The sequence below is a fragment of the Ursus arctos genome, unplaced genomic scaffold, assembly GCF_023065955.2.
Source record: "Ursus arctos isolate Adak ecotype North America unplaced genomic scaffold, UrsArc2.0 scaffold_34, whole genome shotgun sequence".
NCBI lineage: Eukaryota > Metazoa > Chordata > Mammalia > Carnivora > Ursidae > Ursus > Ursus arctos.
In genome coordinates, this window is record NW_026623030.1 from 12,266,994 (window position 1) to 12,332,033 (window position 65,040).

General features: G+C 56.1%; 4 protein-coding genes across 13 annotated transcripts; 2 read left to right on the plus strand and 2 right to left on the minus strand.

Moving 5' to 3' along the window:
- The first annotated feature begins 8,222 nt into the window (after nt 1-8,222).
- SMTN (smoothelin) lies at nt 8,223-30,567 on the plus strand. Of its 8 annotated transcripts, XM_026484842.4 has the most exons (21): nt 8,223-8,376; nt 10,130-10,260; nt 14,950-15,098; nt 15,498-15,591; nt 15,683-15,761; nt 15,857-15,963; nt 16,848-17,168; nt 17,258-17,330; nt 17,923-17,994; nt 18,075-18,596; nt 18,794-18,966; nt 22,062-22,214; nt 22,303-22,378; nt 23,488-23,652; nt 23,749-23,811; nt 24,029-24,095; nt 25,033-25,206; nt 25,372-25,489; nt 26,068-26,219; nt 27,179-27,344; nt 30,264-30,372. In XM_026484842.4, the coding sequence occupies exons 2-20, from the start codon at nt 10,210-10,212 to the stop codon at nt 27,321-27,323; spliced, it is 2,754 nt and encodes a 917-aa protein (XP_026340627.2). In that variant the 5' UTR covers nt 8,223-8,376; nt 10,130-10,209; the 3' UTR covers nt 27,324-27,344; nt 30,264-30,372. The 8 variants fall into 8 exon arrangements, with proteins under 8 accessions (XP_026340627.2, XP_057161958.1, XP_026340626.2 ...); XM_057305975.1 differs by having other exon boundaries at nt 27,179-30,567; XM_026484841.4 differs by lacking the exon at nt 27,179-27,344 and having other exon boundaries at nt 30,264-30,567.
- A 153-nt stretch (nt 30,568-30,720) lies between these two features.
- SELENOM (selenoprotein M) lies at nt 30,721-33,474 on the minus strand. The gene is made up of 5 exons (XM_057305978.1): nt 33,252-33,474; nt 32,018-32,053; nt 31,585-31,619; nt 31,148-31,226; nt 30,721-31,070 (listed from the first exon to the last, which is right to left on the minus strand). Exons 1-5 carry the CDS (start codon nt 33,369-33,371, stop codon nt 30,912-30,914), a joined length of 429 nt encoding a protein of 142 aa, XP_057161961.1. The 5' UTR covers nt 33,372-33,474; the 3' UTR covers nt 30,721-30,911.
- A 7,551-nt stretch (nt 33,475-41,025) lies between these two features.
- On the plus strand, nt 41,026-49,863 carry INPP5J (inositol polyphosphate-5-phosphatase J). 3 transcript variants are annotated; one of them, XM_026484850.4, is made up of 13 exons: nt 41,027-41,209; nt 42,841-44,006; nt 44,368-44,484; nt 44,610-44,718; nt 44,908-45,024; nt 45,361-45,536; nt 45,974-46,085; nt 46,226-46,335; nt 46,480-46,663; nt 48,304-48,441; nt 48,601-48,678; nt 48,803-48,907; nt 49,110-49,863. In XM_026484850.4, exons 1-13 carry the CDS (start codon nt 41,099-41,101, stop codon nt 49,614-49,616), a joined length of 3,030 nt encoding a protein of 1,009 aa, XP_026340635.2. In that variant the 5' UTR covers nt 41,027-41,098; the 3' UTR covers nt 49,617-49,863. The 3 variants fall into 3 exon arrangements, with proteins under 3 accessions (XP_057161937.1, XP_026340635.2, XP_057161938.1); XM_057305955.1 differs by having other exon boundaries at nt 41,031-41,209; nt 42,841-42,962; XM_057305954.1 differs by lacking the exon at nt 48,803-48,907 and having other exon boundaries at nt 41,026-41,209.
- A 568-nt stretch (nt 49,864-50,431) lies between these two features.
- On the minus strand, nt 50,432-55,419 carry PLA2G3 (phospholipase A2 group III). Its single transcript, XM_026484853.4, has 7 exons — nt 54,855-55,419; nt 53,714-53,846; nt 53,335-53,469; nt 52,733-53,040; nt 51,916-52,045; nt 51,692-51,808; nt 50,432-51,050 (listed from the first exon to the last, which is right to left on the minus strand). The coding sequence occupies exons 1-7, from the start codon at nt 55,366-55,368 to the stop codon at nt 50,846-50,848; spliced, it is 1,542 nt and encodes a 513-aa protein (XP_026340638.2). The 5' UTR covers nt 55,369-55,419; the 3' UTR covers nt 50,432-50,845.
- Between the last annotated feature and the right edge of the window lie 9,621 nt (nt 55,420-65,040).

Sequence of the window (65,040 nt, forward strand, 5' to 3'; positions counted from 1 at the left end):
CAGCTGGAGCCCATTAGCTCCAGACCCTCTCGCCCTGCCCCTTTCTCAGCGATGGGACCATCCTAGGGGTGGATTGGGAAGGGGATGCATTTCCCAGGGCCATGCTTTAGTCTACAGGAAGCAATAATGAGGGCATTTCAGACCTCTATCTGCAGAACAGCCATGGGTGCTTGGGGGCTTTGTGCTTATAAAAGTTCGTTGAGTGACTAATATCCAACCGAGGAAAAGTTTTCTTCTCTCAACCAAGTAAATAAGACCATTCACACCACGAGAGGTAGAGGGAAGGGACAGAATTTGCGCAAAACATAATAAATTTGTTGACCGTGGGAAGGTAAGATCAGAAACAGCATCACATCTGAGCAGGGGGCTCATGTTTACTAAGCAGTGCCCACGTACCAGGATGTAAGCTCAGCTCTTGACACGCACGAGGTCCTGAACGCTCACCCCACCTTATGACCTTGGAACTATTCCTCTCCCCATTTTGTGGATGAGGAAACTGAAGCCCAGAGAAACTAAGTAACTCGCCTAATGTCACACAGTGAGGAAGTGACAGAGTTGAGACTTATATACCCAGACCTGTCCAACTCCAGATCTGTCCTGAGCCCTTCACAAAACAGCTACTCAACTGGCTCGTTGTGTGATTTGAGGCAAATTCCTCGACCTCTCTGAGCCTTAGATTCTTCACCTATAAATTGTCCCTTATTCAAACCACCCTGTGCTAGGTGCTAGAACGAGTTCTTTATAGATGTTAATTCTCTGCTTGCCCCTCGTGACAGCCTGGTGAGGGAGAGCATGTGGCAGAAACAATGCTATGTGTTCTCCAACCTGTTCCCTCTTCCTGGGCACACGAGAAGGGCACAGCCTCAACCTCACTTGTAGTTAGCAGAGTCATGTGGCCAATGAAAGTACACATCAGGGGCGCCTGGGTGGCACAGTGGTTAAGCGTCTGCCTTCGGCTCAGGGCGTGATCCCGGCGTTCTGGGATCGAGCCCCACGTCCGGCTCCTCCGCTATGAGCCTGCTTCTTCCTCTCCCACTCCCCCTGCCTGTGTTCCCTCTCTCGCTGGCTGTCTCTATCTCTGTCAAATAAATAAATAAAATCTTTAAAAAAAAAAAAAAAAGAAAGTACACATCACCCCTGGGCAAAGCAATTAAGAGTGGGTGAGCCTCTTTTGATTTCTAGGCTCCCTTTACACATGCAAAAGACTCAAAAATGGATTCCAGGGAGGGCCCGAGAGAGTCATTGCTTGGAAGAGAGGTGCCTTCCAAGAGAGATGGGTTAGGAGAGCCCTGCCCTTTATCAGACTTTGTGTGAGTGAGAAATAAACTAAATTCCGATTGGGTTAAGCCACTGAGGTTTTTGGTTTGTTACATTAATGACACTAAATAAAGCTGTATACCAGGGGTGCCCTGGTTGACTCAGTTGGAAAAGCATGTGACTCTTGATCTCGGGGTCATGAGTTCAAGCCCCACGTTGGGTGTAGAGGTTACTTAAATAAACGAAAAAAAAAATTTTAAAAACCCTGTATACCAGTTATTAATTGCCACAGCAATGCTGCATAACAGATCACCCCAAACTTAGTGCCTCAAAACGGCAACCATTTATTTAGCTCATGACTTCACAGATGGGCAATTTGGGCTGGGCTCAGCGAGAGGTTCTTCTGGTCTCAGTAGGGCTTAGGCATTCATCTGTGGTCAGCTGTGGGATCAGCTGGTGACTGATGAGGACAGCCTCCGCTAGGACAACTCGTTCCTGTTCCGGTGGTCTGTCATCCTCATGGAGGAGACCCAGGTTTGTTCACGTGCCCGCTGAGAAGCTTCCAAGAGAACAAACCAGAAGCTAAAGATCTCTTAAGGTCCAGGCTCAGAACTGGCAGTGTCACCTCCCCTGCATTTTGTTGGCCAAAATAAGTCACATGGCTGAGCGCTGATTCAGAGGGTGAGGAAACGGATTCTATCTCCTGATGGGAGGGGTTTCAATGTCCCATTGCTAAGGGTCTTGCTTACAGGGAGCACAGCATTGCAGTTATTTTTGCAAACAGTCCACCACAGGAGGTATTAGTGGCCCCCATCTGAAAAACGAGGAAACTGAGGCCCAGGAAGATTAAAGTAGAGAGTAAATGGAAGATTCAGGATTTAAGCAAAACCCGAAGTTCTCTTCATGCCATAAGCTTCACTGGTGACTCTGAGGACCAGTCCTCTTTGGTTAGAAGGAACCTCTCCACCTCTGCTAGCCGAACCCACAATCCAGCACCCTAGCCTCCTGGGGAAGAGGCCCCCAAATCTGGATCTTGCTCTAGCCTTTGGAAGAACAGGCATCTTCACAGAAATTTGAGGCTAGGGAACATCCTGAGCTCCAAACCTGAAGAAGCTGTGACTTCAGTGAACGGGGCGGGCTGACAGGTGTTCCCCTCCTGGTCTTCACACATCAGATGTCCCTAAAGACCTACCTTGCTGTGTGACCCAGGCGTAGCCCACAGCCCCTCTGTGCCTTGCTGTCAGAGGGCAAAGTGTAAAGAGATAAGAGCTCAGCCTCTGGAATCACAGCACTGGGTTCCAATCCTGACTCACGTGCCCTTTCCCTCTCCAAGCTCCCTATTTCTCTCTTCTGTAAAACGGGTACGAGAGGGGTCCCCACCTTGGGGGCTGTTGTGAGAATTGAATGAGTGAATGCATCATGTAAATGCACAATATAAACGACCTACTACCCCCGGGGTGGGCTTACCATCCGGCAAGTGGTATAGTGTCATCTTAGCCAAAACCCCATTTTAAGAGGAGAAAACAGAGGCTTGGGCAGGTGATGCAATTTGCTGAGGCCACACAGCTAAGGAGCAGTGATGTCCCCACTTACTCAGGTTTGTCTGATTCCAGAGGCCAAGCTCCTAACTTCCCTAGAGTTTGGGAGGGGAGTCCTGGGTTTGAGTCTCAACTCTGTCTCTTGAGCCATGTGACCCTGGGCAAGTCCCTTTTCTTTCTGGGTCTTTATTTCCTCATCTCAGTAAATGACAATCTGCCCATAGCGCCTCATGTAGTTTCCTCAAATGGGAAAATACACGAAAGTGCTTAGCACAGCGTCTGGGATGGACAGGTATGTGCTCAGCAGTTGGAGGCTGCCCTAATCATCAGAAGCAAGTTGCTTAACTCTCTGTGCCTCAGTTTCTCTATCCCTCAAATAGGGCCAATAACAGTCTTATCTCATTGGGGTGGCTGTGAGGAATAAATGAGTTACTGTGGCTAAGCCTTAGCACAAAGCTTGGCACCTGCACACCCTTCATAAATACTTGCTATTATTTTTAAAGTTCTGAAACCTGTTCCAGGCCAGCACGAGACAATGGGGGACCCCAGCCCTCCACGGGCTGCAGCTCCAGCCATTGCCTTTGCTGCCACTCAGCTATTATTAGGCCCAGAGTCCTCATCTCAAATCCAGATGGGGAGCTAGAAGGGCGGGCAGGGCCGGGCCTGGTGGGCGGACGGCTGGGAAAGCTGCTCCGGAGGCCGGTTTGGGTTTGGGCCCCACCCCGCCTGCCCTCCCTCGCCTGCAGCGGGTCCAGCCGCCACGTCTCCGCTTGGCTCTGAGGTCTGCACCGAGCACTCCCTCCCACCGTGGCCGCCTCCTCTGGGAAGGTTCAGAGCATTTCCACAGCCTCAGCACTTTTCTACCCGGCCCGGAGAGGCCAGGACTGCGTGGAAACTACCACCTGGACCCTGCTTGCCTCTGGAGCCTGCAAAGGGGCCATCTCCCCTCCTGCCTAGAGGTCTTCCGGGCCTCCCATGAGGGCTATTGGGTCCCCCAAGGGGAAAGGGCCACACACCTGGGTTCAGATCCCAGTCGTACCACCAACATGCTGTGTCAACTCGACTCAGTGACATTCCCTCTCTGAGCTTCAGCGTCTTATCTATCAAGTGGACATAATCTGAGCATCTACCTCACAGGGCTGTGGTGAGGATTAAATGAGTGACTGGCACATAATGGGCACTCAGTAAGTGCCAAGTGCTATTTCATGCCTGGGTGTGCCAGGCCAAGGGGGAAACAAGGGATTCGGGAGGCTGGGGTTCTGGGGTGCAGAGTGGCTCCACCTCCAAGTTGCCGCATGACCTGAAGCCCGCTCCTTGCCCTCTCTGGGACTCAGATTACCTACTGGGATCACAAGGTGAGCATCCAGAACTCTACGATGCCCAGATTCAGCAACAGTTAAGAAGTAGGACAAGAGCCCATATAGGCACATGACAGATCCCAAATGGCAGACGGCAGGGTACTGTGGTTAAGAATAAGGATTCGACGGGCACCGGGGTGGCTCAGTCGTTAAGCGTCTGCCTTCGGCTCAGGGCATGATCCCAAAGTCCTGGGATCGAGCCCCACATCAGGCTCCTCCACTAGGAGCCTGCTTCTTCCTCTCCCACTCCCCCTGCTTGTGTTCCCTCTCTCGCTGGCTGTCTCTGTCTCTGTCGAATAAATAAATAAAATCTTAAAAAAAAAAAAGAATAAGGATTCTAGGTTCAAAGCCTGTGTGAGGTGTGGGCATGGCCTGGCCTCACTGAGCCTGTCTCCTCTTCTGTGTAATGATGGTCCTACCTCACAGGGCTAGAGAGCTGTGAGGGTCTTGGTAATAACAAAACTGCCACTCATGTATTATAAGGGTGATCTGGAGCCTGGCTCCAACTCATTGAGCAGTAATTCCACAGGGCCCCTGTCATGAACTTCGATGGATGTCAGCCATCAGGGAACCCCCCAGAAGTCACAAGAGGTCCAGGCTAGCCCATCCCGAATCCTCTCCTTCTTCCATGAGGCTGGGTTGTTAGCGTTCCTGGGCATCTCAGGCCCCTTTCTCCTTTCCAGAGCCCACTTGCCTCCAAGCTTCCAAGGAAGAGTCACTCCTTTCCCATCCTTCAGCACTTAAGGCCGGGCCCCCTTCTCCTCCAAGGCCGGAAGTTTATCTGGCACTGTCACTCAGAGAACACAGCAGCTGGATGACATCACAGAGGAAACGGCCTTGCCAAACTGGTTTGCCAAACAGGTCCCCAATCCTATTCCTGGGGCTGCTGGCCATGGCCATGGGAGCCTCCAGTTCTACCCATGAGGAAGAAGGCTACAGCCCTGGATCCTACCAACCCCAGTAAGGACCAGTTCTCATCAACGACCTCATGCTCCAGCTTCACCTGCTTGACTTTTTCCCAACAAAATCCTCACAGTCTTACCACCCCTCCTTTGTCGATGCTGCTCCCTTCTCCAGATTGCCCTTTCCCAACCCCTCAGCATGCCAAACAGCAAATGAGGGCTTCGTTCTGTACAACTTTTAGAGTCCAGATACTGTGTCTCTGCCTACTCTGACTAGGATGTGAGACCCCAACAGCAGGCCCAACTCCAACCCATGTCTAACCCTCCATTCTGCCTCGTGTCCAGCAGCCCCTGAAGTCCCCATAGACCCAAGGTTCTGGCCTTGGCTGGCCTCACAGCCACTTGCGAGCATATCCCAAGGTGGGTTCTCCCTGAAAGTCTTGGGATTTTATATTGTGTAGTCTAGGAGGAAAGGGCTTATGGAGCTCAGGTCATAATTCCTCCATTGTGCAGATAAGGAAACTGAGGCTTTGGAGGGACCAAAAGTTTGCTTGGGGCAGAGCCAGTGCTAAGACCCATCACCTCTCTTGCCTTCTGCAGGACCCTAGCTGGGGGTAGGGGAAGCCAGGGTGATTCAGGGATTTGGCCCTTCCAGCTTGGTAAAATATTTATTCTCAGACGCAGGCACTGGAGCAAAATATTACCCTTGGCCCCTGAACTGCTCCAGCCACTCCCCGGCTCTGCCAGTCCGGGACTGGACCTGGAGGAATCTGGACCCTTTCTGTTACAGCCCCTTGCGTCGGGAAGGCCTGAGGCATGCCAGTAAATTCCTCTCATTTTACAGTTGGATACCGAGGCTTGGCCTCCCCAGTGCCTCCAAGATATGTGCATTTTGCTCACCTAGGATTCAGGGCCCACCCCCATCTCCATTTCCTGCTTCATCCACAACCCATCTCTCCTCTTTTTCCTACTTAACAAACCTCCCAGCCTTAACTCACACTATTCCCCTGCCACAAATACCCTTCCATGCCTTTCCCCATCTCCTCTGTGTGATGGATTTCTTGGCACCCTTCCTTTGCAAATCACCTCCTCTGAAAAGTCTTCCAGGATTCCCCCATCCTAGAGGCAGCAAAATGGAGGAAAGGGCCTTAGGCATCGGGCAGAATTCCACTCAAGTTTGAATGCCATTACCAGCCCAAGGTGCCTTCACTTCCCTAAACTTCCTCCTCTGTAAAATCAGGTAATACTTATCTTGCACAGTGCTCAACTTGCAATAGGTCAAACCCTGTGTCTGACATGCAACGGGTGCTCAGTTAATGGCAGGCCCTCCTTGTGGGATGTTTACTTCTTCCTGGGCTGTGGCTGAAAGCTTCCCGGCACTATACCGGCTATGCTTTGATCCTTGTTTTGCCACCACCGTCATCCCGCCCCACCCTCTGCAGGGAGGAGGAAAGAGTCAGGCCGGTAGGTCTGGAGGAGGACCCCAGCCCCGAGCGTTTGACGGTGGGGAGAGACCCAAGCACCTTTTCCGTACTGCCAAGACCTGGGGAGCGCGTGCGCGACAAATTAAATCCGCAGGCACAGCACACCTGTGTGGTTCCTCCCAGCCTGCGGGACGGGAGGGGGGGCGGGGCTAGCACGAAGCAAGCCATTTATTGGAGCCGCCAGCCGCCACACAGGCAGGCCCAGAGAATCCCAGGTAACCCAGGCGTGCCCCACGCCAATCGACCTTCCCAGGGCCGCAGGAGCTTTGAAGTAGGACCAAGTTAGCCTTGGAGGGCGCTGCCCCTCGTTCTGGTGAATAAGATGGCATCTAGGTCAAGTAGAGAGGGCCTAGATGGGGCCCGCCTAGAAGAAGGGGACTTCGAACCATGGCCTCCAAATTGGGCTCTGTTTGCTCCTCCTCCTGTGTGACCTTCACAAGTCTGTTCCCTCTCTGTGCCTTGGTTTTCTCCTGTGTAAAGTGGAACCACTCCTCAGGGATGTGGGGGTGAAATAAGATGACACCTTTTAAAAGAGCCTGGGAGTGTACTGGCCCTCTCCCTAGATGGGGGAGAGGTGGGGTGGGTGGGTGGTCACAGATGATCTGGACAGCGGGGTGTGGGGCTCTGCTGGGGCAATAGGCTGAAACCACTTCCCCAAAACCCCACATCACAGTCAGTAAAAGCAAATTCTGGGCTCAAAAGGTGCTGGGATGAATCACAGTTCCACTACCTATCAGCTGTTGTCCTCGACTGTAAAATGGGACCGTAACCCTGGGCTCAAACGGTCGTTATAGGGATTATATACCTGGCACACGGCAAGTTCAATATAGAGTTGGTATCGTTTTTATTTGACAGACAGGACTCCAGACCCCACCTCCCAGGCTCCTGTAACAGGTAGGGTCCAATGACTCTGGATGTGTGGGTCGGGGGAGGGTCCTGGGCATCCATCTCGAGATACTGGGGGCCGCCCTCTCCAGTGGATCTGAGCTCTTGGGTCCCCTGGCTGATTCCTGGTGTTGTCTTGGGCATGTTGGCTCTCTCTCTGGGCTTTTCCCCATTTATCGAATGAGCGCAACCTTAGGCGGACCCTGAGGGGGCTCGGCAGGGAAAAGCATGATAGACGAAGGCAACCTCTGTCCAAAGGTGTGTCGACTGGGGAAGGGTTGTTGTGATTGATCCTGCTCCACCTGAGATGCTCCGTGAGATGCACCAACGTAGGGTCGACGTGCTGCCGGTCACAGTCCCCGCTCGGAGGTGGCCGGGACCAGGTGTCCCAAAAGCAGCCTGGGCGGCAGCCAAGCCCAAACGCTAACGCGAGAAGGGGGCGGAGTCGGGGGAAGGGACAAGGTTTCACGAACAAAGAGGAGGGCGGAGAGGGGTTGTTCTGAAGACTCCACGAGTCGGACGAGCCCGGGCCACTTACCCTGGCTTCATCCACAACCCTTCGCGACTTTGGTGCGAAGCTCTGTCCTCCTGCTGTCCCCTGCCCAACCAGCCAAGGTCGCGGCGGCAGTGGCCCCAAGACTACAATCCCCTACAACCCGGACCGCATGGGGCGGGACCTGCCCTGGGGGCGCGGCCTCCAAATTGAATTTCCCCAATGGGGCAAGAGAATGGGCGGAACCCTCCCAATGATTGGCTGGCGCGGTGGCTCGGGGCGGGGCTGGCAGGGCTGCTGGCGCGGCTGGACGGGCGGCGCTTCCAGAAGCTCGGGGACGGTTGCTGAGGGGGACTGGGATCCCGGTCGCGGCGCCTTCCCCCTGACCGTTCCTAGTCTCTGTCGGATCCCGAGCGACCTAACCTGAGCCCGCGCCGAACGGGTGGGCCGGACTGAGAGGTGGGTGTGCAGGCCTCTAGGAGGCACCGGGACCCCCGACGGGTCCTGGGGGTGGAACCCGGATATCTAGACAGGGGTTCTGGGACTCCCAGACCTGGGTGCTCCCAACCATCCACGGGGGCTCTTAGCCATGGGATAAGGTTCTAGACTGCGGGAAAGAGGATACCACCCACGGACCTCCAGGAGGCTCCACGACCCTGAGGGACCCTGGTCTGTGGGGACAGACACCTTGGGGAAGGTCCCACATTACTCTAAGGCTTTTCTCAATCCCCGGGGACTGAAGATTGTGTGTGTGTGACAGGGAGCCCTGGAACTGAAGTGGGGCAGAGGCGGGAGTCCCTAAGGAGAAAGACACTTCCTATAGTCCCCTGGGTGTCATGGCTTACGCATCAGGGACCCCTGCTCCTCAGGAGACATGGGGGAACTCAGAGTGTCCACAGAGCCTAAGTCTGGTGATTGCTGAGTGGCACTTTGGGGGGATTACCCCCAAAGTAAGTGGATAAGAGGTAAGAACCCCAACAGAGGGAAGATGGGTGGTTGACACCCATCCAAGCCTAAGGGGATGGGAAAGGCAAGCAGCCACTTGTATAGGCAGGGCCCGAAGAACCCCAACTGTGTGGATTAGGACCCCCCCCCCCACCAGACCCCTTCACCGGATGGGGTGACTCGACAAGTGACTGTTCTGGGGAGGGGGAAGGCATGACTGAGGGATGAATCAACGTGGGGTGGGGGCAATCCTGGGGCCATTTCAGTCACCATACATTAACTAAGCACCTATGGTGTGTCAGGCTGTGGGCCCTCAAATTCCACAAAGACATGAGGGCTGAAGAAAGGAAGGAAGGAACTGGAAGTTTGGGCCAGGATTTAGGGGGCCATGATGGGCAGTGACAGGACAAGAGGGAGTGTCCTGAGCCCCTAGGGGCACTTGGGGGGGGGGGCTTTAGGAGCTAGAGGTGGCCAAGGTTTTGATTAAATCCATCCCTGCCCTCTGGGTCTTTGGGATCCTCCTTCCCCCTGTGACAAATCCCTGGCCCTCGACAATCCTCACTTTGCCTATCCAGAGGTTGGACGGATCAGGTTCTGAAGGCTATTTTAGCTGGGGAATTCAATTCTAAGTGTGTAAATTGGCAGGAGGAGCTGGGTGCCTGGACACCTGGCTTCATGAGGTCTAGGCAATTGGCATCAGACAGGGCAGGAGGGGAGAAGAGAGGAGTGTGTACAGAGAGAAGGCTGCTGTCAAGGACTGGAAGACAGGATGTTTCCGCCAATGGATTAAATCACCTGGGGAAATGCGGGGCAGCGGCAGCATGGATTTGGATATGCGCACAGCCCACAGCCAGAGACTGAGCTTTTGGTCCGGGAGGGGGCTGGGCAGGCCCTGGGGATAGGTGGGTGGGGCAGGAAACTGGAGTCTGGCGGGCACCCCCTGGTGGTGAGCAGGCTGTAGTTGGCCTTCTTAATCCAGGTCTCTACTCCCTGTTCGATGCTTAAAACGGGGTGAGAGCCCAGTTTAGGCCACAGAGCAGGCTGGCATCAAGTTAGCTGGGCTGGAACCAGGGACTCCCACCCTTGGTTTGTTAAGTTTTCAACATACCAGCTAGGACAGAAGGGAACTCCCAGCCGGGAGCCACAGGTAGCAAGGATCAGACACTAACAGATGATCATGGGTTGAAAGGGAAACTGAGGCACAGAGCCCAAGTGCCTGTGATTTCTAGAGGCCCCAGCAGGCCTAATTCATGTCTGTCTCCTGCAGAATTCTGTGAGCTGGTGTCAGGTGCCACAGGCACTGGAGACCTCACTAGGAGGGGACGGACAGAGGTAGGGGCCAGCGAGATGGCGGATGAGGCCTTAGCCGGGCTGGACGAGGGAGCCTTGCGAAAGCTGGTAAGTGGCCCGTTCATCCCCGCTCTGATGACAGGCAAGCCAGGTCAGAGGCAGGGCCTGTCCAGGCTACCTCTCAGCTGACAAGAGGAGGGGTGGAAGGAGGGGGCAGGAGGAGGGCTCAGGGGAACAGGACTAAGCCTGTTATGCATGGCTGATGCAGGACCCAGTAGCATGTGCCTGTCCATGCCAGGTGCTAAGGCCTGGTGCCTCCCAGCTCCCCACTGCCACCACCTGTTTAAACAGTAACTGCTGAGGACTCGCCCATGTGCAGCTACAGGTGTGGGGAGGCTAGATTTGCTCTCCCAAGCAACAGCCTGGGCAGTGCCTGGCCCTGGAGGCTAGCCCAATGTTAACAGTAGCAGCAATGATTAAAAATGCCAGGGCACAGGGGCTCCTGGGTGGCTCAGACTCCTGGTTTCCGCTCAGGTCATGATCTCAGGGTGTTGGGATCGAGCCCAGCATCTGCCCCCCCCCAACTCAGCAGGATGTCTGCTTGAGGATTCTCTCTCTCCCTCTGCCCCTCCCCCTGCTCCCGCACTCTCTCTCTAAAATAAATAAATAAATCTTTTAAAAAATGCCAGGGCACAGCAGGGGTCAGGCCAGGTGCAAGACCATCTCACAGAAGCTGTGACCACAGTAGCTCCAAAAGCCAGGAGGGCACTGTGGCTCAGAGAGGTGAAATCACCTCCCCGAGGGCACCCAGCTACAAAGAGGGTGTGCCAGGATCCAAACAAACCCCAAAGAGGGCCATGGGGGACCAAGTCTTGGGTAAGTCAAAGCCAGAAGAGCCCACAAAGAGGGATGGGGGCCCTTGGGGGCCCTTCTAAGCTCTGACTTCTAGTGTGTCATTTTCCCTCTCTCAGCCTCAGTTTCTTTCCCTGTAAAATGGGAGGGAGAGATCTGTGCAAACATATATCTAGGTCCTAGAGTTGGCATGGGGATAGGATGAGGCATGGGCCCAGATCTTAGAGTGGAAGAAGAATAGGCCCACTCTTTTCCCAGCTTCTATCTAACCATAGCCCACCCACCCCCATGCACAGAAACGCTGTAGGGCAACACAACAGGGCAGGCATGCGCCCACTATCAAGGGCAGGGAGCTACTGAACTGGAGGAGGGGCCAGAGCCCCGCCCCCATCCAGCCCGTAACCTCGGTGAGGGTGGGCAGTGGAGGGGCGGGGATTAAAGATTTACCTTTACCTGCATACCACTCTTCTGGAGGCAGGGGTCACTGCGCAGTGGCCGGTGCTGCCATGACCTACCCAAGGCAATCAGCCTGTGTGCCCTCGAACCAGCCCCTAGACTCTCCGGCTATGTACCGGATTGGTTTTCCAGAAGTTCCCACCACGTCAGCTCGACCTCCCCTCAGGAAGTCAGCTGGGGGTAGTAGAGTCAGGACATGCCAGAAAGAAAGCCAGGTCCCCGCGCATCTCCGTCTCTAGGGGTCCACTCGGAGGCTCAGGGTTCTCCAGTCGCCAACTCCCACCCCCATGTGGGATTTCAGAGAAGCAGCCAAAGCGGCAGCTGCTGTCGCCCCAGCCCCGCCCCCTCCCTGGGAAAGGACTCACTAGACGCTGCCCCTCGTCTCGGGACCGCGAAGCCGCCCAAGGTCTTTCCCACCCCCAGACCGGTTCCTCCACGGCCGGCGCCCGCCATTACTTCGCCCCGGCGCTGCCGAGGGTCCCCGCCCCGAGCGCCCGCCTGGCTCCCGCCGGCCTCGTGGCAAGAACGGGGGCGTCCCAAGCCGGGCTCCTCCCTGCGGGGCCGGGCCTTATAAGGGAAAGCTGGCCCGCGCCCCAGCTTCGGGCCGATTCGGGGACCCGGGCAGCCGCTTCCGGCCTATGCTCCCGCACATTCCTGAGGACGGGGTGGGGTGCCTGCGCGGGATGGGGGCACTTGGGGACAGGCACGCCGCGTGTCCCTCCGCCATATACCCAGACGCCCTCCGCCTCGGTCCGGGGTTCGAGTTCAAGCTCCGACGCTCACTAGCTGGGTGACCTAGGGAAGCTGCTTAAGTGCTGTGAACTTTGATTTCCTCTCGGTAGCCGGAGACATTAAAGCAGGCGGTGGCGGGGGGCTTCCTGTCTGGCTCCCCACCGGGCGCCCAGTTCGGGGCGGCCCGGGAGAGGCGTGGGCGGTGCCCTGGGCGGGCGGGCGGTTCCGGAGCCTGCGGGCCTTCAGCGCCCCCTGGCGAGGCCTCGCTCCGCTGCCGGCCCGTCTCCCAGGGTGGCTGGAGGAGCTGGGACTGAGAAAATGCTTGGAAAGTCTTCTGTGTTGTGCGGGTGGGGGTGCTGAGTCCCAGAAAGACGCCGGGGCCTGTCAGACCCCACCCCCCACTCCCCACTCCCCAACAGCGAGGACAGAAAGGCCGGGAGACCCGGCCCCCCAGGAGGAGGAAGTGCCCTCTTTCCTCCCGGGAGAATTTAACTGGGCAGTTTCGGAAACCGCCCTATCCCCTTCCCCTTCCTTCTGGTGGACAATGGCGCTTTGTACTTCCTTCCCTCCCTCCCACAGTCCCCTCCACACAAAACGGTGGGGCCTGAGAGGGCGGGGAACATAGGCCACACAGCAGGGGTACTGTGGGCAAACAGTATCTAGGCCCAAAGGTTAGGGTCATGCTGGGGGATGACCAGTGGAATGAGGTTGTCCTTCCCCCAGCCCCACCACACTCATTTGGTGGGGGGATCAGATGGAGGATCCTATTTTCCAGATGGGGACAGTGAGGCTTCTAGGGAACACAGAGGTAGCCAAGGTTCTACATCAGGCTGTTTTCAGAGATAAGAACCCCATCTGTGGAACCCAGGGCATTCAGAATGGGTACCCAGGAGACAGAGGGCTGGTCATCGCATCTCTTGGTCTCTACCCTCTGTACAGGGGGACTGAACCAATTGACCCCTCAGGCCCACAATCTCCAAGTGTACCACAGAAGGTTCTAGTTCTGAGGCCAGGACTGCAGGGTGGGAAGGTGAGCCTCATTCTCCCTCCCTCTGCTATAATAGGCCCCCTTTGGCCTTTATAGTTCACTCTAGTCCAGGCTAGAGAGGGTTCCTTCCACAGTGGTGCCAAGGTCCTTGAGGTACCCACCATGGCAGACAGACCCCAGCAACAGAGCTATCTTCAGCTCAAGACCGACCCTGGAGTCAGAGAGACATGGGTTCAAACCTGGCTCAGGTCATTTGGCTGTGAACAAATGACTTCTCCCCCTTGAACCACAGTTTTCTCATCTGTCAAATAGGAGTAATAAAGTGACTGGGTTTCTGTGAGATTAGAACAAACTGGGTTCTCAGTGCAGGATCTGTCATATAGGTTCTCGATAAATGTTACTGATGCCTCGTATCATGTACTCATTTGCCTTTCTCTCCTCCTAAGTGGCTGGAACCAAGGAGGGGGTGATGTTTACTGCATGCACAGCTATGCAGGGGGACCACAAGTCACCTCCCCCATCCCCACCCACTGCCCTGAGGTGGAAGCCATTGTTTGGCAAATGAGAAAACCAAGAAACAGAGAACTTAAGGATATGTTCCCGACCACCCAGCCAGGTGTAGACTGAGGCTGGAACAAGCTGGGGTTCTGGCCTGAGCCTCAGGGGACCTTCCCATTGCTCCTCAGAAATGTGGAGACTGAAGGAACCATGGAGGGATCTGTGCCCCAGACCTCTCCCTACTCTTTTCAGACTAGGACAAGTGACCTGATGGCAGACGTGGGCCAGCCCATACACCTTGCTGAAACCTATCCCCACCACCACTGGCCCCCTATCCTGGAGTAGGAAGGAATGATGGGGGAGGAAGGCTATAGAGGAAAGAGGTAGAGGGTTCCTTGACCCTACCCCTGAATGATTTCCCCAGACCAGTCCTCTCTCTCTTGAGCCACAGAGGCTGTAGGCAGGAGAGGTGTGGGGGAGGCATCGCAATTGGCTGACTCTTTCCTGAACCTCGTTAGACCAGCCACCCCTAATTTCCCAGGGGTTGAGGGGCTCAGAAGCAGGTGGGAGCACCTGTCCCCCCCTTTGATACCCTCTCTAGGGCCCTGGGTAGACCCTCGTGCAGCTGCATTATCTATCTGGGGAACTAACCCTCCTACTCTGGGCCCTGGCCCCTTTGATGGTGGTTAGGACTGGGTCAGTACAGGAGAAAAAAATAGCCCCCAGCCAGGCAAGAAACTAGAACTCCTGAGCACCTGTCCCTGCCTCAGTTTTCCCATGAGTCCAGTGTGGATGGGGCTGCCACCCCCTAGCAAGGCTGTAGTGCTTTGGGATAAGAACATGGGAATCTTCCTTGCTCACAGGGTGGACTCCAGCTGCCCTAATCACCCTTTCGGGGACCCTGTTAGGAGCCCGTGGGGTGGCCTCCCTCCTCCTGGCTCCCAGGCTCTTGGGGGTTTGACGAAGGACCCTGAGACAGGAGTCAAATCTCAGAAAGCAGTGCCTGGCCCCGCAACTGGCCGAGGTGGGCAGTTGCTGGCCACCCATTCTGTAAACCATAGTGCACAGTGGGCTGTCCAGGAGCTCTGGTTCCATGGGCCGGTCTCTCTGAGACCCTGGGTGGGTGGGAGGGCAGGCTCGTGACAGGCATGTGGCAGAGAGAGTAGAGACAGACCACTCATTGTGGCCCAGGCCAAGCTGTGGGCAGCTGGTACCCGCCCTCTGCCCCGGCAGCTGAAATGCCTTGCCCCTCACCCCCGCCTGCCCCACAGTTGGAGGTCACAGCGGATCTGGCAGAGCGGCGGCGCATCCGCTCCGCCATCCGGGAGCTGCAGCGGCAGGAGCTGCAGCGTGAGGAGGAGGCCCTGGCATCCAAGCGCTTCCGTGCTGAGCGGCAGGACAACAAGGAGAACTGGCTGCAGTGAGTGGCCAGGGGGTTGGTCATGCAGGTGGGAGGAAGACGTGCCAGGGCTCGGCTGCTGTTGTGCAGGCAGGCGTGAGCACAGGTGTGCTTGCTGCCTATCTGGGTGTGCAAACGGCAGCACAGGCAGGCATTTGGAATACACCGGCATGTCTGTGGGTCCGGACCACTTGCCGGGCCTGGAGTCCCAGACACACGCATGTTGATAGCACGTCCGAGCCTGTGGTTCTAGTGCTCACGCACGTGGGCATGCGTGTGCCAGCGTGGAGCCAGAGGGTGTGCACCACTACCCGCCCCTCTGCCAAGGTTCTGGGTGCCCCGTCCTGGCCCCTCCCCTCAGCTCACACCCTCCATGACTTGGCAATGGCAGTGGGGGTTATAGTCATGCTGTCCCTGCAGCTCTCAGCAGCAAGAGGCAGAGCAGCGAGCAGCTCTGGCGCGGCTGGCGGGGCGGCTGGAGTCCATGAATGATGTGGAAGAGCTGACTGCACTGGTGAGGCCCAGGCCAGGCCAGGGGATGGGGCAGGGCAGGTGAAGAGCCGGACGCCACAGTCCAGCACCGGTGGCCTGTTTCTCATCCACAGCTGCGAGGTGCCGGTGAGTATGAAGAACGCAAGCTGATCCGAGCTGCCATCCGCCGCATAAGGGCCCAGGAGATTGAGGGTATGTGCCCTGCTCTGGCCCCGCCCTGTGCCCTGCCACAGGCTACCCACAGCACCTCCCGGCCACTCACCTGACATTTTGTCCTTCCCTTCCAGCTGCCACGTTGGCTGGGAGGTTGTGCAGCGGGCGTCCCAACAGTGGCTCAAGAGAGGAGAGCGAGGGGCAGGCAGCACAGAGGCTGGAACGCTGTGAGGTGAGGAAGGTGAGCAGGGTGGGAGGGTATAGCCCAGTGTCCTGTGCCCATGGATGCCAGCAACAAAGAGCACCTGTGTGTCTTTGCTAGACTGGTACTTGACTGAGGGTGGGCATTTTTGGGGGGGACTCGAGGGCTCTATCTCAGGCCTCTGCCTACCCTCCCGGGCAACTTCTGGCCGCATGTCCCCCAATCCAGACTGCATCTACCCAGGCCTTCCCCTCAAAGCCATCTTGACTACACTGCTCCTGAGTGTGTCTCCCATCACCACCCTGCTGGCCTCCCTGCTCCCAGCCAACCTCTCACCCACCATGGCCATCCAGTCTCCACTCGGTAGCCAATGCAATCTCCCTGAAATGCATGGTACCTCCCCAGCTTAAACCCATCGTGAGGCTGTCGCTCCCTATCCAGATAGCCCACATCCTGACTTTGGCTTCTCAGGGCCTACCTATCACACCCCAGCTGACTGGTGGAGCACTGTTCACAGAGTTGACTGTTCTCCAGGGAGTGTGGGCGAGAGGTCAAGCTGTGTAAATTCCTTAAGTGGCCAGCAGAGGCCGCTGGGTCCCAGTGCCCGAAGGACTAACCCCCACAGACACACCCACTGATGAGCCAGGCTGGGGTCAGGGTCAGGGGCCTCTGCTCCAGGGATCTCTGAAGACCGGGAGTCCCCAGCAGGTTTCCTGTCATCCCCGACCCCTGGCATAGGATCTGATCCTCTCTGAACCGCCCTCCTCCAGGCAGTGCCAGGAGGCTGGGAAGTAAGGATCAGCATCCATGCATGTGCGGGTATGCCCACAGGAAGCTATGCCTAGCCCCTCTGCTTTGCATGCCCTGCCCTGGGCACCTGACAGCCTGGGGAGCCTTGGCTACATCCTGTGGGTCACCCACAGGTGCCAGAGCCAGAGACACAGGAGCAGCAGGCGGAGGTCCCAGAGCCAACCCCAACCCCCCAGGGCACCAGCCGGGATGTGACCACGGTAACACTCCTGCTGCGGGCCCCACTTGGGGGCACACCCAGCTTACCTGCCTCGCCTGTCAGTTCACCCACCACTGCTTCTCCTGAGCCTCCACTAGAGCCTGCTGAGGCCCAGTGTCCTGCTGCTGAGGCTGCGGGCAGCCCTGAGCCACCCTCCAGCCCACCCAGGGCCACCAGCCCTGAGCCGCAGGAACTGCCAGCTACCCCCAGCACTGAGAGGCAGGTGGTCAGCAAGGTGAGTCTGGATGAGGGACAGGGATGCCAGGCAGGTGAGCTCCTTGATTTGGGGAGTCAGGCCCTGCTTATGCTATGTCTCTCCTGCAGCTCCTGCCTGGTCCCACAGAGCCCCCAGCTGTCCAAGGCCCCACCAAAGGTCCCTCCAACACAAAGAGAGCAGGTGAGGGTCCGAGCAGGAGTAGCTACAGGCCTCCCCTTCCGTGTCTAGAAAATGGGCTCTAGTGCCTAGACTGCTTCAGCTTCTTCAAGGCTAGGCAGTCCCTGACACTCCTCCCACTGCCCTGAAGTGTCCCCACCCCCAGCCTGGCCCGCCCCCCCACCCATGGCCAGAGGCCTCCCCGCAGCCTTGAAAGGCAACGGGCCTCAGGCACATTCTTTTCCCCAATAAGGGAGTGCGCCCATCTCCCAGCTGAGGCCATGGGCAGTGCTGGCCAGGGCGGGTGTCCCCCATCCCCATCAGCAGGGAGGATCTGGGCACCCTTCCTCCAGCCCAAGCCTAGCCCCAGCCCCCAGGAGTGTCCAAGTCATCCTAGGGTCAGTGCTGGAGGAGAAGGAGGAGCCTATAAGATAGATACAGCTGAATGGGGGGCCAGGAACTAAGGAGGAACAAGACAGGATGGGGAGACTGGAGTGCAAGAAGGGGTTGGGAGGCTGAGGTGGTGTGGAAGAGAGAACTGTGAGAGGTGGAACCCCCCTATCCAGTCTCCTTTATCTTCCCCCACCTGGCTACCACCATTTCTCCAAACTGCCAGACCTGCCTGGACCCCGTCCCTGCCAACGTTCCCTGTCCGTGCTCAGCCCCCGCCAGCCAGCCCAGAACCGAGGTACTACCTGTTCCCACTGCTGTAGACTTGGGGCAGTCCCTGTCGCACCAAGTCACTGATAGCCCTCTTACCCCTTCTAGAGCCCCCCACCCCTGTCAGTGGCTCTTCCCCGTTCCAGCGGGCCGGCTCCGTGCGGGATCGTGTGCGCAAGTTCACATCTGATTCTCCTATGGCTGCTGGGCTCCAGGATGGTCCACCCCGGTTGGCCCTGGGTTCCTCGACCCCCACAAGACTCCTGGGCCCCTCCCACATCAGCACTACCCCTGCCTCCTCTTCCAGTGGCTCCTCCTCACGGGGCCCCAGTGACACCTCCTCCCGATTCAGCAAGGAGCCACGAGGAACAGCCAGGCCCCTGGCCCAGCTTCAGAGCTGCCCCCGGGAGGAGGGCCCCAGGGGGCGGGGCTTGGCTGCCAGGCCCCTTGAAAACGGAGCAGGGGGGCCCATGGCCCGCGCAGAGGAGCCCAGTGCCCCGCTTTCCGTGCCTGTCGGCACTGCCGAGCCAGGGGCCAGTATGAAGACCACATTCACCATCGAGATCAAGGATGGCCGTGGCCAGGCATCCACAAGCCGAGTGCTGCTGCCCACAGGCAACCAGAGGGCAGGTAGGCCTCCCTGCTGTCTCCCCACTGCTGGGGATGAGTGCCTGCAGCCGGCCACCCAGCTCTGCACATAGGACAAGTGCTGTAGCCAGGGTTCAGGGTGTCTCCAAAGGGTGTGCTGGGGGCAAGGGGCACCATTAACCTTGGCTGGCATCGCCCGCACTGGAGCTGATCTGACAGTAGCCGTTCTACCCCTCCAGAACTGACGCTGGGGCTACGGGCACCTCCCACCCTCCTCAGCACCAGCAGTGGGGGCAAGAGCACCATCACCCACATCAGCAGCCCTGGGACCCTGACCCAGCTGGGCAGCGTCACTCACGTTACCAGCTTCAGCCATGCCTCCCCTGGTGGCCGGGGAGGCTGCAGCATTAAGGTGAGCCCCTCCTTACCCCACCAGCCTCACGATCCATCAGTCTTATTAGACTGCTTCAGGATGTAGGGCTAGCAGGGTTCCTCTGCTCCACTCCTCCCCGACTGCACACACAGGGAAACTGAGGCCCAGAGACAGAACGGGGCTACCTACGGTCCAGAGCCAGCTGGTGGCAGAGCTAAGGGCAGACTAGGGTCTATCAGCCACGAGGTGTGTCAGAAACTTACTCTGTACTGGCCGCAGATTTCCCACATGCTGGTCTCTGGTCCTTACTCCCAAACCAGTTCGTTCATTCCTAATGAACAGATGGGAAAACTGAAGCTCAGAGAGGGTGGTGAGGGCTTGCCCCCTCTTCCTGTGCTAGCCCCAGTGCCCCTGCATCTACTTCATACTAGACCTCAGCCCCAAGAAGCAAAGCTGCTGATCTGCTCATCCAGGATCAGCCTGGCCTCTTAGGAGATTGGAGATCAGTGATTACCATCTGCGTCAACATCGCTGGGGGGTTCAGCAGAAGCACTGATGGGGGGACAGGCAGGGGGTGCCAGTCAGGTGAGGCGGCAGCCTAGCAGGTGCCACGGGAACTGAATACGCCGCACCCTTCCATTATTCATTCCTGAGGCTGGGATCAGCTGGCTGGGAGCTAAGCTGGGGAAGGGATGCCCCGTGGGCCACCGGCTGCCCAGGTAATGTCCTCTGGACTACACTGGGGACTGAATGGGACTTTGGTTGAGGTGAGATGGCTAGAGCCAGCTTTGGGCCTTCTCAAGGGTGACTGGGAGAGGTGGAGCAAGAAAGCACCCTTTCCCCTGCAGAGCAGGACCCAACTGCTCTCTGACAAGAGCGTGAGGGGATGGTGCTGAGGCCCTTGTGGGGGGGGGGGGGTACAACGGTGAGTTCTGTATCTGATACCACCAACTCACCTTAGTTTCCCCATCAGGAATCAAGGGAAAGCAGAAAAGTGCCTAAAATTTGCTCAAAACCTGTAGTTGGGTCCAAGGGCCACAGGCGGGCCAGAGAATATTTACGTCAGGGACGAGACACTTGTTACAGCAGATCGCTCAAAGCCCCGCCTCTCCGTGCCTCCATTCCCCCCATTGGTTCAAGGCTTTCTACAACTACATGGCCTAAAGGCAAAGGAGTGCAGGCTCTGGAGGCTGGCAGAGTGGATCCTAGCAGCTAATGCAAATAGTGGCCGAGGCAGGCCTATTCCTTGCTCCCTGCCTCGGTTTCCCCATCTGTGGGCCACGGGGCTGTGGCCTAGGTAGTCCTCCAGGACCTGTGCAGCGCTGCTGTGCTGCCGGTCTGTGATCTCTGCAGGGCCAGGGCCAGGCCTGGCGGTCTGCCTGTTTGGGCAGGCCGCCCCTCCCCCACAGCCCCCTCCACAGGGAGCCCAGAATAGGTTTCTATTTGGGCCCCAGCCCCAGCTGGCGGGTGGCAGGCTGGGAGGCCGGGAGGCCAGCAGGGGCGGGGCAGGCCCACTGCCCTTGCCTTCGCCCTCAGGCCAGCTGCAAAGACTCTGACACTGCCAGCCAGAGGCAACTGTCCCTACCACTGTCCCCATCGTCACCCCACCATAGAGCCCCTGCCATCACCATGCCGGGGGTACCGGGGCCCGGTTCTGAGCTGGCTGCAGCCCTTGAGGAGCGACTGGGCTTGGCGTTGGAGGAGCTGCGGGCAGTGGCTGAGGCGGGCCGGGCAGCAGTGACCCAGGCGGCTGAGGCAGCAGCCTCCGCCATGGAGCCAGTGGCCCGGGCAGCTGAAGAGCTGCGGGTGGAGACGGCGGCACTGAGCCGGCGGCTGGATGCACTGGGCAGGCAGGTGGAGGTGCTGAGCCTGCGGCTGGGGGTCCCAATCGCGCCTGACCTTGAGCCCGAGCTGGAGCCCAGTGAGCTGCTCCTGGCCGCTGCCGATCCCGAGGCCCTCTTCCAGGCAGCTGATGCCGGGACCCCCGTGGCCCACCCGCCTGCCTTCAGCACCCGCCGCCGCTCCTCTGCCGGCCCTGCCCGCAGCAGCAGTCTCGTAAGTCCCTATGGGCTGGGGAAGGGGGGGTGGTTTTGAGTGGGTTCTGCCTCTGCTGAGGGGCCTTAAGATATGCCAGTACCTTCTCTGAGCCTCAGTTTACCTATCTGCAGTGGGACTGGGATGCTAGTGCTCCAACGCTCAGGCGAGAGGGTGCCAGGCTCCTGGCCCTGAGGCATGCTTGGTGGCTGCCCCAGCAGCCCCTGGCCAGGGCCCAGCCCCCACCCCCACCCCTACTCTGCCCAGCCAGGCTGAGTCTCCCTAAAGCAGCTGCCACTTCGGCTCTCCTTACCCTCACAGCAGATAGAGAGACCCTGCCAGGAGGGGAGGGGCTGTGATAATTGGGCTGGGGGCTTGTCTGCAAGTGGTTGGAAGGTGGCCTGGGAGGCGTAGGGTGCTAGGTTGGGGCTGCAGGCCCCTTGGAGCAGGGGCAGGCTTCAGAGAGGACTTGGCTCTGAGCAGTCCCAGTCAGACACCTGGTCAGGAGCCCAAGGGCCCTGGTCCAGCCCCTTTGGGGTGTGTGTGTGTGTGTGTGTGTGTGTGTGTGTGTGTGGCATGTGCTGCCTGGGCACTGGCCCAGGAGGACCCAGGCCTTGGGAACTGCCAGGACAGAGCACAGCCTGCCTGGGAGGGGGCTGGGAATGAAGTAGCAGAAAGAGCTCAGGTTCAGGAGTTAAGCTACCTTCAGCTCAGACCCCAGGCTACCTCACACTTATAGAAGGGCTGTGGGCAAGTCATGGAGCTACCCTGAGCCTCAGTTTCCCCTTATGCTAAATAGGGACAGTAAAATCCCGAGTGTTTATACAGTGCTTACTACCAACTGAAAAGCACCAGTATTGGCACGGTTAATTGTATTAACACAATTCCGGGTAGATGGGGAGCCCTACGGCAAGGCTGTCAGTGCCTCTTCCCCGAGTCTGACCGCAGTATGACCATCCGTGCACGGGCAGTCTGGCCAGTTGGTGGTTATTTCCAAGGCTGTGCCCGCAGACCCAGGGCCTAGTCCCCCGTCCGTTGGGGGCACGGTTGGTTTCATCTACACCCCTCCTTAAAGTCCATGCCCTCTCCCCACCCTGCAGATGGAGCCAGAGCCAGCAGAGCCCCCCTCGGCAGCCGTGGAAGTGGCTAATGGCGCCGAGCAAACGCGGGTGGACAAAGCACCTGAGAGGCGGAGCCCACTGAGCGCAGAGGAGCTGATGGCCATCGAGGATGAAAGCATCCTGGACAAGATGGTATGGCCAGATCTGGCGGACTGGGGGTTGGCAGGGGGCAGGAACCCAGCAGGCAGCAGGTGGGTAATGACAGGGGTTCTATCTGCAGCTGGATCAGACGACAGACTTTGAGGAACGGAAGCTCATCCGGGCTGCACTGCGTGAGCTCCGACAAAAGAAGAGAGGTAGAGAGCCCCTGCCCCACTCCAGATCCCGCTGCTCCAGTGCCCAGCTGCTCCCCTTACTCTGGGGTCCATTCACGGACACTCTAGTTCAGTAAACTGCCCTACCCAGCTGCTTCTCTAGCCCCAGATGTTCCCTTGCGTCATTCCCCCTGGATCCAGCTTCTCCCTTCCCTAGCCCCTTCTTTCCCCCTGGCTACCCCAGTTATACCGTCCCCAACCTGCTTCTCTTCTCCTTCCTAGACCTAGTTACTCCCTTTCCTAGCTACTCCTTCTTGGATCCCATTGCTTCCCCAAGTACTGCCGACTACTTCTTCCCTGAATCCAAATACTCCTTCCCCCAGCTGCTTTTCTCTCCTTGAGAGCCACTGATGACCACCATAGCCTCTGCCCCCCACCCAGCTTCCCATTCCCTGAGCACAGCTGCTTCTTGGACCCAGCTCTTCTTTCCCTCAGAGTCTAGATTCACTTGCTGCTGTAGATACTCTCTGAATCTGATTGCTTCCTCCAGGCCTCGCTGATAACCACCTAGCCCCTATGCCCACCCACCTACCTCTTCAGACCCAGTGACCCCTTTTACCAGCTTCTGTCCTAACTCCTCTTTCCCTGTAGTGAATTACTTCTCAGTACCTCCAATTACTCCCTCCTTGGATCTAGATATTTCTTCCTCTAGCTGCTCTTCTCCCACTTAAGACCTATTTAAAGACCCACTCAGCTACTAGCCTCACTCAGCTTCTCCTTCCTTGAACTCTGCTACTCCCCCCACCCCACCCCCGCCCAGATCTGCATATTCACTCTGGAATAAGCTACTCATTCCCATAGAAACCCCCTTTGTGGACCCAAATACTCCCCCTTTGAGTTTAGCTGGTCCATATTCCCTTGTCTCTGCCTGAGTCCATTGCCACACACCACACCCCGCCCCGCCCCCTGCCAAGTTATAGTTATCCCCTCCCCCTCAGCTACTCCTGGAGAGGGCCCTTGTCCCCTGTCTTCAGTAGTTCTAACAAGTTGCCCTCCACCCCATCTTGTGTGCCCTGTGTGCCCGTGCATATGTGCTGTGTGGGTGATGGGTGGCCCTTCTGGGCATGCATGGGGCATCCCCCCCCGCCCAGACCAGCGGGACAAGGAACGGGAACGGCGGCTGCAAGAGGCACGGGCCCGGCCAGGGGAGGGCCGTGGCAACACAGCCACTGAGACCACCACGCAGCACAGCCAGCGGGCAGCCGATGGCTCCGCTGTCAGCACTGTCACCAAGACCGAGCGGCTCGTCCACTCCAGTAAGGGGCCAAGCAGGGCTCAGGGCTCCGGGTGGGACTATATCCACCCCACTGGCCCCACGCCTCACATTCTTCCTCTCACCCCTGCCGCTACAGATGACGGCACACGGACGGCCCGCACCACCACAGTGGAGTCCAGTTTTGTGAGGCGCTCGGAGAGTAAGGCCGCCCGGGTCGCCCTGTGCCTGCCTGCCTGCCCACCTCCGCAGACTCTTCCTCAAGCTCTCTCTCCGTACCTTCATCTGTGTGTCTCTCTGTCCAGCAGTCACTTTCTCTTCTCTGCCTGTGGCTACCACCATCCCCCCGCAGCCCCCCCGCGCTGTCTCCCCATGTCCAGCCCGAGCCCGAGCCCTGCTCCTCTTCCCCTTTCTCACAGATGGTGGCGGCAGCACCATGGTGCAAACCAAAACCTTCTCCTCATCCTCATCCAAGAAGATGGGCAGGTGAGCACAGGTACCCATCCCCAGACCACAGACGAGTCAGTGCCACATGGGACCCCACTGCACACCCATTCTACAGAGGGGTAGACCATGGTGCTGGAACGTGATGAGCATACAGGCAGGGAGGGTCAGAGCAGGAATCAGGCCACTCCTGCTCCCCTTGTGATCTCACCTAATCCTCAGCCATACCACCTCTAGGGAGGCCAGAGATTTGTTCAGGGTCTCCCAGCTCTGAGTGGCACCGATGGCGCTGAGCCCGTAGAGAGGCCTGCCTGCCACTGAGCTGCCTGGTGGCCCTGCCACTTCCCAATGTCTGCAGACCACGTCCCATGTCACAGCACTTTTGCACCTTATTCTCATGAGGGAGGAGTACACCTCTGTCCTACAGAATATATCGGGGCTGGTAGGATCAGAATTCAGGCTGGGAACCAGAGGGGTTCAAGAGCTCTGGGCCAGAAAGACCCGTGTTCAAGTTCTTGCACCGCCCCTCATGCCCTCTGAAACCTGAGGCCAGAAGCCTGTTCCCTCATTTTTAGTGGAAATGATAAGTATCCCTCCCTCCCCTTGTGAAGTTTAAAATGACGCAATAGATATGAGCTGTTATTATTACCATTATTCTGATTATGCTGGTGGGCATTATTAGCTGATAGTGCCCAGAACCTGAACTCACCTGTCACTCGATCAGAGAGTGAGCCTTCTCAGAGAACTCCCCAAGGGCCAAGTCTCTTGGAAAGAGTGACTCCCACCCTCTTGTCCTTTGAGCTTCAGCCTACTCTGCAAAATGGGTGTGATAAGGACGCCTCCCTCCCCTGCTGACCGGTGTTGGGGTTGTGGATTACCTACCCCAGGGTGTAGAGTCGGGAGCCCAACAAGACCCCTCCCTTGGCGAGCGGGGGTCGAGGCTCAGGAGCAGCCTAACAGTCGCCTCCCTACCCCCCAGCATCTTTGACCGCGAGGATGAGTCCAGCCCGCGGCCCGGCAGCCTGGCGGCACTCGAGAAACGCCAGGCAGAGAAGAAGAAAGAGCTGATGAAGGCGCAGAGCCTGCCCAAGACCTCGGCTTCCCAGGCGCGCAAGGCCATGATTGAGAAGCTGGAGAAGGAAGGCGCCGCGGGGTGAGTGGCAGGGGGCGGGGTGAGTGGCAGGGGGCGTGGCTGGGTGGGGCCAGAAACGGGAGGGTGCAGTGGGAGCTGTGCTGGGAGGGGCCTGGGACCGGCTGGGTAGGAAGCAGCATCCCCTATGCTTGAGTGACCCGCCCCCCCCCCCACGCTCCCCTGCAGAAGCCCTGGTGGACCCCGCGCAGCCGTGCAGCGCTCCACCAGCTTTGGGGTCCCCAACGCCAACAGCATCAAGCAGATGTTGCTAGACTGGTGCCGAGCCAAGACACGTGGCTATGAGGTGAGCGCTGTGAGGCCAGGCAGCCAAGCTTCTTTCTTCTCCCCCCAACCCCCACCCCACAGGTCCGCACCTCCCTCTTGGCAGAACTCCTTCTCACCCCCTGTGCTTTTCACAGCCCCCGTGCCTGCAGGGAGGATGGAAGTCCTCTTTTGGGATGAGGAAACAAGGGACACACAACATGCCCTAGAGTCCAGAATAACTGATTAAGTGGCAGGGCCTAATGAGGGCCCAGTTCAGAGCCAGACCTCACCCTTGGAGTCCCCCCTCATTGCTCTTGGGAGTGAGAGTGGGGGAGCTCGGTAAATACCTATAAGTAAGGGAAGGAGTGAGGGAGGCATGACCGTGGTCTTAGCTGGGTGGTGCTGGGCCTCCTGGTTGCTCTGTGCCAGCAAGTAGCAGACGTGGGAGTTGACAAACTGAACTGAAGGGTGCTCGTGTTCCCACTCCCCAACCGCTATGCAGCCTTGGGCAAGCTACAGGGCCTCTCTGACCCCAGTTGCCCTACGTCTGGAATGCCAAACGCTGGGGGCATAGAAGTTATGGGGAAGCTGACCAGTCCTCCCACCACCCATACATAGCACGTGGACATCCAGAACTTCTCCTCAAGTTGGAGTGATGGGATGGCCTTCTGTGCCTTGGTGCACAACTTCTTTCCCGAGGCCTTCGACTATGGGCAGCTCAGCCCGCAGAACCGGCGTCAGAACTTCGAGGTGGCCTTCTCATCTGCTGAGTAAGTGTGGGCCCCAGCCCTGCTGGTGTCAGCTGGGCATCTGGGGCTGCGCAGCTGGGCCAGGCCCAGCTGCCCCAAGGCCCCCTGGAGCTGGCCAGCCGCACTGTCAGACAGTGGCTGACACCCCCTTCCCCAGAAAGCCCCTGTCCTCTCCACCCTGCCCACCCGCCGCTGAGCGTGCCAGGCGCCCGCCGGAACGAAGGAGCCACTGGCCCGCCTACCAGCCCCGGCCCAGGCCCACCAGGTGGCCCTGTCCGTATCCCCCCATCCTCCCTCTGCCCCCTCCTCCATCTCTCTCTCTTTCCCTTTCTCTGTCCTGCTCTCCTCCCACTGTCACCAGAGCTCCCTGCTCCCACGGGATCCCGGCTGGAGATTCCAAAAGGAGGCTCCTGGCCCGGGCACCGTGCCCGCCCAGCCTATATAGGTGTTGCCAGAAGCTTATATAGGACATCAGCAAGCCCTCCACTTTGGAATCGTTACCCCGTCTGCTCACCTCACCCTCAGCACCCTCCATCTGTCTTTCCTTTTCTCCTTTTCTCTTTCTGGTTCCCCCAGATTTCTTCCTCTTCCCCCTCCCCCACCTCCTCTCACGCCTCCCTCACCCCCCCCTCCCTGGGGCACAGCCCTCCTCTCCAACCTCAGTGCCAACGCCATTGCCCCCACCCCATTCCCGCTTGCCCCAAGAGTTCTCTGCACCTGTGACTGGTCTGGCCCCCCACCCCTGTCTGCATCGCACACCATTAGTGATGGGTAGTGAGCGGCACGTCCACTATGGGGAAGGGGCATGCGGGGGGGCCGGCAGACTGCAGCACTGAGAATGTAACTGAACTCTTGTCTCTGTGTGTGTGTGTATGTGTGTGTCTCTCTGTTCTCCTCCCCTTTCTCTTCTTTGCCTCTTCCCCCTCTTCCTCTCCCGGGCCCTGCCTCCCTGCCCCTTCCCGGCCCCCTACCCTCCCCAGGACCCATGCGGACTGCCCGCAGCTCCTGGACACAGAGGACATGGTGCGGCTTCGAGAGCCTGACTGGAAGTGCGTGTACACGTACATCCAGGAGTTCTACCGCTGTCTGGTCCAGAAGGGGCTGGTAAAAACCAAAAAGTCCTAACCCCTGCTCAGGGGCCCCACGGTGAGAAACGCCGCCTCGCCCACCTGTGCTGTATGCTGGAATCTGCTCAGAGGGGCACAGAGAGAGACCCGGGAGGTGGGTGGGGGAAGCAGCCAGGAGGAGCCAGACACGGGCCTATCTTCTGGCAGTTCAGGGCCTAGCAGGCAAGACCATTCTTCTAAAGGGGCAGCGACAACCCACATGAGCAGGACTGAGATGGAGCAAGCCCAGGAGGGAACCCCAGAGGAGGCACCGGACCCAGCCTGCAGGCCCGGGACAGCTATCTGAAGAAAGTGCAAACCGAGCTGGGATCTGAACGACAAGTTCAGGCTAAAGGAGGGAAAGGGAGTCCCGGGCAGAGGGATGAGCCTATGCACAGGGCTGGGGGTGAGAGGGATGGAGAGCACGGCACACCCAGGAAGGGAAGGAAGTTTCATCTGGGTATGAAGGGGAGAAGGGGCCACAGGAGTTTGAACTTCCTCCTGAGAACAAGGGTCATAAAAGATTTCCAAACAGAGAAAGGATGTATGTGGTCTGGTTAGCATTCTAGAACAATGCCTGGATGAGGGATGGGGAGGGAAGGAATGGGCTAGATAGCTGGAGCAGCTTAATAAGAAGTAGGACAGGTTTCCTGATGTATCCGGTTGGGGAGAGAGAAGGAGGCTCAAGGAAGTCTGCTAGGCCTCCAGTCTGGGCACTGGGGAGCTGGTGGTGCCACACTCACTGGAGAGCTCAAGAGCGGAGCCAGTTAACAGGAAGATGTTTCTGGATCTCTAAACCAGCTCTGACATTTTCTCTCTAGCCACCTCACCTCAGAGCCACAGTAGAGAATTCAGGTCCTGAGCTAACTGTCCATTCCAGAGAAGCTGCTCAGAGGAGAAAGGTAGCCCAGCGTCCTGGAGGTTTTAGGTCAGAAACAGGGCCGGAAACTGGAGCTCCAGACCCCCCACTTAGGGCTGCTTTCCTTACCCCATCACTTTTCCCACCTATTGTGTAGAGAGAAGAAAAGACAAAGGCTCAGAGGGAGCCAGGGGATTGCCCAAAGCCATGTGAGTCAGGGAAGAGCTAGCCCTCAGATGCCCCTCGGGGCCTGGAGCCATGTGGGGGGCAGCCCACATGTGCACACATATACCCAGAGAAGCCAAGCAGGTGAGGGGAGGATGGGCTTGGTTCTGTCTCCAGGTCATATATGGACTTAGGAGCTGCCGCCCAGCAGGCTGGCCTGGAAGGAGAGGGGCCCAACCCAGCCCTGATCCAGTTGGAAAGTGTGACTCAGCCGCGCTGTTGCTCGAATTGCCCTGTGTTTGGCCTGTCACTGGGGCAGCTGGAGCCCTGAGCTGTGAGCCCCAGTGTAAACAATGGCTTTATAAGGTCTCCAGGGAAGACACCAGAGGTGGGAGGGAGCTGCACGTTGGGGAGCCCGGGATCCCTGGGGAGATAGCCACAGCTTGAAGGAGCTGCAGAAAGAGGCTGCCTTTTTCCCCATAGTATAGCCAGGGAAATGAATCCTGCCTGGGGCAGAGATGACCCCAAGGGCACATAGCACATCAGCAACAGAGTCAGAACCTCATTTCATCCTGAGTGCTCCCAAGGTCTCCACTGAGGCAGAGAACTTGTTGCTGTAAAGATGAAAAAACTGAGTCACAGAACAGGGCAGAGCTTCATCTAGCACACAGAGCTGATCAGGGTACAGCCTGGACTGAAACAGGTCTCCCGCCTCCCAACCTTCTTCCGGGAAGGAGTCCGGGTGAGCTGGGAGTAGGCCCCAGCCCTACCATGGTCCCAAGTTTGACCTTGAAGGCACAAGATGGGAGGAGGTAGTCCTGGGCCCTTTGGTATGTTGGCAATAGGAGGAGTTCCTGCCTTTATGCCTTCCCTGCCTAAGGAAATTCAGTTGACGTGGACATGGAGGGAGCAAGGCAGCAGAGGTCTTGCTTTGGGGTGGGGGGAATGGAGCCAAGGAGCAAACTCCAGCTTTAGAGTTCTGGGGCTGTCGGTTGCTTAGTGGCTGCAGCCCATTCACTCCAGAGTGGGGAGATGGCTCCTGCAGTAGGGAAGAGGGGGCTCCAGGCGGGTGTCAACACCCAGGGTTGAGTGCTTGAGTCCCAGAAGGCCCAGCCCTGCACCTACTAAGCTCTGGGGCTTGAAACATGACTCCTGGTCTGTGACTCAGTTTCCCTCTCTGTAAAGTACAGCCAGCACTCTGGAGGATGACAGAAGGGCGGTCCTACCCTTGAGGATGTTGTAGATGGTTCTGTCTGTATTGATTGGGACCCTCATCTGTTTCCCCTGCTCTACCCAAGGCAGGTGGTAAGGGTTTAAGAACTACCAGCCCCATCCCCCCTCCCCCCCACACACATTCGCTGTCCTCCATCTCATGTAGCTGGTGCAAGGACAGGGGTTCCCGGGCCTCTCTGCAGGAGGTACCAGGCCAGGTATCTGAGAGACAATCCAGGGCACAGAGGGTTACAGGGGCGGTCCTGACTGCAGAAGAAAGATTTCCCATGGGTAAGCCCCCACTGGATCCAGTGGCCCAACCCAGAGGCTTGTGCCAGCTGGAGTGTGCCATTGAGGCTGTGTTGGAGGTGGCCCTCCAGAGAGAACATGGGTGGGGTCTGGAGGCAGGACCCCCCCCCCCCCCCCAGGGCTAGGGGTAGAGACATGAATCCTGCCCAGAGTTGGAATGGGACATGGCCCTCCTCTCCCATCTCCACATCCGCCTGCCTGGCTCGGCTCCCCGCAGTGATCCTTCTAGGCGAGGGTGAGTGGGGCCTGGGGATTCCTGTCTTCCCGGAAGGCTTTTACCCCCTTCAGTCAATCAAGAATCTGGAGTTTATGGAAGACCAACAGGCTGCAAGCAGAGAAAAGACCTCCAGGTAGAGGGTAGCCGCAGGAGGCGGGGTCGGTGCTGACAACCACCCCCGTGCCCCCTCCCTGCAGGATGCTGGTGGACTGCGTGCCCCTGGTGGAGGTGGAGGACATGATGATCATGGGCAAGAAGCCCGACCCCAAGTGCGTCTTCACCTATGTGCAGTCGCTCTACAACCACCTGCGGCGCCACGAGCTGCGCCTGCGCGGCAAGAATGTCTAGCCTCCCTGCCCGCACGGCCCGCCTGCGGCAAGCTGCCCCCACCATCCAGGCACCATCCCCTCCCTGTGCGCCTGCCCACTGCTGCCCTGTCTGTCGCGACACCCTCCCCCGCATACACACGCTGCGTTTTGATAAATTATTGGTTTTCAACGACGCTGACTCCTCTCTGCCTCTTTTGGGGTTGTTAAATTTAGGGCAGCTTGGCAAGGGGTGCAACGCATCCCCATTCCAGCAGCCAAGTATTTGGAGACGCTGGGTCTCTCGGGGGTACCGCCCTCCCGCAGCAGGAAAGGAGTCGAGTCTCAGTTAAGGCGGAAAAGGATTTAATTGAGCTGGGTAGGGAAGAAAGAGGGGTTAGGAGGAAACCCCAACTCCATCTCTGCCGGCTCTGGGACGAGGCGTCGGCCCTCAGCGAGGGAGGTGCTCCCGGGACGCTGAGCGCTTCATTCAGTCCCCAGGGCTCAGGCGGGGGTGGAGGTGGGCCCGCGTCCGCGGACCTAAAGGTCAGGGCGGTCCGGCGCGCCTTCGGCGGGCTTGGCGGGCGCCCGCAGGTACTCAGGAGGAACAGGTTCGTCGGGCGCCGCCTTGCGGTAGAAGCCGAGCTCCTGCACCAGCTCATTGATCTCCTCGCGGGTCATTTCGCTGAGTGGGATTCGCTGAAGCAGAGGAGGGGTGGGGTCAGTGCGCCTCGCCCCGCCCTCGCCCCGCCCCTCCCCGGCTACCAAGGCCTCACCTCCAGTTCTTCGTAGCGGTGGCCCAGCAGGACAAGCTCTGGGTCGGCTCCTGGAAGGTGTTTCATTACCAGGTTGTGACTGGAGTTGTTAAGGTGTGTAGTGGTAGCCCGAGGCAGGTGGGGTCTCCCACCTATGAACAGCAGCTGTACAGCACTGCCTCTTTTGCCCCGGTAAGCCAGGGATCCCCCATTTACACGTGAGGAAATTAGAGTTCAAAGAAGGGAAGGGCCCTCTTCTCCGTTCCTGTGTCTGTGGCAGTCATCACTAGTCAATCGCTATTGCCTACCACCTAGGAATTCTCTGGGCAGTCACTATCAGCCAACTTCACTCTTCAGATGAAAACCCATTTGTCATCTCTATCTGTGAAGTTTAGTGGAAGGAGATTCTCCCTGATCCTCCTCCCCATTCTCCCTCCCCCAGAACAGAAGAAGGATACTATAAAGGGATGTCCTGGGTGACGAAGGCCTTCACCTGGGGAAGAACCAGAGAATCAGACCCTGACCCCCTCCAGATACTGATAGGAAACTGATGCCTGCTGAGGTCACATACTCTTGACTCCCACCCCAGGGAACTTCCCCCAACCAATCTGTAGGACTGATTGGTTGAGCCCAAGGGGCTTAGAGGAGACAGAGCTAGAGACCCCTTTCTTCAAACTTACCTCCTTCAGAGGCGCCTGGCTGGCTCAGTCGGTTAAGCGTCTGACTCTTGATTTCAGCTCAAGTCATGATCTCAGGGTTGTGAGATCGAGCCCCGAGTCAGGCTCTGTGCTGGGCATGGAGCCTGCTTAAGATTCTCTCTCTCCCTCTGCACCCCCCCCATCTCCCTCTCTTAAAAAACAAAACAAACAAACAAACAAATAAATAACTTACCTCCTTCAGGCGATTCAACTGTCATCCCCCACAGGTCTGGAGGGGAACAAAATCAGATAGGTCAGGAGTCCTTCATATCTTCGCAATCACCCTCTCAAGACCATTTCACCCTCCTCCCAGAGTTGGCTGGGGCTCTGGATTACCCCTGGAACACCAGTTCCCAAGGTGTGATGATGGAGTTCCCTTACGACAGAAGGGGGAAGTCTGTACAGATAGGAAAACTGAGGCTTACCAACATCAGGGAAAGAGGAGCAAGACCAGAGACCCAAAGGGCACTTACCAGCCTTGGGGCTCTTGCCTGCACACCTTACTGACTGTTGACTCACTCCCAATCCCCAAAAGAAATGATTACTCTACTGCTCTCAGGCAGTAGAGACCTGGGCCTGGAGTTTGGCCCCTAGAACTTCAGGGCGGAGGCAGACCAGAAGCAAACAGGTCAGAATTGCCCTGCAAGAGCCCGTTAGAGATACCTGCCATCTGGTCCCTACTAGCCCCATGCAGCCCTGGGCCTCCATCTGGCTGCTTCCGCAACAGAGGAGGATGTGTGGGCCCCTTCCTGAACTCCCGGAGGGGAGAGACACATCCCAGCAGGAGTCCAGACCCCAGGACCACCTATTCTAGTCCTCCTTCCTCCTCTCCCTCCTTTTGTCAGACAGAAAACTAAGGCCCATAGAGGGCCTGTGATGATTCAAGTCACACAACAAAACAGGGACTCTGATGGGTAGATTTTCCCCCAGAGGAGGATGGGGGCCTGCTGCGGAGTAAGTGTCGGTAATGTAGTTGGCTTTTGCGTGGTGGAGCAACCGCCCAGAAAGTCTTCCCTCCTTCCGGGGACGGGAACCGAGAGACAAACCGGAACTGGGGTGGGGGTGGAATTCCAGGAAAAAGTGGAGTGATGGGAGGATGTTAAGTTAAGCTCCATAGGGCAGGTTTGGAAAAGTCACAGGCCGGGAGTAGAGTTAGGGGACAGGGCCAGTGTGTCTGGGGGCCCGCTGTCCAGCCGGATGGGAAACTAGGGAGGAGTTCGGGGTTCCAGGCCCCAAGACCGGGTGTCTCAGGCTTCCACGGTGGGTGCTGGGGCGTCCTGAGGCTGGGGAGCGGGAAGGATGGTTCCGGCCCTGAAGGGGACCTGGGAGTCGGGAGCGTCCTGGGGCCAAAGTGAGCGGTGATTCCGAAGCTAAGGGGCCACAGTGTTGGGGGCAGTGGTCCCCGAGCTAGGGACCAGAGCACTCACCTCTACCCGGGCTCGGGCCAGGCCGTGCAGACGGTTCCAGTCGGGCCGGAAGGTAGTGACGGCGGCCGCAAGTGCCGCGAGAAGCAGCAGCAGGGCCGGTGGAGGCAGCGGGAGATGCATCGGAACCGGGCCGAAGATGATCCGCAAGCTAAAGGCGAACGGCTGAGCCACTGCGCCACGTCTGGGTTCGCCGGCTGGCCCCGCCCGGCCCGAGGCCCCGCCCCTCTAGGGACCCCGCCCCTAGCTGTCAGTCTCCGCCCCAGAGCCGGCGCTGGGGCCTTCAGCTCTCGTCCGCGTGGCTCGGAATCTTCTCGGATTCGGGATCTTCTCCGGCCGTCAGGCCTTTATTTTCCCAGCCCTGAGAGTGTCCACGCTCCCTCTGCCGACCGAGAGCGCAGAGGCTAAGGAGGGATGAGGCCAGACAGTGCCCCCTTACACCGGCAGGGGGCGCGGGAGGGATGCGGACGGGCACCGGAGTTTCTGGGCCAGCCACTTGACTTGATGATAGGGAAACTGAGGTTTGGGGAATTCTTGTTTGTGTCTTTTCTTTGGATGAAATTCCGATCTGGGTTTCAAATCCCTGGAGCACGCATTATGGCGGAATGTGGACTATTAACGTACTCTGTTGGGGCTGGAAGGATAAAATGGTTAATATACAAAAAGCCCTTTACAACAGTACCTGGCACAGCGTTAGCTTTCATTATTTCATTTCTAACCTCATCAAGGCCCCGTGAACTCCGTTTGCAAACAGGATCAGAAACGTACACCGGTGACGCTGTGAATCTGGGAATTGAACCTGAAATGTCCCTGTGCTCATCTCATCAAACTAAAGATGACTAGATAAGAACGCCAAGTCCCCTCTTTAAGCCTGAGGCAGACACAGCAAATTGATCACAATGCTCTTTGTTGTTGAATCTAGACTGGGAATCAGAATCCTTCTCAACATCAAGCCAAAGCTGCATTATGACTCTCATGGACCCTTAGGCATTTTTGCCTTGCTGGGCCTTTTCCTCCATTAAACAAATGTATATTAAAAATTGCACTTTACAACTGCTTTATTTTTTAAAAAAGCGAATATAATCCTGGCTGGATTCATTTTATATGTTTATTTTTTTCTTTCAATTTTAAAAGAAATGAAATTAAAACATGTTCACAACCTCTAAAAGTATCATGGGTCCTCGACACTAAGCTTAATGACAGAGCCCTTTGTTTTAACCCTGCTACCTCATATTAGTTGACTTGATTGTAAAGATATAATAATAATGGGCTTAGAGTTGTTATTTAATACCCATTCTTTGTAAATACATTAGGGCGGTGTAAATATAACTGGTTTTGTCCAGATTATTGACATGATAAGCTATGTCTAACGCTCTATTTACTGCTATCAAAGTGTGAATTCATCCAACCTTTCCGAGGGACAATTTGATTCAATAAATCAAAACCCTAAAAACATTTCTTCTACCCAGTCATTCCACTTGTCGGGATTTGGCTCAAGGTAACCATCAGAGAGGGGACCAATTGTTACGTAAAAAATAAAAAACACTGTTTACCCAGCCGTGGTCGTGGTCATAGGGCACCCACTCTGGCTTAAACTCTAGCACCCAAGGCATGGACGGCACCCATCAGAGGACCTGCGGAGCAGTTGCTGGGCACTGGACTCCCTGTACCTTCTAGCTTTTGCGTTTCGAGGTGTAGATTTGTGGAAGATAAGGCAAAACTGGTGTTTTCCTGAGGAAGAGAAAATTCCACCTGTGGACTGCAGCATTCCCTCCTGCCTAGGAGTTTCCAGACAGCCGGCGTGCCCTACAGATTTCAGACATGCCTTACCAGCCTCCACAGTTGTATAAGCCTTTTTTTTTTTTGCAATAAATCTCTTTATGTATTAAAAAAAAAAACCCACTGTTTATAATGGTGAAAAACTGGAGACACAACCTAAGCATGTCTCCTCAGGGAATGAGTTAAATAAATGATGGTACCTCCATAGGACAGAAAATCATACAATTGTTTTAAATGATGCAGCACAGTGTTGAACAACATGGGGAATGCTCATAGTTAGGGTATTAAAAAAATTGTAAGCTATAAAACAGTAATATCAGTTGGGAGTTGTGATGCTCTGGGCTGCAAGTCACAGAAAACCCAAGTTAAACTGGCTTAAACAATAAAGGAAATCTGTTGGCTCAAATAACAAAAAAGTTCAATGGCAGGGAGGGATTCAGGTAAGGTTTGATCTGGTTGATAAAGTCCCCAACACCTGATTTCTCTCCATTCTGCCTTCCATAGTGTCAGCTTGTCATTAGGCCAGTTACCTAAATGGTATCAAGATGGCTGCTAACAGTAACAAGGACCACAGACTTCTTCATTCATATTTAATGAAGGGGAGATGATCTTTTTTGGTAACTGTCTCGGGAGAGAAAGCAAGCTTTCTTTTGCAAAAGTCTCTTTATATCTCACTAGTCCGTCCATGATCTTAATCATGCGGCTAGGGGAATGGAAATTGCTCATTGGCTTAACCAGTTGAGACCCCCTCTCAAGGATATGGGCTGCAACGGATGCTGTAGCGTCAACAGAGTAGCCAACCCATTTTATAAAATACGTGTATATAGATATATATGCCTAGACCAAATAACAAAATCTAGCCGGAAACAACCCAAGAAGTCAAAATGGTCTCTTTCATCTCTTGTAGATGAAATTATAGGGTAAAGTTTTTCTCCTTTATACTTTTTTTTGTATTTTCTATAATAATTACGTATTACCTAAATACAAACAGTAAACTCTGTTTACAAAAAAAACGGGACAAATGCCATGGATTCCCTCAACCTTAGCCCATACCCCAGCAAGAGCCCCAGAGTGGCTGAAGCCAGAGGCCCCATGGAGCCTGTGGCTTTTCTGCTGACAGAGCCAAACCTCAGTCCCTCATGGGCCCACATTGTTCACTGGACAGATGCCACCAAACCACTCTCATTGCATTAACCTAGATGCTGTGGCCTAGAGGGGCCACGGCCTGGGATGCTAAGGGTTGACTAGCCAGCCAGTGGAACCACTGGTAGAGACACTAGCCACAACAGTACCGGGAACATTCTGGCATCAGCACCCATGGGAGGCCCAGGATCTCCTAGAACAGATCTCTGCTTTTATTCCATGCCTTTATGTGGCATTCTGTAGTCTAGGCTAGCAGCCTTCCTCATGTGGGGCTGGGTTTGGAGTTTAGTCTGTAACAGGATCAGGGTCAGGGTCAGCCCTTGACCTGAAGCCAGATATAGAACTGAGTCTGGGGCTGGAGTCAGGTCAGGGCTCAGTCAATAATTGGGCTTGGACCTCAGTCTGTGACCAAGATCAAGGCTCAATCTATGCTACACTCAAGCCTCAGCCTTTGACCAGATTCAGTCAGTGCACAGTCTGAAATCAGGGCTCAGTGTGTGACCAGAGTTGTGTGACTCAGGGTTAGAGCTCATTTTAAAGTCAGGATTCAGGGGCGCCTGGGTGGCACAGCGGTTAAGTGTCTGCCTTCGGCTCAGGGCATGATCCCGGCATTATGGGATGGAACCCCACATCAGGCTCTTCCGTTATGAGCCTGCTTCTTCCTCTCCCACTCCCCCTGCTTGTGTTCCCTCTCTTGCTGGCTGTTTCTATCTCTGTTGAATGAATAAATAAATAAAATCTTAAAAAAAAAAAAAGTCAGGATTCAACCAATGATTTGGCATAGGGCTCAGTCTGTGACCAAGATCATAGCTCGACCTGCCACCAGGTTCAGGATTTAGTTAATGACTAGACTCAGAGCTCAGAGTCTAGCCCTAGGGTTGGGGCTCAGTCTAAATCAAGGGTTAGTCTGGACTGGAGTTAGAATTCAGTCAATGACTATGGCTCAGTCTTAGACAAGGATCAGGTCTCAATTGGGGTCCAGAATCAAGGTCTCAAGTTGGGATCGGCCTTAGTCAGGCTTGGACCGGGCTTAGTACACAGGTAGGGTCAGGGCTCAATCTAAGATTACGGTCAGGGTAGGTTATAGGGTCAGTCTTGGCATGGGATCGGGGCTCAGTTAACACCAAAATCAGGGCTCAAATTGAATCTGGGATTAGGGCCAGGGTTTAGTCTGGTTCTATGCTCTGTTCTAAGCTCCAGAAAAATAATTTCTGGATACATGAGAGCCCAGGGCAGGTTGACCCAGGAAATGGGAGCCCCCAGGCAAGCTTATGGTCTTGCAGTAAGCCTCTCCTTTCCTGCTGAAGCTGATGTCCTAGAGCCTTCTAACCTACATGTCTCTGCTGCCCAAGATCCCCTCGCACCAGAATAAAAATAGCCGCTCACTTCAGAGCAGCTGACAGCGGGTGCTGGGCTGCCTGGGAGGAGGGGGAGCTGTGGAGAGGGTGGAGGGATGCCTGAGCGCAGCTGTGTGACCTTGGGAAAGTCACTCCTTCTTGAACCCATTTCCTGTGGGGCAGAATGGGAGGTGAGAATGACATCTGCCCCGAGGGGGAGAATGAAGAGACAATGACATAACATGTTGCACTCAGTACCAATAAGGAACCCTGGAGCAAAGGGAGGAGAAATGTTCCTCCGTGCCCTGTATGCTTCCTCCTCAGGGAAGCCCTCCTTAATGCTTCCCTCTTCCACCTTCCCACAGTGCCCTACAGCACACTCTACGTCACAAGAGATTTATTTATCAGCTAGTGGCCACAGTGTGACCTCTCTCCCTGTGGGCCTGGGTCAGGGTGACCAGGAAGTAAAAGGAAGGGGGAGAGGTGCCCCTGGGAGGTGGTTCAAGGAAGAGGAGGAGGAAAGAGAAAGCCTCTCTCCCTTGCCCGCTTATGGTGGGTTTACTCGGAGCCGAAGGACCACGAGGGCACATATCCAGACCTTGCACCCTGTCATACATAGCCTGGACCTTCCACACTCCAGTTTTGCCCCTGTTTCTCCTTCTGCTTCCCAGGGCATTTCTCCTTTTTTTCAATTTGGCAACACTGACTCTCCATCAAAGAAGCTCCACCGTCACTTCTATGGGGGAGAATTATCTACTCTGTCCCTGGGAACCCCATGCTCTGTCCCCTAATGGCTGTGTAATCCCTAGAGCTCAGTTTCTTCCTCTGTCAAGTGGGGATCTTATTACCAACCTCCCAGGGTTACTATGGAGAGTGAGATAATTTGTCAATCACCAGCTCCCTCCTTTCCTGTTCCTGACCTAAACAGCCTGAAGGGTAGCACTAAGAGTTTCCAAGAGGGGGGTTGGACAAGATGTACCCTCTGCCTCAGACACCACCCCCCTACTCCCTGGAGTGAGGGAAGGGAGGGAACCAGGAGGGGCCTTTGGAGACAGCCGTCTCCAGGGGGGCGGTTCTCCCTGGCAGCTGCCCCCAGCCTGCCGCCCAGAGCCCCAGAGCCTGTTATCAACCTCCTTAGTCATCACACCAGAAGCTCAAATATAGCTCCTGCCCTGCTCCCTTCTCAGCCGGGGTCCGCCCCCTGCCCCCTTCTCCTGGCAAAGCCATGTCTGGGTCTCAGAGCCCCTGTCCCTTCCCCCCAGGGATGCAACTAACACTGGGCCTCAGTTTCAGCATCCACTAAATGGACAGGTTGAAGCAGGTGGTGGCGATGGTGATGCCAGCTCCAGAGCGGCTGCCCTGGCCGAGAGCTCGGTGGTGCCCGGCTCTGTGCTAAACATTTCGTATATATCATCTGGTTGAATCTTCATAGCAACCTTAGGAGGTATCTACTGTTTTGATCGCCCTTACACAAACCAGGAAACTGAGAAACCTGCCCAGGTAAGTCAGTGGCAGGGCCAGAAACGAAGTCCGCTGTGAGATCTGACTTCAGGGAGGGATGATGACGGGAAATCCTGGGCGTGCAGTGTGCGGGAACCCTCTGCACGCTCGTTTGCATGGCATTTGCCTGGCTTCCGAAGGACACTGATGCCCCTGTCTGAGCTGTGGATGGCTGAGCCCTGTGACAGGCCCCAGGGACTGGGATCTCCCCGCCCACCCCCCCCACCCCACCCCCCCGCCAGCCTCCTGGATTGCACTGGAAGCCAATACTCATGGGGGCCTCTGTTTTCTCACCTATACAGCAGAAGTCCGAGGACCGGGCAGGGTAAGTCCAAATTTTCCTTCCCTCTCTGGTGGTCTGAGCACCACCACCATGGCCACTCTCACCTCCTCCTTCACCACTACCCCCACCATCTCCAGCTCCACCACCACCTCTTCTTCATCAACATAACAGCCCCGCTGCCTCCCCGCCACCCTCTCTCCTCCACCGTTACTATCACACCCTCATCACCTTGACCACCATCCCTTCACTCTCCTACCTCGACCATCACCAACAGCTGTATCTTTGTTATCACCTCCACCACCTCCATTTATCCGAACCATCACCAGTACCTCCAGCATCAGTGTCCGTCCTCCACTCCCACCATCATCCCGTACATCATTATCTCCACCACAGGCACCTCCCCTGTAACCGCTCATCACTTCCACCATCCTTCATCACCCCAAATCCTTTCTACTCCAGGGCCCTAACATGGCCTGAGGCTCTGCCCCTGCAAATTCCAGCCTCCCAGAATTGCTGGCCGAGAAACACAGCCTAGACCCAGAGACAGTCAAGCAGAGGGGGGAAGCCCACCCAGGAGAAGGGGATGAGGCATCTGTCCACGCAGCTTTCACGCAGGGGACCACACAGGCCCATGAGGATACAGAGGTGACCGTGGACCACCAGAGAGCTCTGGGTACAAAACTCTGGACATTTTCTGGCGATCACTCCACTCAAAGCAATCCAGCAATTCTGGAAAAATTGGGATCTCAGGGACTACTTAGCAGATAAGACTGAGAGAGGGAAGGAGGCAGAAGCAGAGGGCCCACAGTCATCCCTGGCGGCATCTGAGCCCTATCACTCATTCACTCTCCTCACTCACTCACTCACTCACTCACTGAGTCATCAGTTCATTCAGCAAACATTTCCCTGGACCCTGTGCTGGGTTCTGGCCATCGAAGTTTCCCGGGCCTGTTTTTCACCTTCCTGCCAGTCTGTTCCCCCACGGCTGGGCCTTTCTCCAGCCTAGTTCCCTCCCTCCAGACACCCAATTGGCTCCCATGGGTCTTGGGTCACTGAGAAAACTCCCTTTCCTCACTGAAACTCGTGAGACATTCCCAGCTCACCAGGTGACCTTGAACTAGTCCCTCACCCAAGCCACACCCAGTGAATACCGGAGAGAGAAAAGCTGAGAGGGGCTGGGCTGTGAAAACATCCGGGGCAGGTGGCCAGGTGTCTTCAGAATAGCTGAGGCTGAGATGGGAGGGGACTCCAGTGGCTGGAGCCTGACTCTGGGGCTCTGGGATGGGAAAGATAGAGCCAGGCAGAGGGCGGGCACCAAGGCCTGAAATTGGGGCAAAGGTGGGGGCCAAGGCAAGCCCTGGGTTGGCAGGGAGTCAGGAAGCTCACAAGTTCATGGCAGGGACTCGGGTGTCTCTGCGGCCCTGGAGAGGGTGCTGACCTCTGAGCTACCTGTCTCTACCTTACCCTCAGGTGTGTCAATACTCCACCTTTGAGTATGGACCGAACAGGCCTACCGGCGGGAGGGTGTCAACAGACGAGCAGCCTCCACCATGTCACCAGTGGGGACCCAAGCCATCCCAATGGGCACATCCAACACCCCGCCCCATAGCCATTTCAGCCTCAGCAGTCGGCTTGAAGGGTTCCCAGAGGGTAGGCCACCTTGCCTTGGCCACCTCTAGGTTGGGAAGTAGGTGCCTGTGTCTTTAAATTCTCAGCAGGTTGAAACGGCTGATGACATCACTGGTTCCCGGGAGCGGAGGAGCTAGAGCCAGAGCCCGAGGGAGCCCGGGCTGCTAGGGGCTGCAGACATGGAGGGCCAGAGCGACAGCGGCAGCAGGAGGCCAGGGACCCGGGCTGGCCTGGGACCCCTGCCTGTGCCCGTGCCCCATGGGGTTTCCCAAACTGGGGCACCCTCCAAGGTAAGACCCCTGAAACCTAGCCCCTCATCCCTGATCCTTGGTCCCACACACCCCCACGCACCGCAGGCACTCTGGTGCCCCTGGCTGAGGGGCGGGTACTCTCCTCTTCCACTAGCAGGGGCTAGGTACACAGGGCACTCTGGGGGCTGAGGGGGCAGTGATGGGACACCCAGAGAAGAGATGGAGTTAGCCATCTGCAGGAGCCCCCAGGAGAACCCTAGACTGGGTGTCAGGGGAGCCAGGTGTGCTCCAGCTTTGCTGTGTGACCTTGGGCAAGTTGCTTGTCCTCTCTGAACCAATGCAAAATGAGGAGGCTTGTCCCTGAAGACTAAAATGGTGACATCTGGGATGCCTAAGTTGTTAGTGCTGGAGGCGGTGTGGTGGTTGGGGGGACACTTGGAGCCAAGGAGGATGCCCAAAAAGCAGCCTCAAAGAGCTAAGTTTGAGGAGGAAGGTGGAGGCAGAGTTTCAGGTTCTCTGAACCGAGAAGGACACGGGACACAGACAGAGCTGCATGTCTGGAGGCAGGGATGGGGCCACCTCGGGGCAGGTGTAAACCTTCTTCTGCCCTCCCTGGCAAAGGACGTTTTATCCTTCGTCTTCTGGAGACAGGGGCATCAGACACAGAGGACAGATGGGAAAGAGGGAGGAGGTCCCTGCAGGGCCTCACGTCCCCCATTCCACCTGCCAGACAAAAGGAGGATACCTGTTTGCCTGTCCTCCAAGGTGGGGAAGACAGGGGAGAGGGTACAATTGGGCACAGAGAAGCGAATGCCAGGATCAACAGAGTCCTGGGCTTGCTCTGAATGTTAGAATCACACTGATGAGGACGGACTATCCCATGGGGCTCGAATGGAATCCTAGTAAATGTTCGGCTCATAAATGCAGAGAATATGAGGCCAAGACTTCTCAGGAGCAAGGTGTGGCCAGGGACCCTTCACCAGATTTCTTCATTTTACAGACAAAAACCGAGGCCCTGGGCAGAGAGGTGCTTGCCTAAGGTGACATGGAGCTGGACTTGACATGGCTAGTCTTACCCTGGGCTCTTGCTCCTGTGTGGAACTCTGGGAATGGGTGAGGAAGACAGAGAGGACTGTGACCAAGGAGTTTGGGATGCTTGGCAGGGACGAAGCTGAGGGTTCCTGGAGGAACTGTGGAGGAAAGGAGAGGAATAAATAGGCTAGACCCAGGGTGTCCGGAGAGAGCAGATCTGGAGGGCTAGGTCAGTAGCGCTTAGCCAGGGGAGCAGGAGGAAACTCAAGGAGGGCTGCCCAGGGAAGCTGATTCCAGACACCCAACCCTCTAGCATGGCCAGGGAGTGGGTGTCAGCCGAGAAGGCAAGGAGAGAACCCTCGGGTTCAGGGTCACACACTGCCTCATTTGAGTTGGGGTCTTAGGTTTCCCATCTATGAGAGGGGTCAGACTTGAGGGAGGGGATAGGTTCTGCATTCGGTTTCCTCCCAAAGAGAAGCTGATTTGTAACAGCATGGATTGAGGTGAGAAATGAGGAAGAACGGCCTTGCAAAGATATGCCTTTCTTAGCTAGATGGAGTCTGCTGGGGTCTCTATGGAAGTTGGGGCCCAAGCCCCTGGTTAGGGTTACCCTGAGTCTTTGACTTGTCTTCTGCAAGGTGGACTCAAGTTTTCAGCTCCCAGCGAAGGAGAATGTGGCCCCGGTATCCTCGGAACCAAGACTGGCTCTAGCACCTGTGGGGCCACGAGCAGCTGTGCCATCTTCCACAGAGGGGCCAAGGTTGGCTCTGGCGTCTCCCCAACCCATCCTGGCTCCACTGTCTACCCCTGGAGGCCAGAAGACAGCTCCTGCCCGCCGCAGTTCCAGCCTAGCTCCAACATCTGTGGGCCAGTTAGTCATGGCTGCCTCAGCTGGGCCGAAGCCTCCCCCGGTGACCTCAGGCTCAGCCCTGGCTCCAACATCCCTGGGGCAGCTGGTGATGTCTGCCTCTGCAGGGCCGAGGCCTCCCCCAGCCACCCTGCGGTCCAAGCTGTCTCCAACGTCTAGGGACCAGAAGCAGGTGCCACCTGCCTCCATGGGACCCAAGCCAGCACTGGCTGCCTCAGGCCTGAGCCTGGCCCTGGCATCTGAGGAGCAGCCCCCACAGCCCCCCTCCAACTCTTCCCCAGTGCCCAGTCCAGTTTTGTCGTCCTGTCAGGACCAGGCTCTGGCTGCAGCTTCTGTGACGTCAGCCTCGGCCTCTATGGGATGGACACCAGCTAAACAGAGGGATGCCCCAACCCTGAAACCTCTCCCCTCTTCCGAAGTGCATCTCCAGCCTTCAGCTCAGGCATCTGGTCCTGCGGGCTCCACATCCTTGATCCAAACCCCCCCAGACCCCCGGATCTCCCCCTCCTTCAGAGCCCGGCCTGAGGCCCCCCGCAGCAGCCCTGAGGATCCTGTCCTGCCCCGGCCACCCCAGACCCTGCCCCTGGATGTGGGTCAGGGCCCTCCAGAGCCCGCCACCCGTTCCCCAGGACTTCTGTCCCCCACCTTCCGGCCAGGGGCCTCCTCGGCCCAGACTGTGCCCCCACCTCTGCCCAAGCCACCCCGGTCTCCCAGCCGTTCCCCCAGCCGCTCCCCCAACCGCTCCCCCTGTGTCCCCCCAGCCCCTGAGATGGCCCTCCCCAGGCCTGGCACCCAGGGTACAGGGCCTAGTGGGCACTTGAGTCCCAGTCTTCAGCCCCGAGAAACTCCAGCTCCGGTCACCACTTCCCCTTCTACCTCCACCTCATCATCCTCTTGGTCAGCTCAGCCTACCTGCAAGAGTGACCCTGGCTTCTGGTGAGGGGGCCTTCTCCCTAGAAAGATTGGTGGGGCTGGAGCTCTGAAAGTAGCCATCCTTCTAGGGTGGCTTACCCTACACTACCCCAGTTTCCTTCCCTGAGGAAGGTTCTTTGGGGGTACTGGGCCTACTATGGGACCTTCAGGAGACAGCATCTCCTCCTAAGGGACTTGCCCACCCCTGCCTCAATCGATCTCCTCTAGGAGAGTCTGGTAGGAGGGATACTGGACCCACTGCCCTTCTGAGAGCTTACCCCCACACCTGCCTCAGTTTATTTCCCCAGAAAGAGCTCTGTGGGAGGGAGGTTGGGGAGGAGGGAGTGGTGCCCAGCGGTAACCCCTCCTATACCCCCACCCCCAGGATCACTGTGGTCACGTGGAACGTGGGCACTGCCATGCCCCCTGACGACGTCACATCCCTCCTCCACCTGGGCAGCGGCGGCGATGACAGTGACGGGGCCGACATGATTGCCATAGGGTGAGGGTGCCAGGCGTGTGGACCCTGCTCCTGGATCCGTCGTGCCTCCCAGACCCTTGCCCATGGGAAGGGCTTCTAGGGCACCCCCAACCCGACAGCCGCCTCACCCCCACCCCCGCCCCCAGGTTGCAGGAAGTAAACTCCATGATCAACAAACGGCTCAAGGACGCGCTCTTCACAGACCAGTGGAGCGAGCTCTTCATGGACGCGCTGGCACCCTTCAACTTCGTGCTGGTAACGTCTCCCTCAGCCCCGGATTCCTGGCCCTAGCTCGGCGTTGATCCACTGTGGGGCCTGCTGGACCTCTGTCGCTGGGTCCCGAAATAGGAGGCTGGAGGAGCAGATCTGAAAGACTGGCGGGAAGCGCACAGCGGGGCGGGGTTGTGCCCGGCCCCTCAAGCGCGTCTCCTGCCCCCGCCCCAGGTGAGTACCGTGCGGATGCAGGGCGTCATCCTGCTGCTGTTCGCCAAGTACTACCACCTGCCCTTCTTGAGGGACGTGCAGACTGATTGCACGCGCACTGGCCTGGGCGGCTATTGGGTGAGCATGGGAGCAGCCCGGGAGGGGACAGGGCCCTAAGGGGTCTATAGATTAGTCCTCCGGGCCCTCCACGCATTGGCAAGGCCCCCTCCCCATGCTCCACCCCTTACTCTGACGCCTGCCTCTCCCCTACCCCACCCTACACCCCACACCTTTTTCTAGACCCAGCCCCCTTCCTGTCCCTGCCCCAGCCCAGGGTTCCCCTCCTTTCCCTAGAAGCCACCCCTCTAAGCCTTTTCCACCCGCTGGCTGGCCTTTCCCCTCTCTATGCCCCGCCCAGTGCCTCACCTACTTGCCTAGGCCCCGCCCATGACTCGACCAAACGTGTCTCCCAAGGGCAACAAGGGTGGAGTGAGCGTGCGACTGGCGGCCTTCGGGCACATGCTCTGCTTCTTGAATTGCCACTTGCCAGCGCACATGGACAAGGCAGAGCAGCGAAAGGACAACTTCCAGACCATCCTGAGCCTCCAGCAGTTCCCGGGTCCCGGGGCGCATGGCATCCTGGATCACGAGTATGGGCTCTGGGCGGGGCCAGATGGAGCTTGGGCGGGGCTAGTAGAGGAGGGGTGGGCCTCAGAGGCCAGAGGCTCAAAAACTCAGAGGCTAGAGGCTACAGGAACTTGAGTACCAGCGTGGGTGGGCGTTGTCGGGAGAGGCAGAGCCTACGGGGAGGGGGGTGGCCCCCCAAACTACATTTAGGAACACGAATGCTGGTAAGTTCGATGGGGGACAGAAACTGCAGGGTGGAGCTTTGCTGAGGGGCAGGGCCTTGCTGAGGGTCCAGTCAAACTTTGTTCTAGATCTGCAACCCCCTGCTGTTCCTTGGCGGTGCCCCACCCACTGCGTCATCCGTAGGGGCATCCAGTGCTGTGGGCTGCATGCGGGTGAAGAAGGATCTGGGTTGGGCTCTTTCACCCCATGGACCCTGCTGACCCCCACCCCCGAACAGCCTCGTGTTCTGGTTTGGGGACCTCAACTTCCGCATCGAGAGCTATGACCTGCACTTCGTCAAGTTTGCCATTGACAGTGACCAGCTTCACCAGCTCTGGGAGAAGGACCAGGTGCAGAATCCCAGCCCGCCCCCTTAACACCAAACACACAGAGCATGACCCAGCACACTTTTGTATACTAGGTTCTGGCTCTTGCCTTCACCTGTCCTGTCCAAGCTGTTGTCCAATTCTGCCCTTTTGGACCTTCACAGCTCAACATGGCCAAGAACACCTGGCCCATCCTGAAGGGCTTCCAGGAAGGGCCCCTCAACTTTGCGCCCACCTTCAAATTTGACGTGGGTACTAATAAATATGATACCAGGTGAGCTAAGCACTGGGATGAGGTGGAGACACGGGCTGAGGTCTTCTGGTTAGGGAAGAAAGGGAAGAGGATTGGCAAGAAGCAAGCCTGGGGCTGTGCCTCAAACCTCAGCTCCTGAAACTTGGGTCACCCCTGCCACTTCAGTGCCAAGAAGCGGAAGCCAGCCTGGACAGACCGTATCCTGTGGAAGGTCAAGGCTCCGGGTGTGGGTCCCAGCCCCTCAGGACGGGAAAGCCACCGACTCCAGGTGACCCAGCACAGCTACCGCAGCCACATGGAGTACACAGTCAGCGACCACAAGCCCGTGGCTGCCCAGTTCGTCCTGCAGGTGAGTCCTGGCCTCATCCACCTGTCATGGCATCCCCAGGTCCAGCTCAGCATCCCATGGCCCACCCGTAACCCCTTATACACCTGCCCCCAGCAGTATCCATTCACTGTAGCAGAGTGGGAGTGGGTTATGATCTCCATTTTCAGAGGAGGAAACTGAGGCTCAAAGACACGGCATCACATCAGGGTCACACAGCTGGTAAACAGAAGAATTAGGATTTGAACCCAAGCTAGTCTGTTTTCAGAGCCCATGTCTTCTCCACTAATCCCTAACTCTGTTCTTCTGAGAAAGGATTAGGACCACTTTTGTTAAAATTCACATTATATAGTCATATAATAAGACCAGCAAAATCAAAATGTTTATTCAAACTCCATATAGTATTCATTCATATTTATTCATTATTTATTTACCATTTTACCATGTATCAGGCACCATGAGTGAGGTAGTAATGGGGAGGAGGAGTAGAGAGATGAAAAATAAAAAGCTAAATTCTAAATAGTTACTATAATTTAGCATTGTGTTTAGGGTTGAGGTCTATGGTTCCCAAAGTAAAAAGGAGAAATGCTAGATGTCAGAACCGGACCCGAGAGACCATGTAGTCCAACATTGTGTTTTCCTATGGGGAAACTGAGGCTCCCAGTAGGGTAGGCATGTACCCCAAGCCGCACATCGGCTCAGCAGCAGAGGAAGGTAGATCCCATCTTTCCGGTCCTGAAACCCAACTCTGGGCTCTCCGATTCCCTTCCTTGATCTGATAAGAGGGAGCCCTGCAGGCCAGAGAATGTTTTCCCTGGTAACTTTGTCATGTGGTCAGTCACTGGGACATTGGCCAGTATCCTCAGCTGGGAATGGAAATCTGCCCAAGTCTGGCCTGCCATGACCTTTGGTAAAAGACTTGGGTGTGAGGTTTCACCCTCAGTAAGGGGCCTCACCTTGAGAACCACTCCTTTTGGGTGCCCTACCCTGACCTTCCCTCCTCAACAAGGACTCTAACCCTTGAGCACCTATTGCATGCCAGGCTCTGGGGCTCTGTCATCCCTTTGAATGCCTTTGTAGCCCCTGAGATATCCAAATTCTCCTCCCAGTTTTACTGGTGAGGGAAACTGAGGCTCAGAGAACTTAAGTCACTTAACCAAAGCAACACAATCAGAATGGGACTTAGTGGGAGTTTTGACCTTGCAGGGCCCTGGAGAGCATTTCCAAGAGGCCACACCAGGCAAACCTGCTGTTAGGAACCTAGGGGCAGGGAGGGGATGTTCTGGTTTCTTCTGGAACTGCCTGGCTCAAAAGCTGAGGGAGGGAGGGAAACCCGAAACCTGATAAATGGTGGGGGAGCAGACAAAAGCCTGAGGCTGACACACCATCTGAGTCTTTCCCTGAAGGACAGAGGTGGAACGATGGCAGAACCAGGGCTACCCTATTCACTTCAAAGCCGTATTCTTCCTCCCTAAGGAGGCTATGAGCGTAAAGAGCCCTGGGCTGGGAGGCGGGAAGCCTGGCGTTTATTCTAGACCCGTTCTGCCTTGGTTTCCCAATCTGTAGGGTGGTTTCAAAGGCCCTTTATCTCAGCTGATTTGTGCTGACTCAGCCCCGAGGACGCTTGCAGGGTCCTCCCTGACGTTGCCCCCCGCCCCGGGCAGTTTGCCTACAGGGATGACGTGCCGCTGGTGCGGCTGGAAGTGGCTGATGAGTGGGTGCGGCCAGAGCAGGCTGTGGTGAGGTACCGCATAGAAACCGTGTTCGCCCGCAGCTCCTGGGACTGGATCGGCTTGTACCGGGTGAGAAGGGCCGGATGGTGGGTACCTCAGGGAAGGGAGGGCCTGGAGAAGCGGCTGGGGGCCCAGGGGGATCACTGGCTTGTCCAGAGTTTGTTGCCACACCTGGAGGCTGCTGGGGTCAGGCGATAGGAGACACCACCCTGAGTCCTCTCCCCCCAGGTGGGTTTCCGCCACTGCAAGGACTACGTGGCTTACGTCTGGGCCAAACACGAGGATGTAGATGGGAACATCTACCAGGTACTGAAAGGGAGGGGGAGAGTGGGAGGGAGTCCCCGTTGCCCTTGGGCTCGGGACTTGGCTTGGGCAGTCCTGGAGGCTGCCTCCCTGACCCCGACCTGGGCCTATGCCCTGGGCCCACCAGGTGACCTTCAGTGAGGAGTCACTGCCCAAGGGCCATGGAGATTTCATACTGGGCTATTACAGCCACACGCACAGCATCCTCATCGGTGTCACTGAGCCCTTCCAGGTGAGTAGGTCAGACTGTGGGACCGGAGTACTTAAAGGCCCTGTTCAAATACCACAGCCTCCACATTCTACTCCATGATCTCCTGCAAGTAACCTGACCTTCCTGGGTCTGCTAATGGGCAGGGCGGGAGTGGTTCCAGGATGCCTTCGGTGGCTGGTTGGGGAGTGGGGCACCCCAGTAAGCAGCCTCCCCCTCCCCCCAGATCTCTCTGCCTGCCTCGGAGTTGGCCAGCAGCAGCACCGATCGCTCAAGTACCAGCTCGGAGGAGGAGGATGACAGTACCCTGGAGCTGCTCGCACCCAAGTCCCGTAGCCCCAGTCCTGGCAAGTCCAAGAGACACCGTAGCCGCAGCCCAGGCCTGGCCCGCTTCCCTGGCCTTGCCCTGCGGCCTTCATCCCGTGAACGCCGTGGTGCCAGCCGCAGCCCCTCACCCCAGAGCCGCCGCCTGCCCCGGGTGGCCCCTGACAGGAGCAGTGATGGTGGCAGCCGGGGGAGTAGTGAGGAGGGGCCCTCTGGGCTGTCTGGTCCCTGGGCCTTCCCACCATCTGTGCCTCGAAGCCTCGGCTTGCTGCCTGCCTTGCGCCTGGAGACCGTCGACCCTGGTGGTGGGGGTTCCTGGGGACCTAATCGAGAGGCCCCAGCCCCCAGTAGCCTGTCCACCAGTCCCCAGGGCCGGCAGGGGCTGGAGGAAGGGGGTCTGGGGCCCTGAGGGTGGGTGGGCAGATGGGCCCACGTGGCCCCCACTGTGCCCCAATCTCCTGCAAACCCACCTGTGTCCCTCTTGCTGCCGCTCCAGCTTTATCCGCGCCTGCCACTCTGTCGGCCAGGGGTGGCCAACTGGGGTCCCCCAAACTCAGTCCTAGCACCTCAACTGTGACAATCAGCAAAGCCCTATCGGCCCCCATCTGAGATGGGGGGCTGCAATCCTGGAGGTCATCCATTAGAAATTAAATTCTCCAGCATCACTCCTGACTCCTTCCTAACTTGTTAACAGCCTGGGGTGGGGGTGTTCAGAGGAAGGGACTAAAGAGGCAAGAGGATGATAGATCTGACAATTACTAGGCACCAGCTGTATACATTACGCATGCCATCTCTTTTAATCTGCACCGCAACCCTGAGTTGTGGTGTTGAGTTCAGCGATTCTTAGACCTATTTCACAGGTGGGCAAACTGAGGCCTCTAGGAGGTGACCCTCTCAGAATCAGACACCTAACCACAGTTCGGCTATATGCTAGAGTCCATGTCCATGTATTGGTTTACTTAATCCTCAACAATCCTATGAGGTCGGTCCTGATTACACTGCCCCTTTTCAGAAGAGTTACTAAGGCTCAGGGTGGGGGAGGTCCCTCATTCAAGGACACAGAGGAGATTTGAATTTAGGTTTAGTGGGCCAGGGCTGGGCGAGGAAGGGAACAGCAGCTGTTGAGAAGGGATTCCCCAGGGAAAAGAGTTGGGAAGCCCCCGCTAGCCACCCTCCCCTTGCCTGGATTCAGACACACACTTCTGTGACATTCCGTTCCCCACCTGCTGCCTCAGGCCTCAGCAAATAGGTGTGTGGGGCTCCTCTGGACAGGTTTTTGAAATATGTGTTAATTTTGCAACCTGGAGATACACGTACCTTCTCCGAGTACCTCCTGAGACTGCTATAATAAATGACCCTTTCCCTATTCCCATCTGACAAGGCCCAAGGCCAGGGTATCAGAATGAGCCTCCCGACCACCACATCCAAGCACAGAGGGGTTGTGTCACCAGCTCAAGATCACTCAGCACAGCAGCAGACGTGGTCCAGCATTTCAGCCTTGTCCTGGCTGTCCACAGGGTCCCAAGCCATGCTTCAGTCTAACACATGGAGAGGAAGACAAGACCCCCTGGGGCCTAGCAGAGCTAGGGGCAGGGTCCAGTCTGGTGCCCAGGAAAGCTGGAACTGAGATCATTGGTTCTAGGATTTCTGTCGCCCGTTGGGTCTCTGGGCTGCCTGGGTGAGCTGCAGGCAGCGGTCATAGAATGACGTGGGGGCTCTTGGGTGATCCGAAGGCCACACCTGCCCCCCACCTGTGCCCACACCCCAGAGCTGGCGTCGCCTCTTTTGAAGTAGCCGCAAGTGCCGGGCTGCCACCTTGATGGCCCATGGGTCTCTGGAACAGCTGTGGGTGGAGAAAAGTGGGGCAGGTGATCACAGCTGCCAAGGATCCCACCCTACTCTACAGACTGGGGAACTGAGCCTAGAGAGAAGCAGGGGTGGGGCCGGGGAGGGATGGGTACACTTTGAAGGGGGCAGAAGAAACCTGGGTTGGCACCCAGAGGCCCCAGTTCTGCCACCAGCCGGCTGCAGAGACGTGGGCCAATCTGGGCCTCGGTTTCCTCACCCCTGAAATAGGGAAGGTCACAAGGGGCTTGCTCTGGGAATCGGAACTGAAATGAGATTTTAGGTTAGGAGTAAGAGTTAAGCAAACATTTTCCTATGTGCCAGGCAGGCCTTGGGCTACGTTTGTCACACATACCATTTCCTTGGTTTCTACAGGCTTTTTACAAATAAGAAAATGGAGGCATGGAGGGGTGACTGAACTTGCTAGGTCACGTAGGAAGTGACAGAGTCAACATGGACCCATACGAGCCAACTGCAGAGCTGTACCTGGGGCACCAAGGACTAGGGGGATGATGACAATGGAACTCAGAGGTGCCTTAACCCCTTTCCCCAGCCCCTTGGCCCTGGCACGCAAAGGGAGAATAGGCAACCCACCCCTTGGGAAAACGCCCCCTCCCTCCTGGCCTTGCCGCCACTTACCCTTTGCCCCCAGCACAGTCCAGTGGAGGGGCCAGCTTGAAGCAGGTCATGCCCAGCAGCTCCCAAAGCACGTTGGTGCCCACGGGTGTGCTGTGGAGCCTCAGGAAGCGTGCCAGACTGAGGGCAGAGGCAGGCTCAGGCTAGGGCAGGGCTGGCCACCCAGGAACCCCCTCTCAGTGACTGGCAGCAGGCTGCCCACCCCCAAGGGTCCAAGCAGGCCTCACCGACGCGTGCAGTTGCAGTGGAAGAGGGGCTCGTGGGCGCTATTGAGCAGGTGGAACTTGGTTTCCTGAGGCCCGATCTGCTGCTCGCATTGATCCAGGCGGCGGAAGCTGCGGCAGGCCCGGCGGGCATCTGGGTTGGGGGGGCATGGTGGTGAGGGCAGCCCGGTCCCCCAGCGAGGCCCCACTGATGCCCACTGCCATTTAGGGGAAACATAGACACACATGCTCAGTCACACAAACACAGTGTCCCCGTCTCACGCCCTTCCTGCCCTCAGAATGCTACATACATCTCTCTCTCTCTCTCTCTCTCTCTCTCACACACACACACACACACACACACACACACAGAGCCACCATAGAGCCCAGAATAGTCAGGAAAGGCTTTTTGGAGGAAGAGACTCCTAAGCTGAGACAAGGAGAAGACGACTCTGGAAGAGCGCTCCCGGCAGAAGGCACTGCATGTGCAAAGGCCCAGAGGTGGGAGAGAGCCAGCTGCTTTTGAGGAACCAAATGAGGTTTCTAAGACTGGAGTTTCAACTGGGGAGTAGAGTCTCCAGGACCAGCACCTGAGGGCCCCTGGCTGTTCAGACATCATGAGTTAGGAGGAGTCATGGTGGGGGCTCAGTGAGGAGGGATATGGTCACGTTTTGGGCTTATGAAAATCCTTCTAGCTGCCTCGTGACTTGATGGGAGAGGCTGGGACACTCCAGGAGGAGTTTGGAACAGGAAAGGAAGCAACACAGGGCCCCTCAACCCCGCACAGAGGCAGGGACTCCTTCCCACATCAGGAAACCCCAGAGTTAGGATCTGAGCTCACCCTGAGGTTTTAGGCCATTCTGTGGCCCCTGGATGCCTGGATGGGTGACCTCCAGCCAGGCTGTGGGGGACGTATCAGGTTTGGTGGAGGCCATGGGGACCCAGAGGGCTGTGGTGTTGGTTGTGTTGGGGTGCTTAGACCGTTCCCATTGTGACGGCCGCTTCTGAGGACGCTGCTTCTGTGGAGGCTTGCTGGGGGCTGGGCTGTGGAGGCTGGGAGTCACGGGGGTGGCCGGGGAGCTCCAGGAGGCATTGTAGAGGGTCCTGGACTGGAGGCGGGCCAGGGGTATGGAGCCATATGTTCTACACCTGGAAGGTAGCAATTGGTGGCAACTGGTAATTCACAATCCCCCCCCTCCCCGCCGAAGCCCCAGGTTCATCTCCATGGAGACCAAGGCTCTGCCAGTTCCATCCCTTGTCCCACTGGCCTGTGTGGAGCACCCAGGGAAGGTCTACATCCTGGGCCCTGTCCTGAGGAGGGCACAGGGAGGATGAGACATCATTTGCTGGAGGACGGACATACAGACAAGCCTCCCTCCCAGGACTTGGAGGCTGGGCTCCCCCCTCTGGCTGGGAAGGGGATGGAAGGGGGCAGCCACATACCCTCCCCACCAGTACCACGCCACACACGCCTCCTGCTCCTCCAGCACGAAGCAGGGGATCTCCAGCACATTGAAGAAGGCCACGCCCACGATGTCCGAGATGGAGTCCCGCTGGTTCTGCAGGCATTGCTGGAACCTGCCCGAGAGCTGGCACTCAGGTCCCTGGACCAAAGAGGGCCACCTGGCTCCTCCTCCAAGACCACTCAGTCACTACCATGCAGGTGCTTGGGATACAAGAGTCTCTGCTCCAAGGGCTCAGCTTTCCCACCTGCACGGTGGGGTCTGGCTGGCAGATCCTTTAGGATTCTTTGGAATCCCAGTCTCTGCACCCAGGAACTACCCCGCCCCTGAGCCCCCAGCCCTCTCTGCCCACTGCCAACCTGGCATCACAGTCACAGTGGGAGATGGTGTGGAATCGATAGTTTCGGATGCCATAGTTGTACTGGAGGGGTGTGATGTTCTGTGGGCAGCGGTCGTGTTCCCGGCAGCAGAGATCAGGGCCTTGGAAGACCCCTGCAGGAGGCAGAGGGGGCACCAGCTGAGCAGGGTCTCGGGCACCACATGCTGGCTGTGCCTACCTGGTGCAGGGAGCAGGGACCTTGTTCTTGCCCCAGCCTTGACACAGACGCCCTGAGGCCACCCTCCCTCTGTGGGACTCTCAGTTTCAAAGCTTGAAGAGAGCAACCGGGCACAGCTTTTATCGGGCAGCTCCAAATGCCAGGCAGCCCACCCAGGAGCCCTTGTCCAGGAAAGGGACTTCCTCAGGGGAAGTGAAGTCAGCCTCCAGAGCTCCCAAGCTCACGCCCCAAATAAAACTCCGAAGTTATGAATGTGTGTGGAATGGAATGGCAAACAGAGAGGGTGCAACCTTTCTTGCTGGCATGATGAAGCATTGCCAGGATGCCAACCTGCTCCAACTCAGGTGCCGAAGCCTCCCCCCTGCCCGCCATGCCTGCACAAAGGCAGCTGTACTGAGTGCAAAAAAGTCATTCAAGTCTGTTACCATCTGAGCAGTAGTGCCTTTCACTGAGCATTTCCCAATTGCCTGGCACGTCCCACACCCAAGCTCACAGCAGCTCTGTGAGGGACATGTCACCTCCATGAACCGGTGAAGAAACCAAGGTTCAGAGATGCGAAGTGACTTGTTCAGCCTGAATTTGCTAACCCAGGCCTTTGGGTCTCAGCGTCCACTCCCCTGGGCACCCTGCCTCGTAAAGCCTCCTCTTGGGTAATGGCTTTTTGGCTCAGCCAACCTTGGACCCACCCCAGTCCAACCCCTCCCAGGGATGGTGATTAATGAGGACTCTGAGGTTTGACTAGATGTCTCCCATCTATGACCTAAATTAAGCAACCCATGATAAGACTTATGGTCACCCCCATTTTACAGGTAAGGACATGGAAATCCAGAGTGGTTAAGTCACTCCCCCAAGGACACACAGCCTAAGAGAGTAGGGGGCCAGGGCAAAAGCCTGCACTTCCCTCACCACCACCCCTCTCCCAGTCCACAATCCCATGGCTCACCCAGCTCTGAGGAGTTCCTAGCAGAATCCCCTACTCCACACCACAGCGTGCCAGGTATGGTCCAGCCTCTCTTCACCCGCTGGTGTCTTATGCTGCCGGGTGCTCCACGGTGTCCTGCTTGCTCCTCCCTGGTCCCTGATGGACCCTCTTCAGGCCCTCGGCAGGCCCCCCACTGACTCTGAAGTGTGGCCAGGGCTCTCTGCAGCTCGGGTCCAGGGGTGTGGATGAAGGAGCTCCTGGTGATCTCACCAGCACAGAGGGCACTGAAGGCTGCAATGAGCTCTGGCTCGTCTTGCCAGCTACACGCTTGTAGCCTCCCGTGCCCGTCCCAGTGGGTGTGGAACAGGGCCAGTCCTCGGGCATCCTTGCCCAGAAAGCTCAGGGTCCCCAAGGGGCTGCCGGGGATGGGCCTGGCCAAGTGGCAGGAGGTGCTGTCCCAGTGGAGGGCAGAGGAGCCCCCCACAGCCACTCCCAGGAGGCTCAGCATCCCTAACAGCACTACCAGAACCCCCATTCCGTCCTAGACCGGCCCAGTCAGACAAAGCCCCCAGGACACCTACCCCTGGCAGCCCACGAGGCAGCAGCTTTAGCAATTGAGCGGAAGCAGTGCCCTGCAGACCCGGTGCAGCGGGGCCAATGAATGGAGCTTTGGGAGGAGTAGGAAGGAGGCTGGAGTATGGGGTGATCTCGGGCTTGTAACTGAATCCACTGGCTGGGCGGGCTGCTGATTGGCCAAGGAGTGCACTTGCCAGGGCCCACGCCCCCATTCACCATGCCTTTCTCATCCAGTCACCTGCTGCCAGCCCCGCCTGGATGGGGACTGTGGGAGCCAAAGCCTTGGGCTTTGGGGCAGGGGGCCAGGAGGGGATCTCTATCTCCCTGGGGAGGGAAGAGAGTTCAGGGGCTCAGAGGAAGCTCCCAGAACTCGTCCTCAGGCCCCTGTCCCAGTGGTGGCTGCCACACCCACCTCCATAAAGTTGGCAGTGGGCCATGGCCTCTGGCAGACCTGGGTGAAGGAGGTGAGGGCAGGGCTAGGGCCCTGTGGCCACCCCCCCGGGTGCTCCTGAGGCTTCTGGGAAAGGGAGCATCCATCCCCTGGCCACCACCCGAGAGCTGGTTCTAAGAAAGCCTCTCGGCATAAATCAGGGGACAGCGCCCCAGAGCCCCCCACTTCCTGGAACTCTAAGACCCAGGCCTGGCCAAGCAGCAACCTTCCTGGTCTGATATATAGTGGAGATGCAGCCTGAGCAGCCCTTGAGAGCAGGGCTCTGGACTTGAAGGGACTATAGTCCCCAGAGCAGTGGAGGGCTGGGCAGAGGGCTGAGTCTGCAGCCATCTCCATCCTTGGACTGTAGCCACCAGCAGGACACAACAGGCATCATGTGTTCCCCAAGAAACAGGAATGGTCTCTCCATCAGGGAAGGTCTAGCGCCAGCACGTGTTTCTGTGTCTCAAAGCTAACCTACCATCCAGCTACCAAGCACCCAGGGAAGCTGGGATGCTTACACCCGCAGTGCAGATGAAGAAACTGAGGATCATTGAGAGTGAGGAAACTTCAGGTGACAGGCTCCAGTGAGGGAGGGCTTTGAGGCTGGCAGCACAGCTCTTGGAAATCTTTGCTGGGAGGTCAGGGCTGGCAGGGACAGTAATCTGTCTGTCTGTCCATCTGCTCGTCAGCCTACCGGTCTCCCAACATCCGTCTCAATCTCCATCCTAGTCTCTTCCAGGAGGGCGAGCCGAAGTGAGGCGGAGCCACAGGAAGAACTGGGGAAGGGAAACTCACTGTACACAGCAGGGAGAAGGGGGGTGGCCGGCTGTGCAGGCCCATCTCTGTGCTTTAAAACCAGCCTGGGCCTGTGGCTCAGAAGGTCATGGCTGGGGACAATGAAAAGGGAAAGAGGGTGGGAGTGGCCCAGGAGCCAAACGCCTTCTTTCCAGAAGCTGGGAAAGGGGGTGTGGAGTAGAGAGAGTGGTGGCAGGAGAGGTAGGGAGACCTGGGGTTCCCAAAGGTAGGGACACCACTGAACAAAGGTGTGTCTCTCTGGAAAGAACTCTACTGTTTGGAAACCATGTTCTAGTAATTTTACCCAGTTGTAGGAATGACCACCAACCTCTGCCCTCTTTTCCATATTATAGAGCCAGTCACCCAGGAAGGCTGGGAGGTCCTATAGCAGGGGACCCAACTTTCAAGTTCAGACACCCCTAACTTGGGTCCCGGCACTGTGTGACCTCAGGCTTTGAAGTCTTAACTTCTCTGAGCCTCGCTCTCCCCATCTGTATGATGGACATAATCACAGGAGTCAATTCACGGGATGTTGGTGAAGACTGCACAGTGGCTGGCATCCAAGACACTGTCACTAAAGCCTCAGGACATCCCTGGGCAGGAAACAATTTAGCCAGGAGAAAGCAAGTCCCCAAATTTTCAGACCATAGCATCCACGAGAGCAAGTCCCAGCTAGGCCATGACCTGGTTGTATGACTTCAGGCTAGTCCCTGCCCCACTCTGGGCCTTGGTTTCCTTCTCTGTACAGTGAAGAAAACAATGGAAGTGACCTTTGAGGTCTCTTCCTGTCTGGGCCCCAAAGGAAGGCAGGTTGGGGCCTGCTTAGGCCTTGAGGGAAGGTGTCACTGGGTTTTCCCTTCAGATTCCACCCGGTGACCATGTCAGTCAACCTACAGGATAGACTTTGGAGCCCTGTTACTCACTGGAGTGCCCCTCAGAGGCCTTGGCACAGAGGATCCCAGGAGCCAAACCAGCAGGACAGGACAGGCCCAGCCCTGCAGACAAAAGGGGAGTGGAGGCTTTCCTCTGGATCCCCACCTGTCTGGGGTGGAGCAGGGTGCACAGTGGGTGCCAGGGAAGGTGAGAGGCGGGGGTCCATGGGATCTGATCATTTATCCCTCTCTCTGTCCATTAGGCCTCATCGCACTGTCTCCTTGGGCTTCTCTCTCATCGTTCTGTCTCTTGGTCTCTTTCCCTCTCTGGCTCTGATTCTCTTTGTTTCTTTCTCTCTCTCTATCCCTCCTTCTCCGTCCTATTTTCTCTCTCCTTTCCTTTCTCTTTCTCTTCTCTCTCTGTGTGGCTTTTTGCCACCCCCGCCCCGCGTTATTGTCTCTGCCTCTTTCCCTCCCTCCCTCTCCATCTCTTTTCTTGTTCTCTTCTGGCTCTGAGTATCCCTGTCCTCTCCCCAAACTTTTTCCCTCTTTTTCCTGTTTTTCTCTTAATTTTTCCCCTCTTTGTTTTTCTCTCTTTTTGTTTCTTAATGTCTTCTTGTTTCCCTGCTCCCATCCTCTTCTTTTTCTCATTCCTTCCCTCGTTATGTCTCGTGGTTTCCTCGTTTGTGTGTGTGTGTGTGTCTCTGTCTGTTTCTCTCCCTTCATTCTTCTCTCTTCCTTCCTTCTCTCTGTTCTCCTCCTCCACACCCTGACCCCAGGCCCAGGACCCAGTGTATCCTGCCCTTTCCAGCCCATGACCTCATCTGAGGCTCACAACCTCTGCCCCTCCCTAGGGAGACAGGCAGGGCAGGGCTTCTCATCCCATTGTTAAGATGGATGGAGTGAAGTTCCAGAAGAGAAGTAACTTGCCAGGAGTTACATACATAGTAGACCAGGGGAGAAGACAGGTCAGACTTTTTTCTTGGCCTTTGGGGAGGACCTCCCGTGACCCTGGGAGACTCTTGACTCCCCTACCACCTCCCCATCTCAGGTACTTCCTCCCCACTGCCTGGAGCCTTCGGAGCTTGTGTTCCCTACCCCATCTGGAGGTCTCTCTGCCGTTCTCTGTGCCAGGAAAATGGTGCGGGCAGTGCCTAGCTCCAGAACATACTGCGTTCATTCGAAAACAAATAGTTATCGAGTTTCTACTACTGCCAGGCACAGGGGGAGGCCCAGAACAGAGAGAGAAGGGGAGGAGGGACAGAGCATGCTCAAGTCAGGAGATGGCGAGGAACGCATTCCCTGCTGGGACAGAGTTTGGCAGCCCAGGGGAGCCAGGGCCTGAGTGTCAGTTGGGTCCTCTAGGAAGCCACCACCAAGATGCAGTTAGAAGTGCAAGAGATGTAGTGGAGGAAACGCCTGTGAAAGATAAAGGGGAGGGAAAGAAGCAGGATTGGGCAGGGAAAGCCTTCAGACTGCTGCGAGTCTGACATGTACTGGGAGAGAGTAGAAGGGAAGGAGAGCTGGGTAAAAGCATCACACGGCGGCGGCGGCGCCACTCTGAGCAGATCTCAGCCAGCTAATGGGGAGCTCGGTGCAAAGTTTGCCCACAGAAGAGCCCCAGATGGGCAGAAATAGGCAGACACCAGGGCCCTGGCTGTGCCCAGTCATTGGTTGGGGGCTGCCCCGGAGGACCGTGGTGCTGCAGATGCCGAAGGGACCGCAGCTGATGCTGCCCCCCGCCCCCACCTGGGAATTTCTCCACCCACTTGGCCGGGGCAGCCCCGCTGCAGATCAGAAGAAACTCAATGGCCAGATGGAGTCCTACAGCTGGGAGGAAGTCCAGAAGGCAGTCTTCTTCCAGGAGATCCCAGGGCTAAGGAGCAGGAATCTGAGTATAGGACTATCCCTCACAAGATTTCCAGGCAGGGGTTCAGCCCCAAGCATATGTGGCATAAACGAAGCCCAGCCCCAGGTCTGAGGGAATAAATACTGAGAAACAGCTGGCATGGGACAGAATGTCACTGAGGGCAAGAATCACAGCCCTCCTATTCAGATGGCACTTGACATTTATATTCTCACCAAGCCCAAGTGCTAGGGTTGCCAGATAAAATAGAGATGCCCAGTTACATCTGAATTTCAGAATTCAGTGAATAATCTTGAGTTGAAGTGTATGTTCCCAACATTGCAATTATTTTTTATCTGAAATTCTAACTTAGCTGGGTGTCTCGTGTTTTTTATTTGCTACATCTGATGACCCTACCCAGCAGTGAGATGAAGATAAGCAGGGCGGGCAACTCTTCACCCCACTTCACAGTGGAGGCATAAGGAGGAGGCAGGACTTGCCCAAAGCTCTGCTGCTTATCCACCTTTTCAATCTACACAGGGCTCTTTGGCTGGGATTGAAACCTGGGTTGTTTGTTGGCTCTAACTCAGAGACCTTAGCTCACAACCCCCTCCCCTTTCCCTCTTGGGGTTGGACTAGTCCTTGAGGCCCCTGAGAGGCCCTGGGAGTCTAACTCACTCAACAGGATTGAGAAGGTGGGTGGGGAGCATAAAAGTAGGATCAGGAGGCCAGAGGGGCATCTGACTGCAGAACTCAGGCACTAGTAGACTAAATAATAAATCTCCCTTTTCTAAGCCACGGACTCAAGTTCTTAAGCACAGTTTTTTTTTTTTTTTTTAAGATTTTATTTATTTTTTTGACAGAGAGAGAGAGCGCGAGCATACGCGTGCACACACACACGAGCAGGCAGACCGGCAGGCAGAGGGAGAGGTAGAGCCAGAGGGAGAGGGAGAAGCAGGCTCCCCAGTGAGCAGAGAGCCGGATATGGGGCTTGATCCCAGAACCCTGGGATCATGACCTGAGCTGAAAGCAGACACTTAACCGACTGAGCCACCCAGGCACCCCTCAAGCACAGTTTTATCTGTGAATGTGGCCAAAGTCAATGGCAAATGGGAGTTAAGGCTAGAACCAGACTTTGGGCCTCCTGACACCCGGCGCTTTTCCTGCTGCTCTTGGGTCTGGACAAGAGGTCCCAGGAAGGAGCCCCCTCAAGCCCAGACTAGGGAGATGGGAGCAGGAAGGCCTGTGGGGACAGCAGGGTAGGCCCTTCCAGAGCCCACAATGTTTGGTCCAGCCTCTGCTGCCATCTAGTGGGCACTCAAAACCAGCACCTCCTAGAGAAACTGAACAAGGAGGCTGTCTTTGCAAGTTTCTGGTGTTTTTGCACCTTCCTGGTCCTTCTTCTCTGGGCTCGACCCTCTGACTCGCTGTAGAACCCTGACAAGCCCTTTGCCTCTCTGGCTCTCAGTTTTCTCTCTTGGAATAAGGATTCTCCAAATCGCAGCAGGCCTGATCTTTCTAAAACACAGCCCTGGCCAGATCTGTACCCTGACCCACCCTGGCCTTTAGGTTGAAGCCTGTCATACCCTGCAGGATCTGAACCTACCAGATTCCCACCTCCTGCTCTAGTGACATAGAGCTATTTTCATTTCCTTAATCACCAGTCCCTCTTAGGGCCTTTGTATATGCCATTCTCTTTGCCTAAAACACTCCCTTTTACCTGGCTTGTTCCTACTCATCCTTCAAGTGTCAGTTTAATTACCCCCTCCAGAAAGCCCTCTTTCTTGATGCCCCCAACCCAGGATGGGCAAGTGTACTTTAGGTCCCCACAGAAGATTGATTTAGGTCTCAAAGAAGATATGACCCTGGAAGCGGTCAAATAGCAGTCCATTCAGTCCCTTCAGCCCAACCCCAGACTCAGAATTCAAACTAAGCTGATTGCCCATCCCACTCTGTCACAGTTGGGCAGGTGAACATCAGCTCCACCTCTCCAAGTGCCTTTCTCACTGGTGAATAAATCACACTCTGTCCACCAAGTGCTGAACAATAGAACTCTAATGTGAGCCACAAACATAATTTGGAATTTTCTAGCCACAGTTTAAAAAGTAGAAGAAACAGGGGAAATTAACTTCCATGATCCATTTTTATGTAATCCGTGCATAAAATATTATTTTAACATGTAATCAATATTTTAGAATTATCAATGACCTATTTTACATTCTTTTCCTCATACTAAGTCTTTGAAATCTGGTGTGTATTTTACATGTAATGTGTGTCTCAATTTGGAATCCACATTTCAAGCCCTCATGAGGCTGAAGGCCACTGCATTGCACACACACGTCTGTGTGGGGGTATTACATGACTGTGTTCATACGGGAAAATTTGTGGACCTGAACACTTAAGACTTTGACTTTTTTGTATGCAAATTATATCTAGTCTTGAGGGAAAAAAAGAGTAATTCCAGGTTTCTGGCCTGAACATGGATGGACAAAGGGTGGGGCAATTTCCTGGAATGGGAGAGGCTGAAGGTAAACAGATGGGGTGCAAGGTAAGAAAAAGCTGAGAGCCTGAGGGTTTTTGTCCCTTTAGGTCTTTGTTGCCCCCGGGCCCCGAGAAAGTTTCCGGATTCACCTAACCAGGAGCTGTCCAGGTAGCAGGTGGCAGGGAGCAAGTGGCCTTGGTGCCTAGGACTTGTCCCTAAGACTTGAGAGGGAGTCATGGTGCCATTCAAACTTCTCTCCCGGACTCCACAGTCTTAGGCTCTGCCCATTCTCATGTTGGGGCCTTTGGGCATCTCCTCTACCTAGGATTGCTAGATTAGCAAAAAATAAAAGTCACCAAATCTGAATTTCTGATAAACAACAAAAAATTTTTTAGTGTAAGTACGTCCCGTTTGTTGTTTCTATGAAATTCAGATTTACCTGGATGTCATGTATTTTATTTGGCGGCCGGACTTCTAGCTCATCCTCCAGGACTCCGAAACATGCAACCTGCCTCTCTACTTCCTTCTGTGAGGTCGACCACATTTTTTCACCTCCCTGAGCTTCAGTTTTCTCTTCTGTAAAATGGTCAATAATTCTTTCCTTAATGACCTATTAAGAGGACTCACTGAGACAAATATTTTAAAAGGACTCCCCATAAAGCCTGGCCTATAGAAGGCCCTGAGTGAACATACAAACCTTCCTTCCTGGGCTTCCAGGGGTGCAGGGCAGAGATGGGCTGCCCAATGAGTTCCCCACCTCCCTCCCTGCACTGCCCAGGGCTTGGACCCCAGGATTTCTTAGTGCCTTCCAGATTTTCCTCACCTTCACTAGTTTTCCCCCTTCCTTGGTTTTCTAGACTTGGTTTTCACACCTCATGTGTTGGGAACATGCCAGTATCCTCTGGGAAGAGCCTATCACCCAGAAATAAGGTGTACCTGATCTAGATCCCAGAAGATTCTAGAATATGGCCCTGATACCACCTAGTGGCCATGTCCCTAAACAAATAATACTATCCAGACCCGAACCTAGGGAGTCAGCAGGTCACCATACGGTCAGAGTCCTAGGCCAGGTTCCAACAGGAGGCTGAAGAACCAGGCCATGAGCTGTCCTGGGGCATAAGGCTTAATGGCAGGGGTATAGCGAGTTTTATCTTAACCTTAGGACCCACGCACAGAGAACAAAAGAAGCCTAAGTCCCAGGGATTTAGTAACATGCCTGAGGGCATGCAGCAATGATTTGCACATTTGCCCTGGGTTGGGTAACTAATGAGGACACGTTCCTAACCCGTCAAACTCCTCTGTGGAAGGGCTGGTGTTGAGGAGGATTAGGGGATGCTTTCTCCGGTTTTATCTCCCTTCTGTCTGCACACTTGGTCTTCCTCTCTTAGCTTCCTGTACCCATGAGGGGAGGCTGACCACAGCTTACAATGAGAGTGGGGATGGGCCAGGCCCAGGGAATAGTCTCCCCCATGTCAGGTGAGGAGACTGGAGGAAAAAGTGATGCCACCTACCAGAGCTGGGCTTGCTCCTAGGATCCTGGAATCTTTTTTCCCTGCACTGAACAGAAGAGAAAACTGAGGCTCAGAGAAGGGCAAGGACGTGTGAGGCTCAACAGATCCAAGAAGCCAGAAGGTCTACCAGACTTCTTGCCTCTCCTCACCTGGCAGATACACATCTGAGGCCTCAAGTCCTTAATCATAGTTTTCTCCTACCCAGTTCCTTGCCTTTTCCCACTATTCAACCTTCCTGGCCCTTCAAACTCCTTGCCTCATGTTCCTGCTCCCTCTGAGGCTCTGCAGTGCCCTCCTACTTGTCTTGTGCTCCTAATCTCCACCCCTCTCCTCTGTATTCTGGAGAAGATCTCAATGCCTCTGTATGGATTCCCACTACGCACTGTGCCAGCCTTTTCCTTCCTTTCCAGCCCCATCCCTCCCTCCAACCCTTCACATCCCCTACTCTCCTACCCAGGGTGGTAAGGCAGCATTTCTGCAGGTGCTGGTTTTGTAGGCAGATTCCAATTTCGAGTGTAAGCTTTACCAGCTGTGTGGCATTGAGTATGTTGCTTAACTTCTCTGGGCCTCTAGCTCATCCTATGTAGTAATACTTGCTTCACAATTCGGGGGTGAGGATTAAATTGCATAAAACCGTTAGCACAGTGTGTAGCACATTAATAAACATTCAATAAATATTAGCTGCCAGTATTAGTATTAATATCAGAAGAGGAAGGGGAGAGGAAGAAAGGGGACAGGAGGATGGTTAAAGCTGTTAAAATGAGAGCCCTTGGGATGCTCAAAGCAAGCAGAGGAAGAAATCAGAACATTTCTATTTATTTTATTCTTTCCGACTGGAATGAATATTTTTTATTCATCATAATTTGTTGAAAGCATTAAATAATATTAAATCCAGGCTGGGTCCTAGCAGGATACATGCAAACATCATCAACAATGTGCTTTTGTGGTCCATAAGTGCCTTAGTGTGCTAAAATAGAGAAGATATTACTTGATATATTTTTTTAAGCAGAAGTGCTTCCAAGTTTGGTAGTTCCAATTCTGTTATTTCTTGAGAAGGCCTTTAATAACAAGAACATGAAGAAAGAAACAGTGCTGGTTCCCTAACGTTAAAGTTTCAGGAATGTGGTTATTGCTTTCCAGAAGAGACCATGAGAATGACCTCATTTCTGACAAAGGAAGAGTTGACCTGCCTTTAGTCTGCCTGATGAACGCAGCAAAACAGCAAAGGAGAAAAAATTGATAACTTCATCTTAATTGAAGCTGGTGCTCCCATGTTGTTTCACTAAAATGGTACTCTGTGACTTTTTCAAAGGAGTTAGCTGAAGCAGGAATTTTTTAAAGTATACTGAGAGCTCATTCCGTGCTAAGCCTGTCTACATCCTCACGATAATCTGCTGAAGAAATAAATTTCCCTATTAGACAAATGAGGAAATGGAGGCTTCTATAAGTGAAACTGTTCATCTACATTCACACAGCTAGTGAGCGTGGGAACTTTCAATGCCCTCCAGTCAAAGACCACCAGGAACACACCTGGGCTTGGACAGGTTGGTTTTATTACTTGTTATCACAAAGCGGGGAATGCAAACCATGAGGAATGTTGGGGCATCTCAGTAACAGAGGGTTGGAAAGGACATTTAGGATTTGGGCTTATGTTAAATAATTTGGGGGAGGGCTTTTGTTCAACAGGAGAAC

Bases quoted from the DNA above. Each gene is read 5' to 3' on its own strand.
- SMTN (XM_057305976.1), top strand. From the start codon at position 10,210: ATGGCGGATGAGGCCTTAGCCGGGCTGGACGAGGGAGCCTTGCGAAAG. The intron at 15,762-15,856 runs GTATGTGCCCTG...CTTCCCTTCCAG, and splicing joins AAGGGCCCAGGAGATTGAGG to CTGCCACGTTGGCTGGGAGG. The intron at 22,215-22,302 runs GTATGGCCAGAT...TTCTATCTGCAG, and splicing joins AAAGCATCCTGGACAAGATG to CTGGATCAGACGACAGACTT.
- INPP5J (XM_026484850.4), top strand. From the start codon at position 41,099: ATGGAGGGCCAGAGCGACAGCGGCAGCAGGAGGCCAGGGACCCGGGCT. The intron at 44,719-44,907 runs GTAACGTCTCCC...CCCCCGCCCCAG, and splicing joins CACCCTTCAACTTCGTGCTG to GTGAGTACCGTGCGGATGCA. The intron at 45,537-45,973 runs GTATGGGCTCTG...ACCCCCGAACAG, and splicing joins CATGGCATCCTGGATCACGA to CCTCGTGTTCTGGTTTGGGG.
- PLA2G3 (XM_026484853.4), bottom strand. From the start codon at position 55,368: ATGGGGGTTCTGGTAGTGCTGTTAGGGATGCTGAGCCTCCTGGGAGTG. The intron at 53,847-54,854 runs GTGAGCCATGGG...TGCCTCCTGCAG, and splicing joins TAGGAACTCCTCAGAGCTGG to GGGTCTTCCAAGGCCCTGAT. The intron at 52,046-52,732 runs GTGAGCTCAGAT...CCCCCAACCCAG, and splicing joins GAATGGCCTAAAACCTCAGG to ATGCCCGCCGGGCCTGCCGC.